The sequence below is a fragment of the Lepus europaeus genome, chromosome 3, assembly GCF_033115175.1.
Source record: "Lepus europaeus isolate LE1 chromosome 3, mLepTim1.pri, whole genome shotgun sequence".
In the NCBI taxonomy this organism is placed as follows: domain Eukaryota; kingdom Metazoa; phylum Chordata; class Mammalia; order Lagomorpha; family Leporidae; genus Lepus; species Lepus europaeus.
The window spans coordinates 93,957,481-94,029,569 of NC_084829.1; the positions used below are offsets into that span (position 1 = coordinate 93,957,481).

General features: G+C 40.3%; 1 pseudogene; it reads right to left on the bottom strand.

Moving 5' to 3' along the window:
* Window positions 1–28,309: 28,309 nt before the first annotated feature.
* On the bottom strand, window positions 28,310–32,438 carry LOC133756606 (ankyrin repeat domain-containing protein 35-like; annotated as a pseudogene).
* Window positions 32,439–72,089: the final 39,651 nt, after the last annotated feature.

Genomic DNA, 72,089 nt, shown 5'->3' on the forward strand with positions numbered 1-72,089 from the left:
GAAATATAGATACACACAAAAACAGGGTAGAAGAGAAAGTCTTCTTTGTTATGGAATATTATCTAATAGCTCTAGAAAAAGCATGAAAATGATCATCTTGCTTCACAGTAATTAAGGATTCAGTAAAGAGTCATCAATGAATGCCCCACAAATTACTCATAATTACACAGTGAAAAATGATAACTTCACAGATGGAAAACAGAGAAGTAGACACTGGTTCAGACTGATGAAAGGTAGAAAGGTAAGGTTTCCAGTAATGGAGCTAACTGAATCTTGCTGTGAAGTGCTCAGAACACAACAATGATTCTTTTGTATAAGTGATAAAAATGAATAAACTAGTTTTTTTAAAAGATTTATTTATGAAACTGATAAAGGACTAATATCCAGAATCTCTAAAGAGCCTAAGAAACTTAACAAGAAAACAAACAATCCACTTAAGAAATAGGCAAAGGACTTGAACAGTCATTTTATAAGAGAGGAATTTCAAATGTCCAACAGACAATGAAAAAAAAATGCTCAGGATCACTAGACATTAGGGAAATGCAAATCAAAACCACAATGGAGTTTCACCTCACCCCAGTTAGAATGGCTCTCATACAGAAATCAACAAACAATAAATGCTGGTGAGGATGTGGGGAAAAAGGTACCCTAATCCACTGTTGATAAAAATGTAAACTGGTGTGGCCATTGTGGAAAAAAGTATGGAGATATCTCAGAAAGCTGAACATAGATATGCCATATGACCCAGCAATCCCACTCATGAGACTTTACCCAAATGAAATGAAATCAGCATATGAAAGAGTTATCTGAAAAAAAATTATCTGTACCCCATGCTTTTTTGCTGCTTCATTCACAATAGCTTAAAATATAGAATCAACCAAGATGTCCATTAACTGGTGACTGGATAAAGAAATTATGATGCACACACACACACATACTATGGAATACTACTTAGCAATTTTAAAAACTGAAATCTTGTCTTTTGCAACAAAATAGATGCAACTGGAAATCATCATACTTAGTGAAATGAGTCATTCTCAAAAAGGCAGATACCATATGTTTTCCCTGATCTGTAGTAACTAACGAGTATCTGAATTGTAATGCATTAGAATGAAGTGAACATTTTGAGATTCGATGATTGTTTATAGCTCTTGTCTCTACTGTTGAGGAACAGTGTCTTTTTCTTTATGCTATTTGTTTAACTCTTTACTTAGTGTAGGGTTAATCTTGTGAGTATAAAGTAAGCTGAAAATAGATAATTGTAAAAACTAAGAGTCGGAATATAATAGGGAGGAGGAAGAAGGGTGGGAGCATGGGCAAGAGGGAGGGTAGGGTGGGAAGAATCATTATGTTCCTAGACCTGTTCATATGAAATACATGAAATTTGTATACCTTAAATAAAATTTTTGAAAATAAAGATTCATTTATTTATTTGAAAGGCAGTGACAGACAGAGAAAAGGAGAAACGTGTGTGTGTGTGTGTGTGTGTGTGTGTGTGGAGAGAGAGAGAGAGAGAAAGAGAGGGGGAGAGGGGGAGAACATTTTTCTATCCATTTGTTCACTTCTCAAAGGTTGCAACAGCCAGAGCTGAGCCAGACTGAAGTCAAATTCCAGGAACTCCACCAGGGTCCCCCATATAGGTGGCAGGTACTCAAGTGCTTGGGCCATCTTCTGCTGACTTTCCAGACACATTAGAAGAAACTGGGGCTTGAACAGGCCCATAACAGATGCCGGTATCACAAACAACAGCTTAATCGGCTGTATTACAATGTCATCCTTGCATAATCAAATTTCTAATCGTGAATTTACATCAAACAAACCCAAACTGAGGGATATCCTATCAAATAACTAGCCTGGAATTTTTAAAGTGTGAGGTCATGGATGACAAAGACTGATGAACAGGTTCAAATTTTAAAAAGCTGAAAGCTAATTGCAATACATTATCCTGGAATGGATGCTAGACTGAAAAAAAAATCTATAAAGAACACTCCGGGACCATTAATGAAATTTGAACATGGTCTAAAGATGAGATGGTAATATAATGTGTCAATGTTAAATTTTCCTGTTTTTATAATTGTATTCAGTTATGTAGGAGAACGTTTTGTTCCTAGGAAACACATATTGATGTTTTTGGGACAATTCAATGTGATGTCTGAAATTTACTTTCTAGTGTTTCAGGAAAAATTACAAATATATATTTAGAAGTAGTGAGAGAAAACGATAGAGTAGATGACCAGGTGGGTGCTTGGCATAGCAGTTAAAATGCTGCTTAGGACACCCACATCCCATATCGGAGGGACTGGGATCAAGTCGCAGCTTCATTCTGGATGCAAGCTTCCTGCTACTGCACACCTGAGAAGTGGCAGCGATGGCTCAAGTAGTTTGACAGTTTGACCTCTGCACCCACGTGGGAGACCTGGATTAGTTGCCAGCTCCCAGCTGCAGCCTGGCTCAGCTTCCCTGTTGTTGCAGAGATTTGGGGACTGGAGATTCTCTCTCTCTCTCTCTCTCTCTCTCTCTCTCTCTCTCCCCTCCATCCATCCATCCCTCCTTCACTCTTTGCCTTTTCCCCTTCTATCTCTCTGCCATTCAAATAATAAAATAAACATTTTTAAATGAAAATGACAAAAATGGATACAGTACATAAGACAAAATACAAGCAATTGTTGAATCTAGGTAAGGGTATATGTAACAGAGTTTCTATTTACTATTCTTCCACCTCTAAGTTTAAAATATAAAGCAATAAATAAACATATGCAATTTTTTGTATATTTTTAAATTTTAAGACAAATTATTAAAAACAAGCAAAAATGAGAATATAGTCATTAAATTTTCTTAGGTGATTCAGTAAAATTTATAAAAATATTATTTAAAGAGTCTAAATCATGAAAACATAGAATCTCAAAGTCCACCCTGGATAATCCTAAACAAAAAAGCCACAGAGGTTGGGTGTCTGTCTCTTGGCCAGCTGCAGGCCATTGAGGCACAGCATGGCCGATCCTTTGGTAGAGACCTCATCTCTTGTGGCTACCATTTGCCCTGGCACTCTATTTACTTTGGAGCTTAGTATTCAGGTCCTTGCTTACACAGCTAGTTAAACACATTTGGAAAATAATTACTTGTCTTCTTTGATAATATAAAATTATTCTTACCATGTAGTCACAGAAAGACCCTCTTTCAAAAAGACACGTACACATTTAGCCAAGAAAATAAAAGGAATTTGGCCCACAACTTTTAACAAATATGCCATTTCATAAAGTGAGAGACCCTACCAAGTAACAGTAGGGTTTAATGTGAGATTGAAAAAAATCAATCAGAACCAGAAGTATCAGAAAAGATGAAAAATTCTTACACGTAAGGACTCTCTTCTGACAGCATTTGGCACCCCTAAATATTTTCTTCATATCTTAATTATTTTGTTTCAAAATATCACTCAGTTTCAAACTACTGAAAAGTCTAGACACCCCACCAGTTGTGTTAAATCTCATATACCAGATCTCAAAATGTAGAAGTCAGTTACCTGAGCATCAAATTCTCTTGCTAGATGGCGAAAGTCCCTTAATGCTAAATGTTTTTAAAGTGCATAGCATAGTGCCTGGCACATAATCAAAACTCATTTAAGAAGCATAGATCACAGTATTTTTCATAAAGGGATACATGCTTGGTAATTATGAGGAACGTTTATTATTGAGCCTTTTTTTTTTTCAACTATCCTAAAGCAATATAAGTAAATAAACTCTCTGTTATATGTTAAGCATTAGAAACATACCAGGGGATTCCAATTCAATCCCATCAAGGTGGCATGTACCAATGCCATCCCACTAGTCCAAGTGATCAATTTCTGTTCACAATTGATCATTATGATAGGACTAAGAGCCAAAGGGATCACATAAACAAGACTAGTGGCTGCAAATACTAACGGATAGACTAAAAAAGGGAGAGAACGATCCAACATGGGAAGTGAGATACACAGCAGACTCACAGAATGGCAGATGTCCTGAACAGCACTCTGGCCTCAGAATCAGCCCTTAAGGCATGCGGATCCAGCTGAAAAGCCCATGAGAGTACTTCAGGCATGGAAAGCCAAGATACTCTGGCAAAAAAAAAAAAAAATGACCTAACTGAAAGATCTCAGGAGTGAGATCCCAGTGGAAAGAACAGGTCATCAAAGAAGGAGGTACCTTTCTCTGAAGGGAGGAGAGAACTTCCACTTTGACTATGACCTTGTCTAAATATGATCAGAGTTGGTGAACTCAAAAGGCTGCCATAGCCTTGGCAACTCGTGATAAGAGCCTAGGGTGATTATTGATGCCATAAACAAGAGTGTCAATTTGTTAAGTCAACAACAGGAGTCACTGTGCACTTACTCCTCATGTAGGATCTCTGTCCTTAATGTGATGTACATTGTGATTTAATGCTATAACTAGTGCTCCAACAGTATTTTTCACTTTTTGTTTCTATGTGGGTGCAAACTGTTAAAATCTTTACTTAATATATGCTAAACTGATCTTCTTTATATAAAGAGAATTAAAAATGAATCTTGATGTGAATGAAAGGGGAGAGGCAGCGGGAGAGGGGAGGGTTGCAGGTGGGAGAGAAGTTATGGGTGGGGAAGCCATTGTAGTCCATAAGCTGTACTTTGGAAATTTATACTCATTAAATAAAAGTTAAAAAAAATAATATGGGAAAAAGATATATAACAGGACAAAACAGTCTCCTATGGGGTCTTCAAAACAGATATTACATTAGTAAGTGTCAAGAAAAATAATTCATCCTTTTGGATTCATAAATCCTACATACCTAAGCAGGGAAAATAGGAAAATCAGACAGGAACAGATTTTTGGGGACCCCACTCTCTCCAGTGTGCTCTGTCTACTGTATTTTCTCTCTCTCTAAAGTTGTATTCATTTATGCACGGAAGTTTCCCCAAATCTCTCTTAGTATTCTCATTCCCAGACAAGCCAGAAGAAAAGCAGTCCACAGCCAACCTCTCAGCTGGTTTCCGCATGACTGGCAGTGGCTGTGCTCCCTTTCCTCTGGCTCCTCATCTCCTCAGACCATGGGGATTGCCATTGTCCCCTTTACTGCTGGGACTGATGGCCATGCTGTCACCCTTGCCGTGTTTGAGCATGTGGAACACTCCTGGAAGTTACTTCTTCCTGACACTCCCCACTTGTTCTCCCAAATATATGATTTATTTATTTATTTGATAGAGTTAGAGAGAGAGAGGGAGAGAGAGAGAGAGATCTTCCATCCACTGATTCATTCCCCAGATGGCTGCAAAAGCCAAGGCTGGACCAGGCTGAAGCCTGGAGCTAGGAATGTATCCCTGGTCTCTCACGTTGGTGGCAGGGTACCAAGTACTTGGGCCATCTTCCATTGCTTTTACTCAGGCCATTAGCAGAGAGCTGGATCAGAAACAGAGCAGCAGAGACATGAACCAATGCCCATATGGTTTGCTGGAGTCAGAGGCAGCAGCTTTATCCACTAAGCCACAAAGCTGGCCCTGATATTTCCTTCTTAACTTCTTTTGAAGCTACATTTTCCCTTGAATATCGGTGCTCCCACTTTTCTTCCACTTTTCTCCTCACTTGTTCTTAGACATAGAACTAATTGATTCCCATAGATTCAAATTCTAACCAGATACCAGTGACAGTAGCCTAATTCTGTCTTGCAAATCTTTATTGGGTATTTTTACATTTTAGAATATTATTTAATATATTCCTATTCACCAACCTACACCTTCCCCTTTCCTTCCTCTCTATGAATGTAGCAAACTATGGCAATAATAGTAGAGAATATTTGTTCAGTTATGCATTTATTCCATTAATTTTTCATTCATTTATCCTGTGTGAGGCTGTTCGGTACATATTTCATATGCACTCTTGCATATAATCCTTACCACAACTCTAAGAATGTGATCTATGTTATCCCCATTTTATAAATGAGCAAAAGGAACCACAGTGTGATTATAGAACTTTGTCAAAGTCAAATATTAAATGTCAGACTCCATCCAAGGAACTCTGGGTAGATATTCTTAACCTCTTTGTTTTACTGCCTTACCCCCATCTCCTGTATTCTTCCTCTGTCAGTTCCCTCTCTCCAATATTTATTTCTAAAACCTGGGCCCTTCTGCAATAACCTTGGTTTAGTCTTCATTATCTGTCACTGAATTATTCTAATAGCATCTTCCTGTTTAGAATAACTACCAATTCTTACCTCTTTAGATGGACTCTCCATTTTACTGTGGAAGATATCTCCAAAACACCACTCTAACCATGTTAAACTACAAATCCTTACAATGATATACATCATTAAAAATTTGATTCATGTGTACCTACATCCATTCATATTTCTATTTTTGCATTGATAAATATTTTAATAATACCAATACATGTGCCTGATTTTAAATCTATTAGATTGAACCATATGAAACCAATGATCTTCAACCAATTTCAGTATTCCAAAATAGCAATTTTGTATTCAACTTACTACTGAGGTTTATAATGGAAAATAGCCCCTTTCTTTGCCCCTCCTAGCTCTAATTTTACTCTAGAGAAACAATCCTTTTTTATCCTTCCAGTTGGTTCTTTGCCTCCATCTTTCTCATACTGTGATGAAACTATTTTATTTGGATTTGACAAAATTGAAGTTATGCCTTAGATAAGAGAAATGGGTTTGTGTGTTTGTTTTCTGTTACATAAAAATTTAACATATAAGGAGCAAGATTTCTCCCTGTTCATATTCTACTATGAGTAGAATATGGCTCTTGCCCTCACAGCCTGCAATAAAATCCATGTTTCAAGCATCAAGATGGAGAAAAAGCCAAAGAAGCCACAAAGAGCTTCCTTTATTCTACCTCCTCGCCTGTACTTGTTAATTCTGCCTTTTGATAGTAACTATTCTTACTGGAGAAACATCATATGATGTTATGGAGGTTCCCCAAAAAGCTCAAAATAGATCTACCAAATGACTCAGTTGACCCACTTTTGGGACCACATCCAAACAAAAGGAAACCAGTATATCAGAGAGATAGCTGAACATCCATATTCATTGAAGCAATGTCCACAATAGCCGAGATATAGAATCAAGCACAGTTTCCATTAATGAATGAATGGATAAGGAAAATGTGGTATTATACAAAATGCAACTTTACTCAGCCATAAGAAAGAGAGAAATCTTGACATGTACAAAAAACTGGATGAAACTGGAAGTCATTAGGTTAAATGAAATAAGCCAGACGTTATTTATAAAGCCAGACTTTATATATAAATATAAATGCTTTATATTTCCTTTCATATGTAGAAGTTGAAAAAAAGTTAACTTGAATTTATAATAGTGATTACTAGAGACTGGAAAGGACAATGAGGATGGAAAGAGGTAGGATGACCCAAGTGCTTGGGCACCTGCACCTGCATGGTAGACCAGGAAGAAGCACCTGGCTCCTGGCTTCAGATGGGCGTAGCTCTAGCCATTGTAGCCATTTGGGGAGTGAACCAACAGAAGGAAGGCCTTTCTCTCTTTCTCTCTCACTGTCTGTAACTCTACTTGTCAAATAAATAAATAAAATCTGTTTTAAAAAACTATAGTGGTCTGAAAGGGAGGTTTTTTCTACTTACTGTATACTTCGCTGATGGCAAAGTGAATCTAGCTATGAGATTATTATTTAAGTTCTTATTTTGGCTATGCTATTACAGAAAAATGTTAGCCATCTCTTTTATAAGGTCTAAAGATTAAATTGTGCATCCTACAGATTCCTTCATAATAGAATTAGTTTCCTACCTTGAAGAGAATAGAGAAATGAAAGAACAAGTTGGGCTTAGAATAGAGAAATGAGGGAGCAAGTCCTAGATCGCTTGCTGACAATAGCAATATTACATGAATACTTAGCAAACAGTTTCAACCATTAGATAACAACTTAAAAAAACATTTACCAGAAGGTCCAATGCCTTCTATAAATTTTAAGAATCATGTATTTGAAAACACCTCTTAAATATCTAAGATGGTGTAGTTTGTTTAACCAGTAAACTTAAGCACAACCATATAAAATATTTTTAGTTTCTTTCTACCAACAAGTTTAAACCATATGATACACAGATTCAGGTCACACAAATTAAAATGTGTCTTTGATTGATTTTAGCAGCTTAAATTTATGGACAATCTTATCTATAAGCCATTTAAAATAAAACTCTTAATAAAATTCCCCCATGTGGGCATACAATATGTACACACATATAACATAGCATAATAGACCAATATAGCAATTTTAATAATAGCTTTTAAAATCTTTAACTCTTTTTGTAGATTGCCAATTGATTTGAATTGCTTTTTGTTTTTAGTAACCTCAGTTAACCATACTTTCTCTCAGTTGGTACTGTTAATACATTATTGGCTTCATCTGTTTACAGAGCCATCCCAAAGTACTGAATACAATAGAAGTGGCTGGAAAAATTCCATAGGAACCTATAGGAGGACAGCTAAACACAGAACCAATGACACTTTAGTTTTATGAGCAGCACATCATATATAACTGTGGATGACAAAAGACTTTAAGTCGCCATGTTTAAAATTATAAACTCATCAACCAACAAGAGGCACTTGCTTACTTCACAGTATTTTTGAAAGCACCTGTAGGATTTTACAAGTATTTAATCCTTTAGGCCTCTGGGGCTTTCGCATTAAGATAACTATCATGTCTAGTAACACAAGATCATTAGACTTTTTAATTCTCAAACATTTGTATTAATAGCATTTTCCATTATAAAAACTTAAAGTCTGGTACCACATCACATCTTGACAGTACTTCTAATATAATCCAAATAGCCTGATTAGTTGGTGTCTCTATAAGATGAGAGACATAGGTCCTTTGATTTTTTCAGTTGGGCCCAAACTGGAAAAACCAAAGTCCAGATTTACTGGAAATTTTAGAGACCAGATTGTTTGAAACTTTGATTTTTTGAATGCCTGTCAAGAATGCCAAGAAGGCTCAAAATCCAAAATATCTGCTTGAAATAAGATTCCTTAAAATCATGACATAACATAGACCAAATTTGATCATTGTTACAAGGTGATTCTTCAAATCTTTGAAAATAAGCACATATTTAAATAACCCTTAGCTCTTCATAAAAATTCAGCTGTTTTTGAACAATTAGAATTTAACAGACATCAAGAGAACATAATAGATTACTTTAACACATTGCTTTAACAGAGCATCAGAGTTTAATTCTATGTCAAAGAGAAATTGAGCTTCCTGTGATCTTTTGCTGTGAGGTTTCCTTCCTTTACCTTCTTTCATATTGGTGACCATGTTTCTGTGAAAGGGAAAGAAAGTTTTAAAGTGAGAATATAATTTTCCTCATGGGCATTGTATACCTTAGAAAAACTACTACAGAACATGCCTGTGACTATAGACTTGTAGTTCAGGCCACCGAAGATTAGAGATGGGACACGGGCACTCCCTTGACTTGCATCCTCTGGTCTGCTTTAACACAAACCAGGAGGAAAAGAAAGCTAGGCATCAGAAGCAATGGGTGGCAAGCCTATTAATGGCTGATCTGTACAGTGATCTGCCCTCAAGGAGACCCAACAGGCCAGTCCACTGCAGTGGCTTTCAATGTGGTAAGCCTGGGCTTCAGCAGAAGTCAGCTTGTGAAGAGCCCTGGCAGCTCTGCCAAGAGTTGGATCACTGGAAATGGACCTGGCCTGGAGTCGAAGGATGCCCAGGTCAGAGCCACAGATCTTATTGGTTCTAAGCTGAAAAGCCCTTCACTCAGCCCAACTTCCAAAGTGACCACTGCAGCTGAGGGTATGGCCAAGTAGGGTCAGCAACATTGCAGGCAAAACTGTAAATTTCTTGTTAGAGATGCCACCTGCCTTTACCTGGCCAGCTCTCCTCCCAGGCCAGCCAAGTAATGAAAGTCAACAGAGTGCCTTCCCCTAGGAGGTTCACACCTCCCTTAGGATATACCCCATGTGAAGAGATAGATAGGTCTGGGCCTCTGAATTTACAAGGCCTAAAGCCCACCAGATTATTATCAAGCCCCTTCTATCAGGTTCTATTTGCCTCTCAGTCAGAAAACTTAATTGTAGCTTAGACAGCACCTTTCTTAGCTCCTCTAATAATGACTCTGTCCTTTGTTCTAGACCCTGTCTAGTGCACTTGGGCCTCATTCCTTTGTAATCATAACCTCTACTCTACCACCAATGGCTCTACTCTCAACCTGTGTGTACTGATGGTCCTCTTCCCCACTTAATGCTGTATAATTGTTCAAACCTGATAAATGCCACTCTTAGGATCATTGGTTACTATCCTCACCCTGTCTTTTATGACCTTGTCTAAATATGATCAGAGTCGGTGAACTTGGAAGGCTTCCATAGCCTTGGCAACTCATGACAGGAGCCTAGGGTGGTTACTGGCGCCATAAACTAGAGTGTCAATTTGTTGGGTCAACGACAGGAGCCACTGTGCACTGTGCACTGTGCACTTGTAGGTATTTTTTTGTTACATTGTGTTAAGTCTTTTGCGTATATACCCAGTACTGAGATTGCTGGATCATATAGCAAGTCTATTTCTAGTTCTTTAGAAATCTCCACACTATTTTCCACAGTGGTTGCACTACTTTATGTCCCTACCAACGGTGTATAAGCATTTCTCTTTCCTAATCCTCACCAGCATTTGTTACTCTATGTCTTTTCATTTTAGCCATTCTGACAAGAGTGAGATGATATTTCATTGTGGTTTTGATTTGCATTTCCCTGGTGGCTAATGATGTTGAGTATTTTTTCATATATTTGTTGGCCACTTAAATTTCTTCTTTTGATAATGGTCTGTTAAAGTCCTTTGCCCATTTCTCAACTGGATTCATTAGGTTTTTTGTTATTGTGTTTTTTAAGTTGCTGATATATTCAGGATATTTGTCAGCTAGGTAGTTTGCAAATATTTTTATAATAATTTGACTTCATTCAAGTCAGTTCAAAATTCCCATCCCCCCTATGAAGACAGGCCTGTCCCTTCCCCAGTCTGCTACAAGTGCCCTCCTGAATCATTTTATAATTCTATTGGTTTACCTTCTCTTACTATTTTGCTGAAATTATTTATTACTACTTCTTCAATTATACTCCTACCAGGAATAGTATGTCTCTCTTCAGTAGTTCTCAACATTATCAGTGCCCTATACAAACAGACACTTAAAATATCAATAGGTCAACAGTCCTTGCAGCCGGAACAGAACATAGACTCTTGGCATTCACTGACTCAGACCACAAGTCAGAGTTGCATCCCTAAGGCCAATAGCAGCTCCCAGGAAAGATCAAGCACACTCCCTGCTGTAGATTCAGGAGAGAAGACTGAAGCACTCTGTGTTCAGCATGAAGCACCTATATCCTGAGAAAGGAATTGCCTTTGCAGTCAATCCTACAAATCACATGCAAATAATTTCATAGTAAGTCCTAATTATGAATTTTATATTATAAAATATTGCTTTGCATTTTAAAATTATAAACTATATTTTCATATACATAAACAGATGCTACTTAATTGTCTTCTAAGGGAGTAAACATCTAGGTTGCCGATGGACCACAAAATATTTTGAGGCAGTCTGGGATTCCCTAGCAAAAGATGCAGGTTAGAAACCAGCTTACAGTGATTCAGTAGAAGCTTTTGAGAGAGAATGCAAAGAGCCAATCCCAATAATGAAAGAATCATCAGGCGTGCTGAGAGTCCAGGAAATCTCCCTTTGAGTGTTTTGGCATCATGTTGATTGCCTGCCACTGCTATGGTGAACAGTGAACTTCACCAGGAGTTAAGAGATGTGGGTCCTCAGTGGTTTTCAACATCATAGCATCCCATAAATCACAGATATCAAGTCAACTAACTGTGTGTGTTTTGTAAGACGCTACAAACGTATACCTAAGTCACATTGAACTATTGAAAATTAGGCCTTTCTTCAAGCTCAAAGTCTCCAAACAGTTAAGAAATTTATTGATATAAAAGCTGAATATTTTCATATTAAAGCCAAAGCACTCATCTGATTGCTAAAGTGGAAATGGTTGTCTGAAAAGCCATTGAATGTTTTGAGGGAATTTTTTTGAAGAGGTAATCTGGCTGCCAAGGTGGAAGTTGTTTTTTTTCTCTAAATATAAAAAGAACTGGGTCAAAATTCCATCAGTAACCTATCAGTTATTATGCATTGAAAACCATCTTTTACAGGAATAATTCATGGAGTTAAAAAAAAGACTAGTCCTTTTAGAAGGAAAAAAGACACTGAACTTGGTTAATGAGGTGTGAAACATTTAAGGATATGAATAAAATATGAAGACTGAAGGTTTAGAGACCCTAAAAAGGGAGTGGGCAATTGGCATAGTGGTAAAGATATTTTTTGGAATGTTTGCATGCGAGTTCAAGTCCCAGCTTCACTCCCTATTCCAGATGTAGCAAATTTTTAGCTCATTTGTCAAAAATTACTAGATCATAGATATATGGATTAATTTCTGAGGTTTCTATTCTGTTGTATCAGTCTACCTATCTATTTGTGTCCCAGTACTAAACTGTTTTGATTGTAACAGCCCTATAGTGTGTCTTGAAATCTGATATTATGATGCCTCCAATTTTTGGTTATTGTTTTAAATTGCTTTGGTTATTGAGGGTCTTTTATGTTTCTATATGAATTTTATGATTCTTTTTTGTAGGTCTGTGAAGAATGTTCTTGGTTTTTTTTTGGGGGGGGGGAATAGCAGTAAATCTGTAAATTTCTTAGAGTAATATGGACAATTCTTCCAATCTACAAACATGGAAGACATAAACACCAGTACAATAATAATAGGGTAATTTAATGCTCCATTTTCATCAATGGACTGATCAACCAGAAAAAATTCCATGCAAATAGAAATTTTAAAAAAGTCAAAGTATATTGGATAAAAACTGTTCAAAGAGACAAGGTCACTATTTAATGATTAAGGATCAATTCAATAAGAAGATGTGACTGTACTAAACCTATATGCTCCCAATGCTAGGACACCAAGTTTTGTAAAACAAATGCTAGAGGATCTAAAGGGAGGCATGGGATTTCTTTTTCCATCATTTCACCTTCCATCTATGTCTATCTTTTTTTTTTTTTTGAGAAAAAGTCATAGTATTTTGATTTGATAAAGGACAACCTAAACTCAGTAAGAGGGGATAAATAAAATTAAAATTAACTGATCAGAAGTGATACTGTTTATTTCTGCTGTGTTTGGGGTACCCATGCATTTTGTGCTGATACATAATTTCAAACAATATGTGAGTATAAAATAAAAAACCAAAATCAGCTTCCCTGACAATTTACCCCAATTTTTCACCCATGATTGAATAAATATGCATCTCTTTTCCTTAAGTCATTATCGACTTTATTTTTTAAACTGAGTTTTAAAAAAACATTTGATTATTTAAAAGAGTCCAGAGAGAAATTGGGAGACAGATCTTTTATCTGCTGACTCACTCCCCAGATCTCTCCAATGGCCAGGAGCTTCACCTGGGTCTCCCATAAGGGTGGCACAGGACCAAACAACTTGGGTAATCTTTTGCTGCTTTTCCCATGTTATTAGCATGGGGCTGGAAAAGAAGTGTATCAGCCAGGACTCTAACTGGCACCCATGTGGGTTGCTAGCATCACAGGCAGCAGCTTAGCCATCCATACCATGCATCTTATCGCATGGTATGTATATAAAAATATATTTTTGTCAGTCGATCTTGATTGAGAATATGAACACCAAATAGGAAGAATCAGTGGGAGAGAACAAAAAAAGAATACTGTTATTAGTGAGAAAAAGAGTCCTTAGTTCAAAGATAAGTAACAATTCATTGTAGGCTATCTGTCGGTACTCATTCTCAGGTTAAGACTCTTTCCTTATATAATTACATTTTGTTTCTCTTACTGTGAATGTATGTATATCTTTATTGTTGAAGTGTGTTTCTTATAAGAAGGATATAGATGGAACTTATTTTTTTCATTCATTCAGCAAGGCTACATTTTTTAATTGGAGAATATAGTCAATTTACATTCAAGGTTACTATTGATAAGTCATGACTTGGTACTTCCAAGTACCAAGTGTGTTTTGAATCTCTTGTTATTTGACTAGATAGCTTTCTGCCTCCACTTTGTTTCATGGTGCTGATTTTCTTTCTGTGTTTCTGTGTGTAATACATCCTTAAGCATCATTTGTAAGGTTGTCCAAGTGATGAAAAATTATTTAATTTTTGTTTGTCTTTGAAGGCCCTCATTTCTCCTTCATTTATGAATTAGAGCTCACTGGGCAAATTATTCTTGGTTCACAATTTTTTTTTCTTTAGGAATTGGACTATGTCTCTCCTTTCTCTCCTAGCCTGACAGGTTTCTGTTAAGAAATCTGCTGTCAATCTGATGGAAATTCCTTTAAAGGTGATTTTGGCGTTCCTCTCTTGCAAATTTTACAATATTCTCCTTCAGTTTTGCTTTTGAAAGTTTGACTATAATTTGTCTTGGTGAGGATCCTTGCTGATCATAACTGTTTGAGTCCCTATGTGTTTTCTATATTGGATATCCATATCCTTCTCCGAATTTTAGAAATTTTCCAATATTATTTCACTTAATAGGTTTCTAAGTCTTCCTTTTTTCCCTATACCTTCAGGAACTCATAAGACTAGCATGTATTGTCATTTGATGATATCCCATAGATCCCGAACACTTTCTGGTCTTTCTAAATTTTTCTTCTTTTCTTTGGGGAAGGGGGTTTGATTGATATATTTCAAAGATTCACAGGCAGAAAATTTAAAAAGAAATAATAATAAAATGAGATAAATAATCAGAAGACAGGGAGTGGGTAGAAACAAGATTCATTTGAATTTTAGTCATCCTAATTCATGGAGCCAGTTACAGATACATTTTTATTTGAGACGCAGATTCCATTGTCACTTCAATATTCCTGGAGGCTACTATGAACATTCCATTTCTGTCAGGTTCTTTTGGTTCAAAAATGAAAATGATTAGCAGGATAAGTATAGGTAAGAATGCATTGGTAAGAATATGAAATACTTTAATTGTTTTCATTTTATTTCAAAAGTAGAGAGCTTTCATCCACTGGCTTAGTCCTCAAATGCCTGCAAGAGCTAGGATTGGGCCAGGCCTATACCAGCAGACAGGAAAGCCATCAGTGTCTCCCACATCGGTGGGAGGGGCCCACAAACCTGAATCATCAATCACTGCTTTCCCAGAGGGCACAGACAGAAGCCGAATCAAGCAGAGCTGAGACTCAAACCAAGCATTGCAATAAGGGATGTGAGCACTGCAACTGCTGTGCCAAACACCTACCTTAGGAATGTTTTAAATAACAAATACTTATGTAAAGGTCTTTGTACCATGTTTTTATCCCACACTTACTTTCTCCGGAGTTTTATGATTTCAGTGTCAAAGTGGACCAAGCAGAAATACTCAGCAGTGTGCCTCAAAGGATTTCCAGCAAAACAGGCCCTGAACGCTCTTCAGATTGAACCTAGAAAGACAGTTCACACAGCATCCATTGTCTTTAAACATAATATAAAGTGCAAGGATGAGCCAAACCCTTCGTTTCCTTGATTTAATAAATGAACTAGTTATATAGCACTTAACTGGATATTTTTATTATTAGACTTTACAGTGTAATTTTTAAAGAAGTATGCTACTAGTGAAAAGAATATTTCCTTTCTTATGCATAAACACATATCTACCCCAGACTCCAGCACTTTTTAAATGAAAAGAAGTAAAAGATGATTCAGCATAAGACATCAAAATTAAATTATTAACTGGGGTAGGTTTACCTCAAGTCATCTTGTTGAGTTGGAGTTGTGGCTCACCTTCTCTCACTTACTTCACTCATCTCAGAGATATGTCCTTCTTAAATAACGAGACAAATGCAACCCTTTTACAGATAAATCATGGTGTACTATATACCAATCTTTGAGAAACATCTCATTCTTTGATAAATAGATCTCCAGGATGGTTGGAAATGTTCTTGCCCTCCCAAATCTCAACTATAGCAAATATCCTGTGCCCCAGTCACAGAGTATTTTGTGATTTCTATTTTCCCAAACTTATGATTCACTTTTGGCCACTGAAAGCTTTCCATATTGATATTTGAATGTTAATATCTGATATTTTCCCCCATGAATAATTTCCTTATCTTTCAGTTGCCTCCATCTCCACATTGAATCTCCTATTTCACATTTCTGAGTTGTAAAGATGAGAAGTTCACTGCCTGTCAAGGTGTTAATAGGGTCATCTAAAACCTGGTGAATAGCATTTGCAGGTAAATTACAGCATCATGAGTAGGAACGTGAAAACAGTTGCATTTGAAACCTCAGAAATTCGTGCATGCTAGTTATACATTAATCTAAAAGTAGAAACTTCATATTTTGTTGCATATATCTTTTAATGAGCTAAATAGTTTCCAGTTCTGTTACAGTGATGTTTCTTATATGCTGAAAAATGGCAATTGAAATACACACACACACACACATATACACACACATAAGATAAGCTGATCTATGATAATAAAACCTACACACACTGGTACACCTGTATGTCCTCAGAATTAAATGCGTGTCACAAGAGTCCTTTAATTTAAAAAAGAAAAGATTACTTATTTGATTTATTTCAGATAGAGAGAGAAAAAATAAAGGAGAGAGATATAATAGGTTCTCATGCATTGGTTTCACTTCCCAGAAGCCTCCTACTTCTGGGGGTGGGCCAGGCCAAAGCAAGGAGTTTCAATCTCCTTAGGTTTTCCCATGTAGGAGGCGGAAATCCAACTACTTGAGCCATTATTGGGCCTACCAAGCTGTGTTAGCAAAAACCTCCAATTGGGATTGGAGCTTGGATTCAAACCCAGGTAGTTTGACATTAAATAAATATGAATGACACAATGGGTGTCTTACCTGCTATAAAAATATCATTTTAAAAATGTTTTCTCCCCTTTACCTCTTATCTGGTAAAACAATAACTGAAAATACGGTTTCAATTCATACTTTTTTTTAAGATTTTATTTATTTATTTGACAGGTAGAGTTAACACACAGTGAGAGGGAGAGACAGAGAGAAAGGTCTGCCTTCTACTGGTTCACTCCCCAAATAGCCGCAGCGGCCAGAGTCAGGTGCTTCTTCCTGGTCTCTCATGCGGGTGCAGGGACTCAAGCATTTGAGCCATCTTCTACTGCTTTCCCAGGCCATAGCAGAGAGCTGGACTGGAAGAGGAGCAACCGGGACTAGAGCCAGTGCCCACAGGAGGAGGATTAACCTAGCGTGCCACAGCGCTGGCCCCAGATTCATACTATTTTTAAAGATGCTTTATTATTACCAATAAAGTGTGTAAAGCCTATGAGATACTTTCATAGGTAGAGAGTTATTAAAGTAACAGACCGTTAAACTTTCATTTCACAAGTGAGGAAACAAGAGCCCAAGAGTCAATATGCTCATACCTGGCCAATAAAAACAGCAGGCATTTGGTTAATGTTAAGAAAACTGACTTGACTGACTTACCCTCTCATTACATCATCTCATTACATATACCCATCTCATTACATCATGAGATGAGTATATCATCTCAAAACAAAGCCTTTGAGATGGCACCAAGGGACTACTGTTAGTACTTTGTAATCCAAGCAAGCCAAATATAACAAGATGGGCTAGAAAACTACAAATATTTTCCATCTCTGAAATTCCCTACATGTGCCATTATTCTAGGAGTATAGTTTTTATATATAATTAAAGTGATTACAAAACTGAGTGGTTACATTACAAATTTATTTTGTATGCTTTTCTACACAAATATGTAATACACAAATTGTGAATTATAGAGCAATCTATGATCTTTAAAATTAGAATTGGATTTGTGTCTTCAGTTTTGACCTGGTTATCTGCACCAATAAAGCCCTTGCTTATTTTCCTTCAGAGCCAATCCCACTTGTCTTTTTCTTTTTTATATATTTATTTTATTTATTTGAAAGACAGAGTTACAGAGAGAGGTGGAACCAGAGTGGGGGGGGGGGAGGTCTTCCATCCTCTGGTTTATTCCCCAAATGGCCACAACAGCCAGAGCTGAGCTGATATGAAGCCTGGAGCCAGGAGCTTCCTCTGGGTCTCCCACATGGGGGCAAGGGCCAAGGACTTGGGCCATCCTCTACTGCTATCCCAGGCCATAGCGGAGAACTGGATCAGAAGTAGAGCAGCTGGGATTCGAACCGTGCCCATATGGGATGCTGGCACTGCAGGCCAGGGCTTTAACACACTGTGCCACAGCACCAGCCCCTGTCTTTTTCTTAAACTGGATTTTGATGCTGGATCTGAACTATGCAGGCTACTTTTCTTTTTTTCCAGATGATTTGATGTAAGATTCCTCTAATAACCAAGTGTTAAAGGGACAGAGAAAATCACACTTGAGAAGAAAGTGAATCTTTTTTCCCCAAAAAATTTTTGCCCTGTATCTTCAAGAAATTTCAGATTTCTTTAACAATACTAGGAAACTCCCTCCATGTGACTTGAGCAAAGCTTGTTATTTTGTTCTGTAAGTACTTAGGAACCTGGCAACAGAATACACTGCTCACAACAGTTAATGTTGCTTGTCATCATTGGTACTGTGACATTAGTTTCCTACCTGGATCAATATAAGTTCATTATCTACCAGTCAATGTTTTAGTAAACATTTCTGTAACAGAATCTGATTGGGAGACAGAAATCACACTTGAATTGTGAGTGTGAACAATTTAGCACAAACAATTGTTAATTAAAATCAAATTTAGTATGTAATGTGTTTATTGAAGAATAACAATGCCAATTGTGTTTGAAACCTTGCAATTTTCTCATGTGGAATTTGGAACGCTGTTTGATTTGGATTGGAACTTTTGGTTCAACTCAAACAAAGCCAAGAATCTTCAAATCCTCAGTCAATTTGAATCATCCTTGTCAGGAGAATAGAATTATTTTCTCTCCTTTTTCTTTTCTTTTCTTTTTTTTTAACATGTATTTTTGAACTTTACCCAAAGAAAATGAAATCAGCATATGAAAGAACTATCTGTACCCCCATTGTTATAACAGCTCAATTCACAATAGCTAAAATATGGAATCAACCCATATGTCCATCAACTGATGACTGGATAAAGATTGTGCTATATATATATTTATATATAGCACAATCTTTATATAGATATAGATATATAGAGATATATATCTAGAGATATATTTATATATTAATATATATTTAATATATATTATTTAATTTATATTTAATTTAATATATTATATATAATACATATATAATATATAATATATAAATATATATCTAGATGTATATCTAGATATATATATAAAGATTGTGCTATATATATCTATTTATATCTAGATATATATATATAGCACGATATAGATATAGATATAGATATAGAGAGAGAGTGAATGGAACACTTCTCAGCTGTAAAAAAAAAATGAAATCCTGTCTTTTGCAATGAAATGTATGGAATTGGAAACCATTATTCTTAGTGAAATAAGCCAGTCTTCAAAAGACAAATACCATATGTTCTCCCTGATCTGTGGTAACTAATAGAGTACCAAAAAATATCATGTACAGGAGTGAAACTGACATTTTGAGGGGCCGGTGCTATGCCATAGTGGATGAAGCCACCGCCTGCAGCGCTGACATCCCATATAGATACCAGTTCAAGTCTTGGCTGCTCCACTTCTGATCCAGCTCTCTGCTATAACCTGGGATAGCAGTAGAAGATGGACCAAGTCCTTGGGCCCCTGCCCCCATGTGGGAGACCTGGAGGAATCTCCTGGCTCCTGGCTTTTTTGATCAGCACAGCTCTGGCTGTGGCAGCCAGCTGGGGAGTTAACCAATGGGTAGAAAACCTCTCTCTCTCTCCTCTCTCTCTCTCTCTCTCTCTTCCTGCCTCTCCTTCTCTGTGCAACTCTGACTTTCAAATAAATAAATAAATCTTTTATTAAAAAAAGGAATTGACACTTTGAGATTCAATGATTGTTTACAGCCCTTGTCTCTACTGTTGAGGAACAGTGTTTTGTCTTCTATTTGCTGAACTCTTTACTTAGTGTAGGGTTAATCTTATGAGTATAAAGTAAACAGAAAGTAGATCATTGTAAAAATTAAGAGAGGAAACAAAAGGGGAAGGAGGAGGAAAGGTGGTAGCATGGGCAGGAGGGAGGGTAGGGTCGGAAGTATCACTATGTTACTGAATCTGTATATAAGAAATACATGAAACTTGTTTATCTTAAAAAATTAATTAAAAAATAAATTTAAAAATTTAAAAGTATATGTTTATTTTAATGCCAAAATAAGAATGTGTATTTTTAAGATTTATGTATTTATTTGAAAGGCAGAGTTACAGAGAGAGAAGGGGAGACAGAGAGAGATATTCCATCTGCTGATTCATTCTCCAAATGCTGCAGCAGCCAAGGCTGGAATAGACCAAGCCAGAAGCCAGGAGCTTCACCCGGGTCTCGTGGGTGTAGGGACCCAAATACTAAGTCATCTTCCACTTTGCCAGGCAAATTACTAAGGATTTGAATGGGGAATGGAGCAACCAGGACTAGAACTAGTGCCCATTTGTGTTGCCAGCATTACAGCTGGAAGCTTAGCTCATTGCACCACAACAGCAGTCTCTTGCTCTCCTTTATCTAAGGATAATTGTTTTCTTCAGCTTTTAAACATATCACAACCTAACCTGAGATGGATAACTTACTAGAGGATGCCTTTTACACTCAAAGTGCATCCTGATCCCCTCTTTGCTCCTAGAATCACAACTAGAGTAAAAATTTCAAGTTGCTTCAAGGATCCAAAAATAACCATGATCCCAAGAAGTAATTTATACACCCGAAGTATGGCAAAAATATTGCTAACATATTTGTCAGAATCTTGGGGAGTATGTTTGGGAATGGATTCTTAAGGGTGTCATACCAAGCAAGAAAGATTATAATAACATAACAGGATCAATTCTTCGATACGAGCACATTTAGTAGAGATGATGTAATTAATGTATTAGCTTGTGCAGCTACACTTGCTCTAATAGATTAATTTCTTGGTAGATTGAAAGTTTGACTCAGTGGTAGCCAGTGTTTAGTGAGGTTGAGATGCAGCACTTCTCTAGTTTGATATAGAGAAAAATCTAAAGATTTAGAAAAACAAGAATACTGGAACAGATTTATAATGTATAATATATACACACACACAAAATTACATCTTATGAAAATCTGAAAAAACTTATTTCAAGGCATTGAGAAATACTTTAGTAAGAGGATCCTTTAGAATGCCTATGTTTTCAATCATTTGAAGGCAAGATCTGACCTCTGGGATATTGTCATGTAAATGGACTCCCTAATTATACTGCAGATGCCAAAACAGCAAATACCAGAAATTAGTATTTTATTGCCAGAGATGTGATGAGCAGCCAGAATATTTTGACCCAGAGATGGTTGATGCTAACTGTAACAAAAGGGGTGGGGCCGGCGCCGTGGCTCACTTGGTTAAATCTCTGCCTGCGGCACCGGCATCCCATATGGGTGCCAGGTTCTAGTCCTGGTTGCTCCTCTTCCAGTCCAGCTCTCTGCTGTGGCCCGGGAAAGCAGTGGAGGATGGCCCAAGTGCTTGGGCCCCTGCACCCACCCGCATGGGAGACCAGGAGGAAGCACCTGGATCCTGGCTTTGGATCGGCGTAGCTCCGGACATAGAGGCCATTTGGGGGGTGAAGCAATGGAAGGAAGATCTTTCTCTCTGTCTCTCTCTCTCACTGCTAACTCTACCTGTCAAATTAAAAAAAAGAAAGAAAAGGTGTGCAGAACAGAGAGGAGACAAAATACAAATTCACAGCCAGAATGAATTTAGTCAAAGAAAATAAATCTACAGATGTCGACCAATTACCATCATGCTCATAGACTGAACACATGGCAGAGGCCCTGACCCCAGCAGGCTGAGCCCTTTTACTTCTTAGGGACAGTAGGCAGAGATGAGCTTCTCCATACTGGTTCTTCAGGTTTGGCCCATTAGCTGGGAGAGAATGCAGGGTGTGAGATGGAACTGAAGGCAGGGGTAACAAGAAACCTAAAATAGCTGAGGCTTATGTCCTTGTTCCATCAACCCTGATCCTGAGTATAGATAATGAGGTGGGGGACCGGTTTTTTTCTGGCTACTTCCTGCTGATATGGATCGTTGACATGGGCAGGGGTCTATACTCAGGATCTGATCTTGTGTTGCTCCTGTGAGATGGCTTGAGATATAGCAGATATTCATTCCTGCAAGAATTTTGGGGATAAGTTAATTATACATGGCAGAAATAAGGGCACTATGATTATGAGGATGAAAGGAGATGCTAGAGAAATTGCCCATGGCAGAAAAGATTGTCAAAATGAGGCAGAGATATTTTGTGAATACATTTCACTAGCGCATCTTATTATGTGTTTGATCCCATCTCTTACCACACCCAATTTATTGGTGTTAAAAACAACATTCTTTACCCAAAAAGAGGCAGAGTCCTCCTCTCTTGGCTGTGAGGAGGTGTAGTGCCCAGTGGTTCTGGAGAGCTACTGCTGCCAGTGAATCCACCTGATCCTGGAGGGGAGACAGTCACTGTGGCAGGCCATTTATGATTTTCCTTGAGACTGAAAGATAAGCCTTCAATTTTATTTGTCTTATACGGATAGTCCTGTCATTCCTATTCTGATTCCTAACAAGATACCCAGTGAGATTATCAAGGGGGTGAGTCCGAAATCCCTCTTGACGAGATGGATTTTAGGAACAGGAAATAGATTGGTCTAGGGTATAGGACAAAGGAAGAAACAGGAAGGCAAGTGTACAAGTCCCTGAACAGTTGGTGGGGAGGCAGATGCATGCCTGGTTACCACAAAGAAAGAATGATCCTGTCTCTGGGCCTATACACGCGATCATATGTAAGAGAGAACCTTTACACTTTCATGTGGCAGGGGACTATGATGAGTAAACACCATTGCAGCTGCACTCACCGGCTGTGGCCAGTAGAGGGTGGGCCTGGAAGAGTGACAACTAGGTCACAGGCCCCTGCCACCTGTTCGGTATATGAGCATGATGGCCATTGGTCGACCTCTGCGGATTTATTTTCTCTGAATAAATTCAGTCTGGCTGCAAGTTCGTATTATGTCTCCTCTCTATTCTGTGACTCTTTTCCTAACATTTTGGTGCCCCATGTGAGGAGGCATCTATCTGCCTCTCTTTTCTTAACACTAGCTAGTCACAGTTTCCATGGTAAAGAAGTACATGGACAACCAGGAATATTGCTTGAAGTATAAACAGAAAAAAAAATCCCAATTTTCATAGCCAAAGCCTGAAAAGAGTAACCATAATGGACAGTTATTGCCTCTCACCCAGTTTCCAGTTCTAAACCCTTTGTCTGAAGGGAAGACCACACGTCCTTGAGGACATCTTGTGGGAGCCAAAATTTAAAAACAAACAAAACAGAAAGAAAAAGAAAAGAAATGCCAGTGTATATAAGTATTTCTGCCAATAAACTTTTGTAAAACTTTGTCAAATGAATGGTTAAGAATGTTATATTTAACAATCTGTGATTACTTTAAAATGCACTGTATATAGGTGAAATGGTCATTCAATTACTATTTACAGCCATTGTCTATATTCCCGCTAATCTAGGGTCTTTTTACCTTTCACTGGCTAAACTTCTTATTCACTGAAATATTAAGATGTTATCTCAAAAACTGAAAGAAAAAAATTTGTAAGGAGCACTAGGAGCTGTTTGCTTTCACCTGATGAGGCTGACAGCCCAACTTTGCACTGTTGCCTCTGTACTGTGTCAGCTTTCCAGCTCTTGGTCATAATACAGTTTCCTGAGAGTCTGCTCACCTTGACATTCCATCTGGTCTACATCAAACTATAGCACTAATCCCACTGTTGTTGTATTCTATGATCGCGTATTTAGGATGAGCAGAAAGTGAAAAGCACTTTAGATGCCTTAGAAGGACATCCATGAAAGGAGGAGGAAGCAAAGGAGGGGGAGAGAAGAGAATATCATTATGTTCTTGGATTTGTATCTGCGGATCACAATTGAACCTGTTAAAATTAATCAAAATTAAATTAAAAGTTTAAAAATAAAAAAAATAAAATTTTTAAAAATAAAAAATAAAGCACAATGTCTTTCTGAATTTTGGAGACAACAAATTTTGTTATTTACCCATTTACCAATTCACCTATAAGACTGTCAATAGCAAATAGGATTCAAGGCAAGAGAAATCTTTGCAACAAGTCTACCTGCATTGTGAGCTGCTGTTCTGCTTAGGCATAGTGATCCAGCAGACACAATATTATTCAAAATTTTTGCAGCAGTAAGAGTTGTTTTAGGGGCCAGCACTGTGGCGTAGTGGGTAAACCCATTGCCTGCAGTGCCAACATCCCATATGGGTGCCGGTTTGAGTCACAGCTGCTCCACTTACTATCCAGCTCTCTGCTACAGTCTGGGAAAGCAGCAGAAGATGGCCCAAGTTCTTGGGCCCTGCTTGGGAGACCTGGAAGAAGCTCCTGGCTTCTGGCTTCAGATTGGCACAGCTCTGGACATTGCAGCCATCTGGGGAGTGAACAAGCGGATGGAAGACTCTCTCTCTCTCTCTCTCTCTCTCTCTCCCCACCCCCGCCTCTCTGTAACTCTGACTTTCAAATAAATAAATAAATAAATCTTTTTTTTTTACAAAAAGAGAGTGCTTTATATGCCTCTGGCAAACACACAGTAAAGGAATTGCAGAGCAAACCCATAGATTTCAGAGCAATAAATACCCTCTTCAGTAAATAACTATTCCATTTTAGAAGAAGCATCTTCAGAAAATATAAAGCTTTGTAAGATATTAAAGATATTGTAAGATATTAAGCACTTAACTATTGAATACAATCTGAACTGCCCATTCATTAACTGGCTGCCATAGTTTGCCATCATGAACAATAAAGTTGGGTACATGCAACAGGAGTCTGTCACCAAATGGAAGTGATAAATAAGGACTTGGGTCGAAAAGGTCTGGAATGAATGATGACAGTTCAATTTTCTTAACACTGACTCTTGACTCATTGCTTCGTATCTTTCAATTCAATCCTATAGTCTCATGGGTAGTTCCTCATGACCAACGGGCTGAGTAAGAAAAAACAAACTATGTGGCAAAAGCGATTCCAAAGAACTCCAAGTAGTACATTTGATTTTTCACTTTGCTGCATTGAGAGAAATACAGATATACACTGAAACATAAATGATCGTTAACTTTTTGGCTGGAAGGTACAGGATTTTGAACAGGACTGTAATGTGAGTAATAATAATGTCTGGAAAATGCTACGTAAAGAGACCACTCAGAATGGCACAAAAAATCAACATGGTTATGCCTTATATAAATAAATCCTCACCAAAGTGCATCCGCTGCAAAGGAAGCACTCAATAATTAGGTGAGCAAAAGGCCAGATGCAATGAATGCTATTCATCCCCTTTCCCCTAGATACCTCAGAGCTTTATGAATGGGCCCATGAGAAAAAGTGGCCATTCTGGCAGGAATAAAAGCTACACAATGTATGAGAAGACTTTAAAAAGTTTGCTGAAGATGGAAATAAAAAGAGGTTTATTTGGAGAAAAATGTTTTAAATCCATACATACTTTGTTTCATAACACACATTGTCCATGAACTTTTTGAAGTATCCTCACAGATTTATCCTTACCAAAGTTGACCATGGTGCAACCACTGTTGACTACCGAAACAAACAATATCGATCAACACAGAGACTCTAGCATGCCATCTTTCTTTGGAAGGAATACTCAGCCATCTGGTGAAATGTTGATTATATCAGACCCCTTCTGTCACATAAGGTTACAGATTCATCTTTACTGAAGTATTCTGGAGATGGATTTCCTATCTCTCTGCTCGTGCTTCTGCCAGCACCACCATCTGTCTGCTCATATAATGCCTTATCCATCATCATGGTATTCTGAGAAAAAAATTTCTTCAAATTATTTCACAATAAAGGAACTGCTGCAGTGGATTCATGCCCATGGAATTTGCTGGCCATCCTGCATACTCCATCACTCAGAAGGGTTTGCACTGAAAAAAGATGGAGTGGTTCATTGAAGATAATTCCAGCTGGGAGACTACCTGTTTTTCTTTCGGAAGACCATTATATAGTTATTTTCCCCCATATCCAGAATACATGGTCTAATAATCAGAGTGGTAGTGAAGTGCATTTCCACTATTATTCCTAAAAACCATGTACAGACACATTTTGTACCTCATTGTCCGAAAAACACTGCTGATTTGGGTGCAATATTCCTGTTGTGGATGCAAAATGGATTCACTGAGGCTGAAGCTGAGACTTCCAACAGACCATTTGTCATATATTATGCCGCTGAAGCAAGAGACAAAAAGGAAAATCACTCTAATGGCCGAATTGATTGAATTCAATTTCCAATGAGAAATTGTGTTTCTTCTGGACTTGATTTTGTACCTTTTCCCTTTTCTAATTTTAAGCTGCATCCTTCTTCTGTATATGCTGCAACTATGAACATTACACTTTCTTTGAGTCTGTGGGTCCTTCCAGTGAGTCACCAAACTCAAGTGTGATCTTGGAGACTTCTGATTCAGTCCTCCAGCTCAATATCAGTTAGATGTGATATGATGAGAATGTATTCCTGTGCTGTCTATTGCTATATAAATCATGCTTTTAACTTTCCTCCCTTAAGTGTCTTATATGCTATGGTTTTTATATTCTGCTTGCTTGCGTTATAGGTACCCTTTGTAGATGTATAGGAATTTATCTTAGATTGAAAGTTCTCCAAGAGTTGCATGACATTTGAGTGTTGAATTTTATCATTTCTTATCCATCTGATAAGAAGATCATACTTCGGGAAACTGCAAAGTCTCGTATCAAAGGGCATGGATATAGGGAAGGATATGTAGATGTCACTTTTTCAACTTACTCCTATGTCTTGTCTTGGTCTGCTAAAACATTAAACCCCAGCTCATTGATAAATACTACCAGGGCAGTCAAAGCTCTTTTTGATCACTTAACATAGTCATTTTTTACTCCTGAATTGTATACATTTTAATTATTATGATGCAATTTTAGGATTCCTGCACTGTATTGGAGAAGATTCTTCAGGGTGTGTAGTCTGCCAAACACAAATTTGCTGTGGCCTCATTCTTAAATTGTAGTGTAGCTGGGTACAGAATTCTAACAAAAAGGATTTTTCCTATCAGTACTTTACAGATATCATTTCATTGAGCTAAAGTACCTACTGTTATTTAAGAAAATCATTATCTAGGCCGGCGCCGTGGCTCACTAGGCTAATCCTCCGCCTTGCGGTGCCGGCACACCGGGTTCTAGTCCCGGTCAGGGCGCTGTTCTGTCCCGGCTGCCCCTCTTCCAGGCCAGCTCTCTGCTGTGGCCAGGGAGTGCAGTGGAGGATGGCTCAAGTGCTTGGGCCCTGCACCCCATGGGAGACCAGGATAGGCACCTGGCTCCTGCCATCGGATCAGCGCGGTGGGCCAGCCGCAGCGCGCCAGCCACGGCGGCCATTGGAGGGTGAACCAACGGCAAAGGAAGACGTTTCTCTCTGTCTCTCTCTCACTGTCCACTCTGCCTGTCAAAAAATAAAAAAAAAAGAAAAAGAAAATCATTATCTAATTTTTGTTCTTTGCATTTAGGTTGCACATAGGTACTTCACTATCTTGTTAGTTTTAATATATTTTTCTCTGTATTTGTCACTCTCTAGTAATTGCTTAAAACTATCCAAAATTAGTGACAGCCACAAGACTAAAGATCCAGAAAGCTTAAAAACAATGATAATAATAAATATAAAATATCTACACTTGTGTATATAATACTCAGATTTCAGAAAACCAAGGACAAAAACAAAAATTTGAAAGAACCCAGAGAAAGTATTCACTTAATCTATAGCAGAACATACATAAGAATTACAGTATATTTTTCTCAGGAAACCATATGAGAAAGAAAAAATAGAATGAAAAAATTAGCATTTCAAAAGAAAAAATTCACCAACCTAGAAAATTGAACTCAGAAAAATTATCCTTCAAAGGTTAAGATAAAATACTTTTGCAGAAAAGAAAAAATTGAGAAAAGACTCATCTTGCAAGAAATGCTAAGAGAAATTCTTCAGAGAGGATGAAAATTATATATATGTATATATATATTTTTCAAAACGTGTCTCTACATAAGAAAGTAAGAACATCAGATAAAAAGTACATGAAAGTAAAGTAAAATATTTTTATTCTTTTTTTTAACTGCCCCCTGCTTTATTTGCTGCAGGCTTGGTTGCCATCCACACCTTCTCTGGCCTCCTCCATGCTGCTCCCAAGATCCACGTGTTCAGGTTTAGGGTCCACAAAATCAGGCGAAGCCCCTCCTTCCTCCACAACTACACCTTGATGGGGCCTGTCAGTCATTCTGAGGGATGCTTTTACTCCAGCACAGAAATCTCCGAGTTCACACCTGAGGCCACCCGCCTCACTCTCCTGCAGGCTGAGGATTCTCTGTAGAATGCTGTAAACGGCTAGTTCCATGTAGCCCGGAGCAGCATTCAGCCGATGATTTCCATAGGCCGCCGTGATCTCTCCGTGGTTCTTCTAGGAATCCTGCAGCTGCGGGGAAAGGCGAGCACTTTCTCCCCAAACTGCTAGCATTCCTCCGAAAGCTCCCTGATCTTGGCCTTCTTAACCCGGCAAGCCCCAGAGGGATGCTCCATCTTCTCTTTGAGTAGCTCTGCAGTTTTCTCAAACTGCTAGGAGCGCCGGCACGTCTCGCACCAGGTCCCAGCTCCTGCCGCACTCCTCTGCTACGGCTCCTCGCAGCCGGCCCATTTCCAGGCTGGCTGTGTTATACTGGTCCAGCACCGCCTTCAGCTCCAGGCCCCACGCTTGGGCCAAGGCCACCAACGAACCCCGAGTTTTCTCGTGCTGCCTCAGGCTGGCCGCCTCGCGAACCCGCAGCTCAGCCACCTCCTCCGCGGCTTGCTAGAGCAGCTGCTTTTCTTGGCTTTTCCGGCTCATAGTGGCCTGAACAGCCCGCAGCTCCTCCCCCAGCTTTCCCAGGTCTTGATCCAAAGCATCCACTTGGGGGGTCGCTGGGGCCTTGGAGGAAGCGCCCAGCTCCTCACACAGGGGCAGGGACCCGCGCAGCTACTGGTTCTCCTTCTCCACCCGAGCCAGCACCTGCTGGGTCTCCCGGTGCCTGTCCACCAGCGCGCTGATGCAGGCCTGCAGCTCCTCCAGGGGCTCAGCCTCTGTGCCTCGCACACTGCCCTTGCCCACTAGGTCTGGGAGCAGGTAGTTCCACAGCCCTCAGAGGCCAGCGGTCTGGGAGGCCCGCGCTTCTGCAGCTTCTTGGTGTCCTGCTTCTCCATCAGCAGCCCCACACTCTGCCGAAACTGCTGTAGCTGGACCTGCACCTGGCTTGGGCGCGAACTCGGCGCTGGAGCCACTGGCTCAGGGACTGCAGCTCCCCCTGCAAGCCCTGCTGCTCCTGTCCCAGCTCGCCCAGCTCCTCCAACAAGTTACTGTTGCTCAGTCCAGGGCTGACACCTCCTTCTCCAGCTGTGCCTTTGCCACACCTGTCCCCCTGGGAACAGTTCTCCAGGGGCCCCTAGGGGCTGTCGCCTGGCACCAGGAGCCCTTTTTTATTATAGGTCGAGAAGGGGAGGGCAGTTGTGGATTCTTTTCCTCAGCTTAACATAGAAATAAAAAGCTGGGAAACAATTTGCAAGGAGGCAGAAACTTACTTGACAGAAAAGAAACTTTTATTTGATTGGCAAGCCACAGAAAAAGTCTTGTGGGATAGGAGACCAGGTGGAGTGCCCGAGTGGGACACTGACGTTTAGTAAGTTCATTGGATCAGTTCATTGGGGGTGCCCACTGGATCGGGGAAGGGGGTTCCTACATCTGTTGATTGGCTTGGGGCTCATGAACATGGAGGAGGGGTGTCCTGGAGACAGTCTGTTTCCTTAGGGGCTCAGCCCCCTTCTCTGCCAGCTCTGGGTGAAAGATTGCTACCACTCTGGAGTTGTGATTTACAGTGCGGAGTCACACATGCAGCACAAGAAGCTATTAGTCTGGGAGATGCCATTCGGTGTGGAGACAAGCTTCCCAGCCACAGCTTGCAGCCTGCTTGTGAAAGGCATTCTACCCATGTCTGAGGGGCCCACAGACCCCAGCCCCGCTGGACAGCCTCACTTTTCTCCTCTTCATCCTTCCTGATCATACCATTTGGTGCTATTATGAATCTCCTGAAATATGATTTTATTTTCCATGAAACTTTAAAAAATACAAAAATTACACAAACATTGCTGCCACATTTATCATGACACTTGAATTATTAAATACTCCACAATAATTTGATGAAATTCATATGCATCTTTAACCGACTGAAAGGCTTTCTATGCAAGTTCTAAATCTGTTTTATAGGCATGTTTCACAACTACTTCTGACAGGAATATGAACATTATTCCTCATAATTTTCGCCCCAAACCCAGACAACTTTTCAGGGTCAGTCCATGAAATATCATAAATGATAGCTTGAGCTGATTCTTACATTGACTTTACAGGTTGCTGAATATTCCTTACAGGTTTTTAAAGATGTAGAAACCTCAAATACTGGACATTCCTTGTTCATGACAAACACAATTGTAAAATGTTACTCCAGAAATTTTTCATAGTTGAATATGGTATCTTCTTTTATATTATCATAAAATTAAATTCTATTAAGCATAATTTCCTTTCCATTGGAAAAAAATCTGAATAGATGATTTTGTAGATGAATAGTACCCTAAGTCTTTAGTGAATGAATTGTGTATTTCTCAATTTTATAGTTACAAGAAGCAGTAGTTGTTTTTGAGAACAAACTAGCATACTCAAAAAGGTAAGAAATTTCATAGATAACCAGTAGATACCAGCATATATTTTGAATAACATTCAAGTTCGAATGACTGAGAGATTTCCCAATATTTCTTTTTTTTTAAAAAAAAAGATTTATTTTATTTATTTGAAAGACAGAGTTACAGACAGAGGTAGAGACAGAGAGAGAGGTCTTCCATCAGCTGGTTCACTTCCCCAATGGCCTAACAGCCAGAGGTAGGCCAATCCAAAGCCAGGAGCCAGGTGCTTCTTCCTGATCTCCCATGAGGGGGCAGGGGCCCAAGCACTTGGGTCATCCTCCACTGCCTTCTCAGGCCATAGCAGAGAGCTGAATCAGAAGAGGAGTAGCCATGCCGTCGCCGCGGCTCACTTGGCTAATCCTCCACCTGCGGCGCCGGCACCCAGGGTTCTAGTCCCGGTTAGGGCACCGGATTCTGTCCCGGTTGCTCCTCTTCCAGTCCAGCTCTTTGCTGTGGCCCGGGAGTGCAGTGGAGGTTGGCCCAAGTGCTTGGGCCCTGGACCGGCATGGGAGACCAGGATGAAGCATCTGGCTCCTGGCTTCGGATCATAGCAGCCATTTGGAGGGTGAGCCAACGGAAGGAAGACCTTTCTCTCTGTATCTCTCTCTCTTACTGTCTAAATCTGCCTGTCAAAAAAAAAAAAAAAGAGAGAGAGAGAGAAGAAAAGAGGAGCAGCCAGGAGTAGAACTGGGCCTTAACACACTGCGCCACAGTGGTGGCCCCTCCCAATATTTCAAGCATGCAAAGGCTTCTGATAGATGTTTATTAGTTGTCACCAGGCTATGGCCCTTTCACTTCTTGCAGAAATAGATGCCGCTGCTGACATTATTGAGTTTGTCCTTCCTTGCCTGTACCTCCCTATCTCCACTCCCTCCCCCAGATGCCCTCACTAACTTCCAAGACCCAGCCCTTCATCCAGCCCCATTCCAGCTCAAAGAATCAGTGAGGCACTTGTGAAGCAGCACGATGGCAGTTTCTTCTTTCTCCCCCTCTTCCCCTCTGGAGTCAAGGAAGTCCTATATTCCTACAATCAGTTTAAATGTACTTATTCTATAGGTTTATTCTGAATATTCAATCACTTCAACTAACTTCCCTCCTGTTTGTTTGCTTCCTGATGCGATTTGCTGTTTTATATTGAGAACTCTTCTTTTATGGAACTAAAATTGTTCTGGATCTTTTTCACACTCGGAAGACTGGAACCTTCGTAACTGAGGGAAACACAAGAAACTACTGAGAGTAGCTGGAGAGAAGTACAAATACATTCAAAGGCGAAGCAAAACTGGCTCTTAGTCCTTAAAGGCTGCTATAACAAAATACTCATACTGGATAATTTATACTCACCAGAATGTATGCTCACCGTTTTGGGGGCTGGGAAATTCACATTCATAGTGCCAGGAGATTGGTAAGGCTGCTTCCCTCACAGATGGCTCTGGAAGGGGAAAACAGTCTACCTGAGGCCACTTTTCATCAGGGCTATGCCCTCTTGACCTATTCATTCCTAAAGACCTGCTTCTTAATTGTCTCACACTGAGGACCAAATTCCAACATAACGATTTTGGAGAGGACACATATGTTCAGACCATGACAATAGTACAAAGAACTTTTATAGAAAAATGAAATTTGAAAAGAAGATGGGAAGAAATTTGTGTGACACTTAAAATTCCCTGATTGCAACTTAATAAATAGATATAACTTGAAAGAGATTTGAGAACAGAAGTTTATGGCCTGAGCACAGCTTGGTGAAAATTATTTTGGTAGCTGTGTCCAATACCAATTGTAGTGAGTGGAAGCTGGCTCTCAGAAGGCAAGCAAGAAGATGGTGGCCGTGGTCTAAATGAGATGCGATGAGTGCCTGGACAATTTTTCTTTAAGATTTATTTTATTTATTTGAAAGAGTTACAGAGAGAGAGAGAGAGAGAGAGAGAGATCGAGAGATCTTCAATTCCGCTGGCTCACTCCCCAAATGACAGTAACAGCCGGAGCTGAGCTGATCTGAAGCCAGCAGCCAGGAGCTTCATCCAGACCTCCCACATGGGTGCAGGGGCCCAAGGACGTGGGCCATTTTCCACTGCTCTCCCAGGACATAGCAGAGAGCTGGATCTGAAGTGGAGCAGCTGGGACTCGAACTGGTGCCCATATGGGATGCCAATGCTCCAGGCTGGTGCTTTAACCCACTGCGCCACAGCACCAGCCCCCCTGGACAATTTGATAGCAGAGGTAGAAAAGAGAAGTCAGAACACAGAATATGATTTCAACAGCCTTGGTGAGCTACAACATGCCAGACACCCCTAAATGCTGAGAATAGCATCTTAGATGAGAACAACCATGATTTTGTGCCCATAAAGCTTACCAAAAAAAGAGATAATATGGAAGAAAGCTTCTCTGCAACACTCATTTATTTGAAGGATAAATTAGAATTAGCCAAGAGCATATCGGAGAAGGGGAGAACATATATGAAAAATACTAATTTTCATCAGGTTAAATCTGTAAATTTCTGGCTATATTACTATTATTTGTGAACCACAACCTTGTGATTCACTCATTCAATAATAGTTATTGAAAAGTTTACTCTAGGGGCTGGCACCGTGGCTCACTTGGTTAATCCTCCACCTGCGGTGCTGGCATCCCATATGGGTGCTGGTTCTAGTCCCAGTTGCTCCTCTTCCAGTCCAGCTATCTGCTGTGGCCTGGGAGGGCAGTGAAGGATGGCCCAAGTCTTAGGCCTCTGCATCCACATGGGAGACCAGGAAGAGGCACCTGGCACCTGGCTCCTGGCTTCAGATCAGTGCAGCACCGGCCATAGCTGCCATCTGGGGAGTGAACCAACAGAAGGAAGACCTTTATCTCTGTCTCTCTCACTATCACTCACTCTACCTGTCAAATAAAAAAAGAAAAGAAAAGTTTACTCTATACCTGCCATAATTCTAGATACTAGGGATATAATTAACAAAATCTTAACATACAATGGGATGATGGGAGATAGCCAAAAGTAAATTTCAATACACTGTGAGAAGTGCGGTGGGGTTCCAAGAAAGGAACAGCATTAACAGTAACCACAGTATGTCCCCTTACAAATTAGTAATATTATTACCAAGTTCTTGAGAATCATCTTCACAGTAGATTTTTAAGTTACATAAACACTACACATAAGAAAGTGTAGTCATAGGGGTGCAAAGATGATAAGAAAATTATGTGGTCATTCCTTATAAAGAACCCAAAGTCACAGTCACTGCATGGGTTTAATCATCTTAGATAGAAAGAGGTCCAGGTATGGTTGGAAGTATCAGCTTTTTATTTCAAGTTTGTGACTAACTCCTGCTGCCTTCATTTCAAATAGAGAATAAAATCACATAAGAAACCTTTTCATAAACAGCAGGAGAAAAGGTGAGAGGGAACTAAAAACGAATGTAAATCCAGTGCTACACAAGGCATTAAATTTAAGCTGTTTATCTTTTGAAAGAATCAGTTGTTTTGCCAGCAATAACCTTGTCGTGCAGAGTGACCATGCTGAATAACTGCAGGCCTTGTGAATGATTGGAGGCAGGAGGCAGGAGGCAGGAGATATTTCCTAAATCTATCTTCCTGAGGACCACAGAGCTCAGAAGAGAACTTTTACATCTTTACGACAGGTATTGGATATCTCTCATCGCCAAAATTGGATCTATAATGTCTCACATTCTACTTGTTTAACACTAACACATTTAAGGTGCCAACTGCAAACTTCTCAGGAAACCGTAGTGTTCACAGAATCTTGCCAACCATCTAAGAAGGTTCTAAAGGGCTTGGCTGAGATAACGCATCATCCAAGTATAATTCCATCTGGGATGAAAGGTCACATAAGTCAAGGTCTGTTGCCAAAATGATTCTACTGAAGATTAATGAACATCTACCAGGCATGCAACAGTGTCTGGAATTTTACCAAGACTACCTTTCTCAGTCCTTCCTCACACACACAAAAAATGTAGTGGAGATTAAAACTAGCAAGGCCAATGGACACACACCTCTTTGACTATAGAGGAATGGGAAAGGACTGATTTGTATCAGAGAAAACTCTGCTTTCAAGCACACGAAGATCGGTTTTGTAGTCACAGATCTAGGGTGGTTTCTTTTTTTCCATTCAGAGAGAAATAAAGAAAATAGCTACAAACTTATTTAGTTCTAACGATATGCCAGACTCTGAGATGAGCACATTTTATATGTTTTTTTCAGTTAGCCCTTATAGTAGTCCTGAAATATTGCAAAATTTCCTCCCCTATCCAGAGTTTCACTGTTGGAGATAGTTGTTACCCATGCTCAACCGTGATCTGAGACTATCAAATGGAGACTTCCCTAAATAAATAACTCATAATTTTAAATTATATGCTACCCACTCAGTAGTTACCTGCCAAAATGGATCTGATAGACTGTCATAGCATCCGGCCTAACGCTACATCATGATGCTTATGTCATTGACTTCACTTCATTACATCACACAGGCATTGCATCATCTCATATCACCACTGGAATAAGGCTGAGCACACTGTATTTTGAAAGAGAAAGAGATCACACTCACATATTTATCATGGTACACAAGTTCTATAATTATTCTTAGTTTCTAATCTCTAACTGTACCAGATTTAAATATTAAACTTTATCATAGGTATGCATGTATAGGAAAAACATAATATGCATAGAGTTTGCTACTATTCACAGTTTTAAGCATCCACTGAGGGTCTTGGAACATATTCCCTATGGATAAAGTAGCACTACTATATTATACTCATTTTACAGAGAAAGAAACTGATGATTTATGTATTGGCCAATGTCACCTAACACAAATAAATTCTCTACTTCCAGTGCCAAGCTTCCTTTCCCATAGTGCGTATGTCTTGCTGGATCTAACCAACTCATTCTTTCTTGTGTGAAACTTCATGTAATACATAACATATTACCTATCACTACATAACATATTACCTGTCAGCTACTCTGATCATGTGGAGTAGGTTGGGCAGGACCACATCTCTTCAACATTTAAAGCCTTAAGAATCACTAATTAGCCTTTTTTTTTTTTCTTCACCCAGGTACTCAGTTCAGAATTACATTGTTTATTTTTTGTTTATTTTTGATAGGCAGAGTGGACAGTGAGCGAGAGAGACAAAGAGAGAAAGGTCTTCCTTTTCCGTTGGTTCACCCCCCAATGGCCGCTGCGGCTGGTGCACTGCGGCCAGCGCACCGTGCTGATCCTAAGGCAGGAGCCAGGTTCTTCTCCTGGTCTCCCATGCGGGTGCAGGGCCCAAGCACTTGGGCCATCCTCCACTGCACTCCCGGGCCACAGCAGAGAGCTGGACAGGAAGAGGAGCAACCAGGACAGAATCCAGCGTGCCGGAGCCGCAGGCCAGAGGATTAGCCTATTGAGCTGTGGCGCCAGGCACTAATTAGTCTTAAGTATTGGTTTAAACCTAACCAGTCTATTGGTAATCACTAGATTAAAGGAACTTATTGGAAAGGTTTGGCTGCATAGGAACTCTAAGAGCAATGATGACCTGGTTGAGGAGTCGTAGGAAAGAAACTGGCCCAGGGAAGGGAAGGTGGTATCCTACGTGTCACAGGTTTATGGCTATAAGCAATCCTAAGGAGGTATGTAAACTCTTTTTAGGTAGGAGAACATTCAAATACCCATTTTGTGATATACACTGTGCTGGGCACCTTGCATTATAATATGTAAATTAATTTATATGAAATTCTTATAAGTTTACTGGCTAAATTACAATGGACTCGATAAGACAAATACCTTTCCCCAAGTCACATGGTTTGGGACTCAGGACTCAAACTTTGATCCGTTCAGGCTCAAGATCTTATCATGTTCTGTTTATGGTGTCTAAGGTCCATTTGGAGAAATCTGTTGACATTTTCACATGGCTTCTATTTTAGTTTTTTTTTTTAATATTTATTTATTTACTTGAAAGTCAAAGTTACACAGAAAGTGAAGGAGAGGCAGAGAGAGAGAGAGAGAGAGAGAGAGAGAGGTCTTCCATCTGCTGGTTCACTTCCCAATTAGACACAATGGCCGGAGCTGTGCCTATCCGAAGCCAGGAGTCAGGAGCTTCTTCTGGGTCTCCCATGTGGGTGCAGGGCCCAAACACTTAGGTCATCTTCCACTGCTTTCCCAGGCATAGCAGAGAGCTGGATCAGAGTGGAGTAGCCGTGTCTTGAACCGGCGCCCATGTGGGATGCTGGCACTGCAGGCAGCAGCTCTACCCTCTACGCCGCAGCGCCAGCCCCTTAGTTTTCAAATCTAGTCTGTATATACCTTATGTTCAGTTGAGTATTTCATTTTATATTATCAGTATTTTTATTTCTTATTCTTAAACCATATAATTCACTCTCCCAACTTCGATAGTCACCTTCAGTCAAATACTTGCAAATATTTATCACCCTGACTTCCTTCTGAAGTTTAAAAAGAATTCTTCTTACTGTTTGTCCTATTCCTTCTCCCAAATGTTCCTCCAGAATCTCAAATACAACATTTCCTCATATGTATTTACAAAAAAATTTAGTTGTTGACTTGATATTAGTTTACTGACAATTAGCATAATAATAAGAAGAAAAAATACAACAAGAATCTCCCTTTAACTACCCCAACTACAACTCATGCCTTTTCTGAATTTCTTATTGTGGTGGTGATTTTGCTGTATTATCAGCAACCATGGTTAAGGCCCCTATCTTCATTTTACTACTCTTTCTTTGTCCAACCAACTGCCCAGTCCTATAGATTAGTGTTACATCACTATTATGTAGTCCTATATCTCCTTTCTTCTCTGTGTCAGTCTAATCGTGCATTCTCCTCTAATTTTAGATTCCTTCTCTCTTCTGTTTCCTGATCCTCATGGCCAGCCATGTTCTGCTTTTTAAACTAATCCTTTGAATTTGTATCCTTCCTTCTGAGCAGCATTTGTTTATTTCTGCTACTTGAGTTTTAAATTTTAGGTGTTGTTCTCACAGACTCTGAAGATCGAATTCTCTTTCTGGATCCCATCACACACTTCACGATCTCCTTCTGTCAGCTATAAATAACTACAATTTTGGTTGGATCAATGTTTATATTGTGACAGCTCAGTGAATGCTTTCCTTTATTGATTCCTCCCGTGTAATAGGATGTCTTTCTCACCTCTACTGAACAAGTTGTCTTCCCTGGCATTTCATTTGCTTAATTTTGTCAGGAATTCTACCACAAATATTGCTGGATTGTGTCAGTATTTCTCAGTACATTCAAGCACCTGTCAATCTTATGTTAGTGATCTCTCTCTCTCTCTCTCTCTCTCTCTCTCTCTTAAAGATTTATTTATTTGAAAGGCAAAGTTACAGAGAAACAAAGGCAGAGAGAGAGTCTTCCATTCACTGGCTTACTCCCCAAATGGCTGCAACAGCAGGAGTTAGGTCATTCCAAAGCCAGGAGCCAGGAGCCAGGAGCTTCTTCCCAGTCTCCCACATGGGTGCAGGGGCCCAAGGACTTGGGCCATCTTCCACTGCTCTCCCAGGACATAGCAGAGAGCTGGATCAGAAGTGGAGCAGCTGGGATTTGAACCAGCATGCATATGGGAATACCAGCACAGCAGGTGGCAGTTTTACCTGCTACACCACAATGCTGGCCCCAGTGACATCTCTTATTGAAACTTTATACCTTCTCCTTGTAGGGTCTCCTCTGCCCCAGCCCCACCCACCACTCCAACCTATTACACTGTTACCACTTTACCATCATCCTGGTGATTTTTCCTTTTCTAATACTTTGAATTTCTGTTTCTGGACACACATCTTCTTTCTAGCTATAATCGTTCATTCTACCCAAGTAACATCCTGAGAAGGTAAAATTTTTGAGACTAGTCTACTTTAATCTTTGATTGGTAGTATGAATAAAAAATTCTAGGTTTAGAAACAAGCAGTATCAGGGCTAGCTCTGTGGCGTAGTGGGTTAATGCCCTGGTCTGAAGCGCCAGGATCCCATATGGACTCCGGTTCGAGACCCGGCTGCTCCACTCCAGCTCTCTGCTATGGCCTAGGAAAGCAGTACAAGATGGCACAAGTCCTTGGGCCCCTGCACCCGCATGGGAGACGTAGAAGAAGCTCCTGGCTCCTGGCTTCGGATCGGCACAGCTCCGGCCGTTGTAGCCATTTGGGAAGTGAACCAGCAGATGGAAGAGCTCCTTTTTCTCTCTCTCCCTGCCTCTCCTCTCTCTGTGTAACTCTGACTTTCAAATAAATAAATAAATCTAAAAGAAAAAAGAAAAAAAAAGCAGTATCTACTAGTCACCAGTGATGCTATTGTCTGCTATATTTTTATTTTTTTTTCTTTTTAAAAGATTTTATTTATTGAGTTGAGAATCAGAAGTACAGAGAGAGGAAGAGACAGAGAGAAAGGTCTTACATCTGCTGGTTCATTCCCAAATGGCCTCAACAGCCGGAGCTGGGCCAATCTACAGCCAGGAACCAGGAGCTTCTTCCGTGGGTATGAGGACCCAAGATGTGGGCCATCTTCCACTGCTTTCCCAGGCCATTAGTAGCGAGCTGGATCAGAAGAGGAGTATCCAGGACAGGAACCAGCACCCATATCGGATGCCGCCATCACAGGCGGAGGCTCAGCTTACCACGCCAAGCGCCAGCCCCATATTTTTATTTTGTGATCTATCACCTCTTTCTCATATTTATTTTTCCCACTCTCTGGAAGCTTGTTGAATCTTTCCTTTGTCTCCATTCTTGTGAAGTTTCACAATGATATGTTTTATTTTAATAGTTGCCTGTTTGTTTGTAAAGAAAAGAATCTTCCATCCAGCTGTTTACTCCCAAAATGCCCACCTAGGGCAAGAGCTGTGTCAGGCTAGGGCTGTGTCATGCTGAAGCCACAATCTAGGAACTCCATCCAAGTCCATGGGTGATAAGACTCAACCACTTGGACCACCATCTGCAGCTTCCCAGGGTGCACAACTGGGACTCTGACCCCAGCAATCTGATATGAGATGCAGGTGCTAACTACTGCACCAAATGCCCACCCCAGCTTTTGACTCTATTTTTTTAAGATTTATTTATTTATTTGAAAGTCAGAGCTACAAAGAAAGAGGAGAGGCTGAGCGAGAGATAGAGAGATCTTCCATCCACTGGCTCACTCCCCAGATGGCCGCCACAACCAGAGCTGGGCCGATTCAAAGCCAGGAGCCAGGAACTTCCTCCAGGTCTCTCATGTGGATGCAGGGGCCCAAGCACCTGGGCCATTCTCTACTACTATCCCAGGCCATAGCAGAGAGCTGGATAGGAAGTGGAGCAGCCGGGCCTTGAACCAGCGCCCATATGGGATGCCAGCACTTCAGGCCAGGGTGTTAACCTGCTGCACCACAGCACTGACCCCAGTTTCAACTTTAAAAACTGAATGTCATACTGTCATTTGATTGTGGCCTGGGAAGGCGAGAATTCAACTTGCATCTTTGACTAGATATTGGTGTTTATTTTCCCTTGTTTCCTAAGTTACAGGGGTGTCCTAACTCCCTAATCATGTCAATCATCAGCTCGTAAGCCTTTAGCTTTCCTGTGGAATGAAGCTACCACTACCATCTTCCATTGACTGGAGCCATTGTTCTCAATCTGCTTACTGTCCTCAAAGTCTCTATGCACCTGAAGAATTTTTCTGTGTGGATCGCCTCTCAGTACAATAATTCACTTTCTCACAACTACTGAGCTTTGCTGCTTCCTACACGGCCTTAGCCTGTCATTTTGACATAATACATCTGATTCCCTGTACCTTTTGCTTTAGTGGGAATTGGCTATTTTTTTTTTCCTTTCATCTGCTGTGTATTTCCTTATCTCTGGTTTTGCTTATGCCTTTTCTGACAAGTAGAATTTCAATTCCAGCTAACAAATATTATTGAGCCTCCAAGGCTCAGGTCAAACATATTTCCTCAAGGAAGAATTTCTTCAGTCCCCAGCAACATAATGCACTGTAATTCACATATAGAACTTTGTGCATCTCATTTGTTTTTTCACTAAAGATATTTTTTGTATCAATATTTCATTGCTATACTTTTTTAAAAGATTTATTTATTTTACTTGAAAGTCAGAGTTACACAGAGAGAGGAGAGAGAGAGAGAGAGAGAGAGAGAGAGAGAGAGAGAGAGAGGTCTTCCATCCAATGGTTCACTTCCCAGTTGGCAGGAACTGCTGGAGCTGCACCTATCTGAAGCCAGGAGCCAGGAGCTTCCTCAGGGTCTCCCATGCCCATGCAGGGGCCCAACGGCCTGGGCCATCCTCCACTGCCTTCCCAGGCCCATTGCTATACTATTTTATAAACTCCTTCAGAGGGACAGGCATTTGTAACAGCAGTTAAGATGCTCACATCCCACCTAACAGTATTGAATCACTGAGTTCAACACTCAGCTCCCTCTCCTGCTGTCAACTTTCTGCTAATGTGCACCCTGGGAGGCAGCAGTGATGGCTTGGGTGATTAGGTAATTGGGCTCCTGCCACACACATGAGAGATCTGGAGTGAGTTCCTCCCCGACCCCAGCCCAGTCCTGGCCACTGCAGACATCTGGTGTATGGGGAGCTTTCTCCCCTCGCCCTCGCCCTTTCCTCTCCTCTCTCCATCTCCCTCTCCTTCTCCCTCTCCCTTTACCTCCCTCTCAAATAATTATTTAAAAATAAAATCTCCTTCAGAGTGGGAATTATGTCTTCTTATATATGTATATTTGCCAATGTGATAAGTATGTGGGCTCATTTAATTAAATTAAACCTATCCAAATCATAATACACAAGGGTACAAAATAATTTCTAAAACCTTAAGATATTTTTCCTAATTGCTATATTTTATTTATTTATTTGAAAAGGCAACAAGATTTAAGACAAAGAAACAAAATCCATTTTCATCTCTGCTGATTTGATTTATTAATAACAATTGTATAATTTAAGCATGGTCTAAAATTTGCTTACAAATTATGTATCTACAAGAAAAAAATCATTACACAAAAGTGCATTTTTTTCTGACAAACCATATTGATCACACTTCTGTGCAGCTTACTGTTAAGAATTTGCACATGACTCACTAAAATAATTTCCTTAGAGAAGAGAACATCGCTGGCTCGAGGGCTTATGGGTGTTATTACAATAACTTCAGAGAGATGGCCAAGTACCCACAGATTTCCTTGAACAATTTTTAAAATCTACTTTAGAATTTACAATATTGTTTATCAGTGACAGCAAAGGGCAATAGACAATAACACATAGAGCAGTAGAAAACTAAACAATGTCAAAATTAATCCAATTTTAGACTCAACATGCTACCTCAAAACTATATTTTCAGGATCATATTTTAATAACTTATTTTTAAATTTTTATTAATATAAAGAGAACAGATTCCATACAGTTCATAGGTACAATTAGAAGAAGATAACCATTAATAACTTATTTCTGATTGACCACCCTATATTAGTCACCTTACACAAATAGCTTCTATTTGCTGGGCATTTATTTGAGCTAAGCAGGTTATGTAACTTTTCTTATTGAATGCCTACAAATCCCTTTGATTGTTATTATTCCCTCTTTTACAGATTCAAAAACTAAAGTTTAAAAAGAAGCTAAAATAAATCTTGTGAAGATTCAAACAGCAGGGAAATAGTCATCTTTGTCTTATAAAATGATTTTATTTTAGGGTGGTTTTTAGATGCTAGTAATCAATTTGTCTATTCGGCTCTACTACAAAGCTTGGCTTTTACTCAAGAATCAGTGGGAAAAAAATTTCTGTTTAAAGTGTTTGTTATCTGAGGTGAATAGTTAAGAGGAAAAATTACCTATATGTTCAGTCTCTGAAATGTACATCCTCTGCACAACATCTGTGTGCTTGCATGGCTCAATTTGTCATTGTTTGCCATCCTTGTGCTCTCAGAAGTTGAAAGCTGTGTTTCAGGGTTGTCTGTCTTCTTTCCTGCCCTTGCTGACGAAGTCCATGTGTCTCATGCTGCCACTGTGCTCTGGCAGCACACCCCATTATCCACATACATTTTGATCAGCTTGTTCTCTAAACTCTCTGCTTTCTACCAGTTATATCTTAGAAACATGTGCCATAATGGCAATCATAGGTTTCCTTAAGACTGAAACTAAGGATTCCAAACATTTTTTTCACTGATTATTCACATAACACTTAGCCACATGGTTTTAAAAGCTCTTTTTGTGTAATGTCAACCACAATCATTTTATCTATCAGGTGTGAGTCCCTTCTGTAATAACACACAATCTTCTTAGCAATATCATTGGATGTTGGCTTCACAATAACCGCTTATCATCAAATAAATGACAGACATGACAAACAGCATGTGCACTCACGGAATTATTAAAGAAGCACCTCATGTTTACATGGCATAAAGACTGAACTGATACCTAAGTCAATGTACCGCACACCAGCAGATAATAGTGACATTCCCTGGCATATACACCGCATGAACAATCAATCAACTTAACTTTAAATTTGACCTGGGACAAATATAATTCTTTTATAAACAACAAATAAATCACTTAGTTTGTAAGAGGTTATTGAATGGACTCCAGCCTTCTTCCTAACCTCTCTATCCTCAGGCCCTGTTATAGTTTTCTCCAGCAATCAAAACCATTAGTTTTGATAACTACAATTCTGCATACAAGTTAAGATAGTTATTTCAATAAATTACCTGCAGAGCGTCTGCATGTTTGAAGTCTCATCTAAAGATATCAGATATGAAATGTATGAGAATTTCTGAAAGAAACAGAACCTATAGGGGTAGTGTCCATGTGTGTGCATGTGAAAAGAGAGAGAAATTTTTTACAAATAATTCACTTCTGTGATCATAGACACTGGTGAGTTTAAAATCTGCCGTCTGCAGTCTAGGAATTGGCATTGTGGTACAACAGGTTAAGCCACCACTTGCATGCCAGCATCCCATACCAGAGTATTGGTTTGAATTCCCCCTAATGTGCCTGAGAAAGCAGCATATGATGACCTAAATACTTGAGGCTTTTCCATCTATGTGAGAGGCTTGGATGGAGTTCCTGGTTTCTGGATTCTGCCTGGCCAAGACCTGGCTTTTGTGGCCATTTGGGGAATAAACCAGCGCTTGAAAGACCTCTCTATTTCTTTCTGTCTCTCCCTCTTTCTCTGTTACATTGCTTTTCAAACAGCTAAACTACTGTGGAGTAGTGGGTAAAGCCTTTGCCTACAGTGCCAGCATCCCATATGGGCGCCAGTTCGAGACACGGCTGCTCCACTTCTGATCCAGCTATTACCTGGGAAAGCAGTAGAAGATGGCCCAAGTTCTTGGGCCCCTGCACCTGCATGGAAGACCCGGAAGAAGCTCCTGGCTCCTGGCTTCAGATCGGCACAGCTCCGGCCACTGTGTCTAACTGGGAAGTGAACCAGCAGATGGAAGACCTCTCTCTCTCTCTCTCTCTCTCTCTCTCCCCCTCTCTCTCACTCTCTCTTTCTACCTCTCCTTCTCTCTGTGTGTAACTCTTTCAAATAAATAAATAAATATTTTTATAAAAACAATAATAATAATAACTTTGCTTGATGGAATGGCTCAGGATATTCCAAATTTAAAGTCTCCTGTGTCGCAGTTTTCAGATCAAACCAAAATTTAATTTTCTTCCTTCAGTTTTTATGTTCTCATTTACTGGAGCTGTCTCCCCATTTTGCCTGTAACGATGGCTTGGCCTTGCAAATTTCACTGGAGAATCACACTGGATAAAAATAGAAATGTTTGAGCTGCCTAAATGTGAGCTCAGATCTCGTAAGACATTGTGTGAGGTGCCAAGAGACTGCTCTGGGAATGGACTTCCCATGATCTGCATCTTCTCAGAGCCTGGCCTGCTGCTCCCCACCTGCCTTAGGTGGCTCTGCGCGGGGAAGGAGCCAGGTGAGCAGCACCTGACTTACGTGAGGAAAAAACATGTTGGGCAATGTGCAAAAAAAAAAAAGAGAGAGAGAGAGATCTCTAGTTTTCAGTGTTTTTCTCAGGAATATGAGGTTGGGGATGTTTGCATTCAAAGCAACATAAAGGAAAAATGGACTAAATCTTACTTGCAAGGCTCTTTTAGAGAAACAGTCATGCTGGTGCCTACCTGTTCTGTCTTCTCAGAGTACCCTTATGCAGTGAGTCCTTTGGAGGGGGCATGGCAGGAATCCTCCGAGGCCACCAGCACAAGAAGGCGTTTCTGTGAGCGCCCACTCAGATTGCAGGGTTGCACTGAGGTGGAACCTGATTGCAGCTGCTTCCCCTTGCTGCCTTCCCAGAGTTCAACCCCTAAGTGTCAATCACAGTCTCTTTGACCCCAAAGCTGTGTACTTTTATGTGGGCAATGTTGCCTCTCCATCCAGTCTTCATGGATGCACTGCTTTCTACTCTTTTTTTCCACTCCTAATTGCTCTATTCCAAGTCCTGAGTTAACATGCAATACCCTTTCAAACATCCACCATTCTCCTTGGACTCGTTTTCTTTTTTTTTTTTTTCTTAACAAATTTATTTATTTGAAAGGCAGAACACCAGCGAGAGAGAATGACATAGAGTATGAGAGATCTTCCATTTGCTGATTCACTCTCCAAATGGCTGCAACAACCGAGGTTTGGCCGGGTTGAAGCCAGGAGCTCTGTCCAGGTCTTCCACATGGATCGTAGGGGTCCTTCTTTGCTCAGTTCCATCTCATTTCTGCAACTTTTGAAATATCTCAAGGTCTGTGCCAATCACCTTTCCCAAAACCCTTCCATACATCCCCAAAGGTTTCCCTTTCTTCTGTGTACCTATGCATTTGGCTTAGATAACTGTACTTTGCTGTGTGTTAAAGTTTCTGTCTGACCCACTGGAGTGCAGGTGAGATTATTTTTGTTCTTATTCTTTTCCAGTGACATTACAATAGCTGGCACCACATCATGCACAGAATAGAAAAATAATAAGTAATATAAAAATAATAATAATAGAAAAATAATAATAATAATAGAAAAATAATAATAATAATAATGTACTCAAACGTCTGTTGAGTACATATTATCAAAATGTTTTTATTTTAAAATCCATAAATTATGTTATTAAAGTGCTTTATAGTTTTTAATTATACAATAAATGCAAATTCTTGTAATGAAAGTTCAAATATACAGATGGCATAAAGGGAGTTAACATAATTTATAATGCCAGTTCCTGGGATAATCACTACTAGCATATCGGGGTGTTTCCTGAGAAGTTTCCTACGCCCATGCGCATACAATATATTAATATCCTGAATGTTGATATCTTGTTAATTGAGATTAAATCTGCTCTCTCCTTAGCATGCTCTTTCTTAAGCTATCCTTCCACCTCAATGATCGGTCTGTGGACAACTTGGGTAGCAGTCTATAAGTGTACCTGCAGGGACGGTTGATTATGCCTGGTTCCTTTCTTTGGTCATTATAAGACAGTAAAAGGCACTACATACAGGAAACCACCTTATATTAATTCTAGAAGGTGAACCGGCATCCCTGAGGAGAATGCTGCTAGGAATTTGTTTGTTTATTCATGCATGCATTCATCCTTTAGCAATTCACTTTTTTGGGAAATTACTTCTAGAGTAACTGATAAGGATATACTGGTAATAGTCTGATAATATAGCAATTTTATTGGTCTGTTTAATGAAGCAAACAGCACTGCTGGGTTGCTCATGAAATTTACCAGTTGAACCCTGAGATAAATGCTCAGCCACTGGATATAATCTATTTCCTTTTGTTACCATGCACCGACATGTCTATTCTGGTCAGCCCACTATTGCCTGGTTGCAGTCACTCTTAGCATAATGTCCTACTAAATGTCTCATTAACTTTGAAAATCAACATTCATTTACAGATGATGCATATGTGAACGTTCCAGAATGCAGTACTTCCCTCCCAAATGAGCCTTCTGTGTCTCCAGAGTTCTCCTTAGTTATTATCAGGAGGCCTTAAGGAAGGATTGGGCTAAAGGCATAACTAAGTCCTTTCTCTACCAGATGTCACCCATGTTCTCCTGCTCTGCCTCCTTCCACTGAACACCATCTTTCCCATGAGGCTTTGCTGGTTTGGCTGCACTAGAAGCTGCTCACCAGTCCCTGCCACTGCCCAGACTCTAGAGATCCTGATGGTGTCAAGCTCCAGAGGAACCTAGGAGGTCCTGAGAGAGAAGTCTGTCTACCCAGTCTAGGTTGTAATCTGCTGAAGCTAAAAACAAAAGAATAATGCAAATATTCCTGAGTTTTAATTTTAGCCTGTGTCTTGACACAGAACCTCAGATACTTCTGGGAAGCAGGCATCATCAAGCTCAGAATCCTGACAACCTTCTAAACTCCAAGACTCCTTAGTGGACTGACCTCACTGTCTCTGTTCTCACTCAGAGACATCTCTTCCATGTTAAACCATCAGGTTTTTATTAAAGATTTATTTATTTATTTATTTGAAAGTCAGAGTTACACAGAGAGAGAAGAGGCAGAGAGAGAGAGAGGTCTTCCGTCCGCTGGTTCACTCCCAAGATGGCCACTCCAGCCGGGGCTGTGCCGATCCAAAGCCAGGTGCCAGGAGCTTCCTCCAGGTCTCCCACGCAGGTGCAGGAGCCCAAGGACTTGGGCCATCTTCCACTGCTCTCTCAGGCCATAGCAGAGAGCTGGATTGAAAGAGGAGCAGCCAGGACTAGAACCAGTGCCCATATGGGATGCCAGTGCTTCAGGCCAGGGCGTTAACCCACTGCACCACAGCACTGGCCCCTAAACCATCAGTTTTAAAACATGTGTGTGTGTGTGTGTGTGTTTGTATTTGGAGCTCAGTCTTGAACATTGCTTGGGCTTAGACTGGAGGATTCCTCTCTCTCTATGATGAAAACTGAAAATACAATTAGATGTCATTCCAACCATTTTGCTCAGGATAGCTTGTTGCCAGGAGCCCTTCCGTGGGCCTTCAACCCAGTGTAGTGCAGCTCAAGTTCCCAACTTGCCCACCTCATTACTCAGATGGGTGAGAGTCCCAATGGGCAACAAATGCATCATCAGGGCTTGTTCCTTTATGGAGGTTCCATACGTCTCCTGGACGTTGCAGCCTCTCGAGCCTGTCCACGTTCCTTGGCCTGTGGCCATGTTCTCCCGTTTTCAAAGCCAGCAATGACAACAAATGCATCTATTAACCTTCATACATAGTCATATCAGTCACCACCCACAGCTAGGAATGGTTCCTCATTTTTATAAATTAGGCGTACTTGCTTGATGCAGAATACTCTCCCTATCTGAAGATGTTTTTTTTCTTGCTTACAACTGAAATTCTGATTTGTTATGTAAGGTGATGTATTCACCAGTTCTGGGGATTAAAATGTGGCCTCTTTGAGGGTGGGAAACATTATTCTGCCTACTGCTCCAGGTCTTCAGGAAAATGTTCCTCACAGACTCTACTCTCTAAAGTGAAATGGGTGTTTACTTGAATTAAAACTATGTGCCTGGAATTGTGCTAAATGTAGTATCTGCATCATTTAATTGAATCTTCAAGCATGAAATAGATAATACGATGACACAGAAAGGAAGCTGGTAGATTAAATAATGACTAAGCAATTATCCCGAGTCATGCAGACCGAACCTAGCATCACGCAATGATCTGACTGCTACTGTGGTTTTCTTATTCCCTGACTATGCTAAAATTGACTAACACAGCTAGTCAGAGTAGAGAAAGCATGGAAACATGTGTTTCTATTCATGCAGTGTAATGGATAATTTTATGTATCAATTTAACTGACCTATGGGACTGCCAAATATCTGGTTGCACATTATTTTTGGGTGTCCCTGCACAGGAATTTCCGAAGATACTGATATTTGAACTGGTGAATAGATGAATTTCCCCAATCACCCAATTCACTGAGGGCCTGAATAGAATTAAAAGGCAAAGAAAATTTGGATTTGCTCTCCGAGCAATTACTTGAGCTGGGACATTAGTCTTCTCCTGTCCCTGGTACACCTGGCTCTCAGGCCTTGAGACACAGACTGGAATCTACACCATTGGCTCTCTGACTTCCATGCCTTCAAATTGCATGGCTGATTTTCCTGGATCTCCAGCTTATAAAGAGTGTGGGACTTCCCAATCCTCATAATCAGATAAGCCAAGACCTTATAAGAAATCCCTCCAGATACCTGAGGGGGCTTCAAAAAGCTAATGGAAAAATGGAATTTAAAGATGATGCTTCTCTTCCATAACTTTTTAAATTTTTATTTAAAAAATACCTTATTTGAGAAGCAGAGAGACAAAGGAAAAAAGAGCTCTCATCTGCTGCTTCACTTCCCCAGTGGCCTGCAGTAGCCTAGCAGTGGGCCAGGCTGAAGTCAGGAGCAGGGAGCTCACTCTGGGCCACCCACAGGGGTGGGAGGAACTCAGTTACCTGGGCCTTCACTGCTGTCTCTCAGGATCTTCATTAGCAGGAAACTGGAGTCAGGAGCAGGAGCTAGGTATCAAACCCAGGCATTCCAATGTGGGACACAAACATCTTCATCATTAGGCTAAATGCCAACCTTTCACGAATTTTTTTGAAGTTCCCTCATGTGTATGTGTAGTCTTCAGAAAGTTCCTGAATGATGAACATTGTTTTGAAAACTATTAGTGAATTTCAGAAACGTTTGCACCAACATAAACTTATTTTTTAATTTCATTTTTCCATAAATTTTTGAAGTACCCTCATGTGTATACATGCATACATATTTGTGTGTGTGTGTGAGCACACATGTATCCTGTTGGTTCTGTGTTTTGGGAAATTCTGACTAGTAGAGACTTTTTTTTTTGCTTAGTTACTAGGAGAACAGAATTATAAGGATAAACTTTCTGAATTGGTTTTGATTCGGCTGTTTAATCTAATTAGATTGCAAAACATTAACGACTCTACTCCCAGTAACAAGGACAGTGCTCTTGTCCATGGCATGAATTTGTAATAAAGATGTGTGACATGTCTGCAGTGTGTACTTCTAAACAACCATTTGAGAGAAGCAAGGAACTGAGGACTGTGCCTCTGATATTCTGGGACATTTTTGGAAAACTAAAAAGTATAATGATATTGGTTGGCTGCTCCTCATGTTGCTGAACAAAGTGGTAAAGGGAGAGATGAGTTCAGGGATTTGATTCCCCAGATCAAGTGCTGGAAGAATGACCCGAAGGCTTCCAGGCTTCCATGTGTGCCTTAAAAGAGAATCTTATCTCCTGTAACCACAGGACTGTTGTTGCTTAAAATCAAACTCAGAATCTCATCCGTGACTGCCTGAATTACAATTGCAAGCTAAATTGCCAGCCTCACAGGGAGTCTACTATTAAAGTGAAGGCATTGGATGTGAGCGGGTGGCATCCTATTAGATGGGATGAGGATGTGTAGGAAGAAATTGATGAAGCTGGGAACTTAGAGCCCCTAAAATCTGATGAATATTCTTTCTCAATGGAAGCAGTCTTCCTTCCCCAGCAGTACCTCTATATAGGAGATTAACTCTTCACTGCCAGAGGAAACTTTAAAGACCTCCCTTGAGACAGTTGCTATGCAAGATAAGCGGCTTTTCTCATGACCTACATATACCACCCCTTTCTACTTCAAGACCTATAACAAAGACTCAAGTACCAGCAGACCCTTAATAATGAAATACAAATCATGACCCATGAGAGAATAAGCCAAACTCTGAAATATTTTCTAACCTTTAAAGACAGATATCCAGGGAACGTGTGAGAATGGATACTAAGAAAGTGGGATAATGGCAGAAGGATAATAACATGGGATCAGACCACCTTTATAGATAGCAGCACACTGAGCCAAGACTCTGCATCTAATATCGCTGCTCAGGAAGTTGGGGAGGGTTCTCACGGTTTGGATGACTTGTTGGTTAAAACATGGACCAAAAGGTGGCGCACTGCGAGGAAATTGCAAATGCCACACATGACTTCGTTTCATGTAGAGGAGATGGTTCAAAGCCTTAGGGAAACTGGAATGTTAGAGGGTGAAGTAGTACCTTGACAGTAGGAACTCCATTTTGGAGAACCTGAGACTCCATTCTGGGAAGGTGCCCCCCCACATCATGAGACTCTGGTCTGAAACTATGATCTAAAACAGGTACAAAAGCAGTCCACTACATCACACTTGGCAGAGCATAGAAACCCCCAGCATGATTGCTCAAGCTTGGAAGTGGATAGGCTACACCTGGGTTAATGATAAAAATGTAATTTGTCTATGTCCTACATATGATTAAAACCAATACCTGTATTAATGTCAAGATTATAATTGAAATTGTTAAGATTGTAAATGGTATTGTCAAGATTATAATTGATACTAGTTTCACATAGGTTTTGGTCAGCTTGACCCCGGTAACCATGTATTCCCCCCCTGTTCCTAGCAACCATGAATTCCCCTCCCAATTTTGTGGTTTTTGTCTTTATAAACCCTGTTGCTTTGGGCTTCAGGGTCGAGAGTTCTTTAGGGCATGAGCCCACTCTCCACCGCCGGCAATAAAGGACCATCAAATTTTATCAATGTGTGGAGCTCCTTTGTTTGCACTCGCTCAGGTACAACAAGGGGATTTGTCGTTTTGAGACGCACTCACCTCCTCCACTGGAAGGATCAGAACCACAAATTTCTCACCAGCACTGTAAGAACTAAATCCGTGAAAGAAACCTCAGTATCCAGGATGAGCTCTGGCTCTCCTCTGTAGGCCAGACCTCACCACTGGAACTGCAGTCTGAATGGGGAACCCAAGCACAAGAGAAATGATGGAATCCTGGCGTATCAGGGAGAAAGTGGCAGCACTCAGCCTCCCAAGGCAAGATGGAAATGGCCACTGCAACATACAGCAGAGTCAAACCAGTCATCAGAACAGCTCGAGTCACACAGACATGTCCAGTCTGATGTTGCTAAGAATGAAATAGACAGGAAACCTACTAAGTTTCTACTTATGTGAACCAGATTATGAGTACAACCTCTTGTTTAAGGTGTCAGCAATCTTCCCAGGCTCTAGTCATGAGTTGCCAAGGCCATGGAAGCCCTCTGAGCTCGCTGACTTTGATCTTATTTTGACAAGGCCATAGTCCAAGTGGAAGTTCTCTCCTCCATTCAGAGAAAGGTACCTCCTTCTTTGATGGCCTGTTCTTTCCACTGGGATCTCACTCGCAGAGATCTTTCATTTAGGTCTTCTTTTTTTTTTTTTTTTTTGACAGAGTGTCTTGGCTTTCCATGCCTAAAATACTCTCATGGGCTCTTGAGTCAAATCCTAATGCCTTCAGGGATGATTCCAAGGCCAGAGTGCTGGCCGTTCTATGAGTCTGCTGTGTATCCTGCTTCCCATGTTGGATCGTTCTCTCCCTTTTTTGTTTTATCAGTTAGTATTAGCAGACACTAGTCTTGTTTATGTGAGTCACTGTGCACCTACTCCTCATGTAGAATCTCTGTCCTTAATGTGTAGCTCAATGCGAATTAATGATATGACTAGTGCTCAAACAGTATTTCGCATTTTGTGTTCTGTGTGGGGGCAAACTGATGAAATCTTTACTTAATATATACTAAATTGATCTTCTGTATATAAAGATAATTGAAAATGAATCTTGATGTGAATGGAATGGGAGAGGGAGCGGGAAATGGGAGGGTTGTGGGTGTAAGGGAAGTTATGGGGGGAAAAAGACATTGTAATCCATAAACTGTACTTTGGAAATTCATATCTACTAAATAAAAGTTAAAAAAAAAAGAGTACAACCTCATATTTAAGAGCAATATCAAATAAACTTGTTTCTACTATTAATTAGCTGAATGACCTTAGCACACTACTTAATCTTTCTTTAGCACTCTTCCCAGACAGACACGTGGTGTGCGCTCAACCAATATTTACTGAATAAATGAATACACCTCTTTTGAAATGGACTGAATTTTGTGTTCCTACACATATGCACACAAGAATTCATATGCTGAGGCCCTAATCCTCAGTATCTTAAAATGTAATTGAAGTTATAAATGAGCTCTTTAAGGAAGTAATCAAGATTTAATGAAGACATTTAGGTGGGCCCTAATCTTTTTTTTTTTTTTTTTTTTTTTTTTTTTTTTACAGGCAGAGTTAGACCATAAGAAAGAGACAGAAAGAAAGGTCTTCCTCCACTGGTTCACTCCCCAAATGGCCACTATGGCTGGCACTGTGCTGATCCGAAGCCAGAAGCCAGGTGCTTCCTCCTGGTCTCCCATGCGGGCGCAGGGCCCAAGCACTTGGGCCATCCTCCACTGCCTTCCCGGGCCACAGCAGAGAGCTGGACTGAAAGAGGAGCAACCGGGACAGAACTGGAGCCCCTACTGGGACTAGAACCCCGGGGTGCCGGTGCCACAGGCAGAGGATTAGCCTAGTGAGCCACAGCGCCGGCCAGGTGGGCCCTAATCTAATATGACTGCTGAACTCATAAGAGAAGATTGAAACACAAATATACATAGAGGGAATTCTGCCAGAAAATTGTCTTCAGATTAGAACTATAGCTGTTCCTTGGGTATACAGCCTGCCAGCCTACCTTGCAGGTTTTGATTTTGCTAGCCTCACGATCATGTGCATCTATTCCTTAAAATAAAGATGGCACATATGTAAACATGTATGTATATAGTTTTTTCTATTTGTTCTATTTCTCTAAAGAGCCTCACTAATCCTTAGTTTCCTTAGTGAAAAAATGATAATATATGGTGTCTATATGTTGCAAGGCTTTTATCACAGAGCCTGAGTCTCAGTAGATACTCAGTAGATACAGTAGTAGTCATTATAACTACTACATCAATGAATGAGGTCATCCATTTCCATTTTACCAATATGCATACTAATTTTCTTTGATAGATTCCTGGACATAGTTGCTTTTCATTGTTGATATACAGAAATTGTTATACCAGAGGATTGTGCCATCTACATTTGAGAACTTTGTTTCAATTCCAAAAATTTTTCTAAGAAATGTCATTGACAACAAACACATTATGTCGCTTGAAACATCATTAAACCACAAACTAGATGGTTTGTTGATCAACGCTTCTTCAATAGAACTTTGCAAAATCTATAAGGTTTAAAATCTTATTGTTATAGTGATGAAAAATTTATCATTCTGAGAAAGATACATTGACATATTTGTGAAACTTTCTTTATAATAATAACAAAAGTATAACTATTCTTTTTCTAAGAAATAGAAAAAATAAATATATTGCCCCTATTAAGATGGCTTCAAATCTAAAAAGCAATTTAGCCAAATCGCCTGGAAAAATAATAGACTTTAAATATACTGCTTCTAGTGCTAGGCATTATTAACTTCAGGAAAAATAATTTAATAAGTTATACATAATATATTTATATATATGATATATAATTTAAGCTTAATTTTATCTATTGATTTGGAACATTTTTACTTTTTATTTTTTTTATTTTTTTATTTTTTTTGACAGGCAGAGTGGACAGTGAGAGAGAGACAAAGGTCTTCCTTTTTGCCGTTGGTTCACCCTCCAATGGCCGCCGCGGTAGCATGCTGCGGCCAGCGCACCGCGCTGATCCGATGGCAGGAGCCAGGTGCTTCTCCTGGTCTCCCATGGGGTGCAGGGCCCAAGGACTTGGGCCATCCTCCACTGCCTTCCTGGGCCACAGCAGAGAGTTGGCCTGGAAGAGGGGCAACCGGGACAGGATCGGTGCCCCGACCGGGACTAGAACCCGGTGTGCCGGCGCCGCAAGGCGGAGGATTAGCCTAGTGAGCCGCGGCGCCGGCCCATTTTTACTTTTTAAAGCCCTGGTATCGTTTCATGGTGTAAAATCTGTTTTTGCATAACATTTTATTTGTGAAAAATTATCACTGATTGGGTGCGTTCTGTAAAGCACTCTGTGTAGGTCTAGGAAGACACAGACAGGCCCTGTGTTTGTGGTTGGGACGCCACAAGTTGGAGCGTTATGGAGAGTCACATAACCACTCTGAACCTTATCTTTCCAGTCTGTGAAAGGAAAAAGTGGAATCAAACAGTCATGGAGCACCTGAGTAAGGATGATTTATTTGTAAGGAACAAAGGCAAGACAATTCAAGCAGAAAGGTGAGATTGTAGTAATGTGTGCTGAATCTAAGAGTGCTAACAGCGCTGTGAGGCTCTCTGTCTCCATCACTCGTCTTTGCTTGTCTCCGTGTCTCCTCTATGTTTTTGACTTCACTCTTCTGGCTGAGGCAACCTCTCAACACATGGCAAGGAAATGCACCTTGGGAAACCTCCAGTCATGTAGCTCATGGTTTAAAAGGAGGAGAGACCTTTTTCCCCTAGTGTCCATAGAACAAATCTTTGGGAGAAATCTACATGCCCATCCTTATGTCAAAGGACCCGCAAAATGCTATTGTTGCGAATCCCACAAGAATCCGTAAGTTGGGGAAGAAACAAGTGAGGCTGAGCAGACAACATGGGCAGTGTCTACCGCACATTCCCTGAGTGTACAGAACGGAAGTACATGGAAACTGGCAACTGCCTTCTCTGATGGTCGTCTCTGGATACACATGTGCTTTCCTGCTGCTTCTCTTTGAACACTTGTTCCTTCATCCTTTCTGGGGGAAAAAAAATAAGTCTTTTCTTAAAAAAGAAAAAAAAACTGTGTCTGGCTTCCCATGGCCATGACTTCCATGTTACTCCATGCACCCCCTCCTCATGCAGCTTGGCTTCCCACTGCCTGGGCTTCTGAGAACCGATTGTAAATCTGCAGTAGAAAGAATCGCTTGAGTGAAGTTGGGTCAGGGGTCTCCTTAAGCTGAAGCTCTGCGGTGCCAAATCCGGGTGGGAAATTCTGAGAAGGAAATGTGTTCCCTTTCTACTTGTTCTGCTGTGTAAGGCCCAACCTTGCCTATCACACACACACACACACACACACACAGGCTTCTTGCAGATCCTACCAAAAAAACCCACACAAACAAACAAACAAAACTCTTCCCCTCTTCCGGGCTTTCCTGTAGTACAGCTTCTGCCTAAAATACTCTTTCTTCCAAAATTTTTATGATAGATTCTAATACATCCTTCAATTTTCATGTTAAATGATCCTGAGGTTCTGTAGCATTATACTCTCCTATATGTGTGTTTTTGTGTGTACAATCTGTTTACGGTCTTTCTGTTCCTCTCTTCCTCACCAGTCTGCAAACTTACAGACACACAAAATGTAAATTTTTTTCTGAAACTTTTTTCTTTTTAGTCTCTAATTCCTCCCAGGAATAGAAATTTAACTTGAATCAATTTCCCTAGCTCTGCATCTGTGTTTGACAGGGCTCGGGGTGAGGGAGTCATTCAGTGGGATCAGTGGTGTTTGACATCCTCACCTCCCCACACTTGGGCCTGAGGGACGGCGTTCTCCAGTCTAATCTTTAACCTTGCATCGGTTTCCCTGCTGCATCCTCCTTAATTTCCATTTGTAAGTAGTCTAAGCTGGTGTTTTCAGAATTAAGGTTTTATAAATGCTGGTGGAGAAAAGGGGACCCTAATACACTTCGTGGGAATGCAGATTGGTACAATCATTATGGAGAATCCTATGGAGATTCCTCAAAAAGCTAAAAATAGGTTTTACCATATGACCCAGCTATCCTATTTCTGGTTATATATCTGAAGGAATCAAAGTCAGCCTATGACTTCCAGCGTATGACAGAGAACTGTGTCTGGCTTCCCACAACCTGACTCCCATGTTGCTCTGTCCACTCCTCACCCCATGCTGACAAGACCCCTGTACCATGAGATATGTGTGTGTGTGTAAGACAGGAGAGAGGTTAGGAATTAAGCAATAGGAAAAAGCAGATGGGAAACACATTTCCTTCTCAGAATACTCCCAGGAAGACAAATATTACATGTTTTCTCTCGTATGTGAAAGCTAAAACTATATATAAATATATATACATATCTTTTAGATATGCTGTATCTTTTTACATATATTTAGATTTATATATATGTATATTAATCTAAAATAGTGATTACTAGCATCTGGGAAATGGGGAAATCAGGAGAGATTTGGTAATGGATAACAAAATGTACTTGGGTGAAGGTAATGGGTTGTGGTGTTCCACAGAACAGTAGGTTTACTATAGTTGGCAACAAAGGAAATGGAAGGGCTAGTTGTCTATTATTGTTGGTTTATACATTGTGCATCTGTTAAAATATTCCACCATACCCTATAAAATATACAAGCACTTCACATTAATCCAAGATTTAAAAAATAATTTTTAAAAACTTAAAAATTTCTCATGAACTGTTTATTTAATAACAGTCTACTTTTCTAGATTGAGAAAATGAAAACCATCCAGGACATCATAAAAATTGCTTTCTTTCTTTCAATGGCTGAGAACTGACACCATTAAAATAGATGGGATGGGTGGAGGCTGCAGGTAGCACAAGAATTGGCCCATAAATTTCATTTAAAGCACTGTAAATCCTATAATTTTCACTAAAGCAAAATATTTTGAAAAAAATATGAAGTACTTGGGAACACAGTGAAACTGTCAGTTGTAACAAAGACTTTAAGCATCCAATTCTCCTTAACAAAATTTCCTAAGATCTGAATTCCTCTTGTAGTGAATGAGCTATTTAAATTGATTACATTTGCCTGCCTTGTACAGCATTATTTCTGTCAGGAAGTTACTGTAATTAATTCATTTTAATTAAGCAGAGTAATGGGCTGTCATTTATTTTGCTTTTCAAATTATTGTCAACTGATTCTCTGTTGACAGAGTATTTTTAAAATCTCCTAAAGCTGGTGCCTACTATAACACAATTAAAAAAGGTACTTCCTTCTTTTACAAACTGTGAATGAATGATACATCTAGATGCCTGCAGGAAAAGGGATATGATGGCTCAGGATACTAGAAGAGTTCATATTTTTTATTGTGTTATTTTAATCTATGGATTAAAATTTGATGACAAATCTTTAAGCTCTGAGGTAAGTGAGGATCTATGCTCCCTCAACTTCAGAAGTTGATTTTCTTGTGTCCAAATTCTCTCTAAAAATCATCACAATCTAAATAATAATATTCTAAACAACGCAGTTTGGTCTTCTAAGTAGGTTATATCATTATTTCTTAACCCATCATGAAAATAAAACATAAAGAGTTCACGATTATTCAAAACACTGTCTTGCATAAACAGCAGTGTGGGTTCCAAGATACTGTGCAAGTTACAGAGCAAAGTTGGCCTCTTTGTGTAATTGTCCGCCATAAAAGTTTCATTCCTATAATAACAAGAATGAATATTGTTATGCTGTTATTCTGCATGGTGAGATGCAAAGGATATGGAATTTGGATTCAAATACCCTGCAGTTGAATCTTAACAAACTTCTGGGGACAACACAATTAATAAGGTGATAAAAAGATTGCTCTATTGAAAGTACCTAAAAGCAGCCCAGTATTGGAGTCTCTTCCTGGTCCATGAGGAGGAACAGATGCCAACACAGAGCCAATGGAACATCAGGAATAGAAGCATTGAACCTGGGATCTGAGTGCCTTGAACCAGATCTTTTCTTCTGTACCTACCATCTATTAGTACATGGACAAGTTAACATCTCTTTCTGCCTCTGTGGTTTTATTAACTATAAAATGAAAACAATGAAATAGTATCTCCCTCATAGAATTGTTGTGAGGGGTTAGTGAGTTAATTCATGTAATAATCTGAAGGCTTTGTGTGGCACGCAGTAAGAATTACATGAGGGGCCAGCGTTGTGGCACAGCAGGTTAAAGCCCCAGCCTGTAGCACCAGCATCCCATATGAGCACTGGTTCGAGTCCCTGCTGCTCCATTTCCTATCCAGCTCTCTGCTGTGGCCTGGGAAAGCAGTAGAAGATGGCCCAACTCCTTGGGTCCCTGCACCTGCATGAGAAACCTGGAAGAAGCTCCTTGCTCCTGGCTTTGGATCAACTCAGCTCTGGCCATTGTGGTCATCTGGGGAGTGAACCAGTGGATGGAAGACCCATCTCCCTCTCTCTGGCTCTACCTTTCTCTGTAACTCTGTCTTTCAAATAAATAAAACAAATATTTAAAAAAATGAATTATGTGAACATCCACTATGAGCATAATGATGTGGATGGTCAGATGGTACTACCTGGTACTGACTCATCTTCCAATTCATTTCAGTTCTGCTCCACAGTTCTTCCAATTGCTGCTCCCCAAGAGCCTCCTAACTTCATGTGATTCCTCCTTCATGAAGTGTAATGACTGTGGGCTAATTCAAATTAAAATTCATGACTTATCTCAAATGTTTACTTTTCCTAGTTGTAAAACAGTAATATATACTTGTGGCAGAAAATTAGAAAAATATATAAAAATAAAAAATTGGAAAGAAAATTAAACAAGTGAGGTTTTCTGTTTTATGTATTTCTTCCAAGTATGTTTTGCTAGGTGCATAAACAGAAATTCAACTGAATTTGCCATCAGTATACATGAGGAGTCTTTAAATAATTAAAGAAAAATGCATATTTTAAAAAAATAATGCATGGATCTCAAAATTTTTGTGCCAAAATAAACATCTTTTAATTCCATTTTCTACTAACTTCTATTTTTATAAATAGATTTGTATCTTTATTTTTATTTAAATCTTAATCATGAGCTTTTCTCCAAGTTGTTACATTGTATTCAGAACTAATGTTAATAACTACATCATATCCTATCATTCCAATTCATTCATAAATGTTGCACAATTGGATATTGAAGCTATTAACCAATGTTCTGCTAGTATAAATTAGATTATAAGAAATATCCTTCTGGGTCAATATTTATCCATGTTATCACAATTTACTTTGGTTATAATTCCAGGACTGAAGTTTTTGCATCAAAACACACTAAAATTTTAATTAAAATATTTTCTAGAAACTTTATAATATTTTTATTGCTGTAGCGGAAATATAGTATCTCTTAAATTTGTTTTTTTTAACTTTTATTTAATGAATATAAATTTAAAAAGTACAGCTTATGGATCACAATGGCTTCCCCCCCCCCCCGCAAACTTCCCTCCCACCCGCAACCCTCCCCTTTCCCGCTCCCTCTCCCCTTCCATTCACATCAAGATTCATTTTCAATTCTCTTTATATACAGAAGATCAGTTTAGTATATATTAAGTAAAGATTTCAACAGTTTGCACCCACAATGTAACACAAAGTGAAAAATACTGTTGGAGTACTAGTTATAGCATTAAATCACAATGTACGGTACATTAAGGACAGAGATCCTACATGATATTTTTTAAAAATTGATTAATTTTCTATGCAATTTCCAATTTAAAACCAAGTTTTTTTTTTCATTTTCAATTATCTTTATATACAGAAGATCGATTCAGTATATACTAAGTAAGGATTTCATCAGTTTGCACCCACACAGAACATAAAGTGTAAAAATACTGTTTCAGTACTAGTTATAGCATTACTTCACATTGGACAACACATTAAGGACAGATCCCACATGAGACGGAAAGTACACAGTGACTCCTGTTGTTGATTTAACAATTTGACACTCTTGTTTATGGCGTCAGTAATCTCCCTAGGCTCTAGTCATGAGTTGCCAGGGCTATGGAAGCCTTTTGAGTTCGCCAGCTTTGATCTTATTCCGACAGGGTCATAGTCAAAGTGGAAGTTCTCTCCTCCCTTCAGAGAAAGGTACCTCCTTCTTTGATGGCCCCGTTTTTTCCACTGGGATCTCACTCGCAGAGATCTTTCATTTAGGTCCTTTTTTTTTTTTTTTTTTCCAGAGTGTCTTGTCTTTCCATGCCTAAAATACTCTCATGGGCTCTTGAGCCAGATCCGAATGCCTTAAGGGCTGATTCTGGTATCTCTTAATTAAATTTGTAATGTTGATTACAAGTGGATTTGAACAACTTTTCAGTTGTTCTGACTGTCTTCTGTTAATGTCTGTATATTTTATATAGTTTTCTTATAGAAATGTTTTTAAGTTCTCTTCTTTGTCTAATTAGCATCGTTGTTAGTGTTTTTCTTATTGAATTGTGAGGGAGGGCATATTCCCACCCTGGCTGCTTCCCTCTGTTGGATGGAGCTCCATTGTCTAACACTCCTGGCTAACTCAACCCAAAGTCCCTCTACCCTTAGTGATGAGGGATGCTGATCAGCGAGTCAGGGATAAGGAACTGGGAAGTATAGTCTAACCTTTCCCCAAAGTTGCTGCCCCCCACCGCATTATGCGTACAGCAGGAAACACCTGTCTCATCTGCTCTTTTCTGTGACACTCAAAGGGGCAGCTCAACCTGGGGGGCCTAGAGTGCTCCAGGACTGCCTGGAACCCACTGTGCAGACCTGCCTCTTTCTAGGTTTCAAGCTTAGCGAGTCCACTGCTGCCACTTATAGAGGCAACTTGAAATCCTTCGCTGGTACTAGAAGTAACACTTGCTCTCTATCTGCCACTCTTTGTCTCTGGATTTGTTCAAATCTTGGGTGTAGAAACCAAAGGTGTCACTAACTGGGGTTCCTTAAACCCGCAAATCAATTTGAAGCTTGAGAAAAATATATGAAGTTGGATTTAAGAGAAAAAATAGTAATTTCAAAAATTGGAGATGGAAGGCATTAATCTGGGTGGATTACCTCACCTGTCTCCTTGACATGTCATTGAAGTTTCTGGCAACTTTGTTCACAGGCTCGCAGCTCTTTTTCATAGGTCTAGGAAAATCCAAGCAAGCTGCAGCAAAAGTCTTAGCATACCTCAGTTTTCCAGGCTTCCAGGCACTGGTAGGGACACAGACCTCAAAGCACATATTGCTGTTGTATGGTAATGAAGCTACACAGGTGCCAACCTTCGCAAGTAAAGGCAATTTGAAAATAGGGAAAGATCTCAGCAGATACAGGTGACTGTAAGCTGGGGAAGCAGAAGATTTGATTACAAATAAAATTCTTTCCCTGAGGCTGGTGCCGCGGCTCACTTGGCTAATCCTCCGCCTGGGGTACCAGTACCCCAGGTTCTAGTGCTGGTTGGGGTGTCAGATTCTGTCCTAATTTCTCCTCTTCCACTCCAGCTCTCTGCTGTGGCCCGGGAAGGCAGTGGAGGATGGTCCAAGTGCTTGGGCCCTGCACCTGCATGGGAGACCAGGAAGAAGCACCTGGCTCCTGGCTTTGGATCGGCGCAGCGCACCGGCCATAGCAGCCGTTTTGGGGGGTGAACCACCGGAAGGAAGACCTTTCTCTCTGTCTCTCTCTCTCACTGTCTAACTCTGCCTGTCCAAAAAAAAAAAATCTTTCTCTGACAGGTTTTAGATATTTGAGGTTTGTATAAATGATTTCGTGCTTTCATTTGAGAGCTTTCTATCTTTTTGTTATGTTGTGCCAATCAGATCAAATGTGAAATTATAACTATATAGGAACTACAGAAAAATACAGTACAGATTTTCATTTTAAATTGTTAATATGAGGCCTTGAAGAGCAGTAGGCTATATTTCTCCATTTTCTATAATGTTTTATGTCACTCTAAACTTCGCACTCAAAACATACAAATAGTGGAGGAGTGAAGTGTAGACATAGTGGCTTGTTCCCAAGCCATTATAATTCTCCCCCAATAAAGTCTCAAGTTGGTTCTGGATTTATAAATCACATAAGTTCTGAAATGGCTTAAAATTTTTGTGAGGCCCAAATTGTAGCTACATTCAGAGGAGAGCAGAATATTTCATTAATAAGTGAATAAGGGATATGGTTTCTTTTAAATATAGCAACAAAAGCTGCCTTCTTGGGCTCAGTGAAGCATCGCAGAGCTGAGGAAGAAGAGGTGATTTCAAAGGCCAGCGTGGCGACCATTCTGCCTTCTGGAACCCTGTTTGCTCAGGACTGAAGGAGAAACTGGGAATGAAAAATCAGTTCAGTCTTGCTCTCAGAACAGGTGTGTGGAAGCATGAAAATAAATCAAGAGAGACAGGCTGATTAAACCCGAGGAACAAGGAAATTTCCTCAAGGGAAAGGTTAAATCCTGAGGAAATAGATTATGTGGTCATTAAAGGAAACATAAGGTGCAGAGGTCAGAAGAAATCAATAGGGAGGAGAATACAATAACACACAATTATATTACATTCGATATAGTAATAATAAAGGAGCATTACCCTGGGGTGTTCTGAAGATAAAACAAGTTACTCCATGGGAAGTCCTTTGAGCAGAGCTGCCCGAGGTACATGCACTGCAAGTGTTTGTTAAGTTTAGAGGAGAAAGACACTAACCTAACAGGCAGAATAAACTGTTAGACACTGCAGGGAAGGGTGTGGGCAGAGAAGAGAATGGAATATGTTAGTAGAAAGAAACATTCCTACAGCCCAAAACAATAGAGTAAAACTTGTGGCCAGGGTCTGTGACGTCCAAAGGCTAAGGAGACGAGCTCTCAGGACACCACACAGACAGAGGTAATGGCCTTCGCCTGGCCTCATGGGATAAGTTTCTGAACAGAAATCTCGGAGGACTCTGCAGCTGACATTAGGGCTCTGAGGGAGAAATTTCTAGGAGTTAGTCTTCTCAAAGGGGAGCGGTTTCTTGGGAAGAGGAAAGGCCACAGCGCCCGTGTAAAGGACAGAGGTGCCCACTCACTTGGAGCAATGCTCACCAGGTGGATCCTGCCCTCCTGTCCTCCGATATACTGCAGCCAGAGGCCATTTTTGATCACAACACACTCTCTTTTTTAAAATTTTATTTTCTTATCTTAACAGCCTTCAGTTCTTATTTTCATTACTTTGTGAATATGCCTGTTATGATCAAAGCTCCTTTGGGATATAAACTGGGTCCATCTTGTTCATCCCCAAATTTCTAATACTTTGTACAATTCCTGGCTTATACATTTTGAACAAATAAATAAACTGATGAGTGTAGAAGATGCTAACAAGTTTAATTTTCTTTCAGTTTGATCATTTCAAAGCACAGGATTAGAAACATAATTATCTTTTGAATTTATATATATATATATATATTATATCTTCTTGTCCTTTTATCTATTGAACTAAGCTTCAAGTTCAGTGGGGGAAAAGAAGCATCACCAATTCAGTTGCCTGCAGAGACACAGAGTTACTGCAGATGCCTAAAGTGTTCAGCCTTAAAGACCATAGGCATGAGACTCTTTACCATCCACCAAGCCTACTCCCTAATTAATTATATTTTCTCTTGGCTGTTAATGTGGGCAATGAATATATTAACTTCTAATCCAGGTTCTTACTTCTTGCAGATATAAAAATTCTAAGCAGAAACTAGTATCATGGCCAGATAGGAACAGAATTTATTTACATTCACACATGAGTGTGGGCTGTCTCACACAGAGATATACCCCTGATGAGTGGGCCAAAGAGTTGCTCATAAATGAGAGAGGGAAAATGAAGCCCCAAGAATGGTACCTCTAAGCAAAAATATGAGTGGTCCATTTGAGAGTGGTCCAGGTGAAAAAGAGAGATCTCTCCCTCTTTTTGTAGGGAAGGGAATGTTACTCCAATTTGATATACAAATGGGATGGGGTCTTAGCATGCATCTGGTCCCAGATGCTATAGGTGCATCCCAAGAAGGTGGACATATCAAGCTGACAGTTAAAGAGATAGGGTTACGAAAATTCCAGCTCACCTAAACTTTAAATAACTACCTAGTTACACCATATCATTTCTCCCTTAGAGACTTTTCATCCCTTAATCTTAATTGGGTGCTAAAGGATTTTGATCCCACTTCTTTATCTACTTCCTGCTGATCAGAGTCATAGACCTTGCCAATCCTAGGTATGGAATCTCTACCTATCTCATTAATGGATCCATCTCAAGAGACAGAAGATTTCCATCAGTTACTATTAATGGTCATGGACCCTACATGATCATTATTACTTTGAGATGTCAAACTCTGAAAGAAACAAATTTGTCAATCAGGATGGGCATAATTGGAAAAAGATTGATCACAAGTAGGATCCCTCTTCAAAAGGGTGAATATATTCTATTGTTTCTCCAATAGTAGGAGCTGATAGAATTTCCATACCCAAATTGTATAATCATTTTCCTGGGTATAAAGTTATGCAATGTCTGTTCCAGTGATTACACTGCTGTTTAAAAAAAAAGTCAGGTTTCACTAATTACTGAACATGCTCCAACTTTTACCACCAGCACATATTCTAGGGCTAGTTGGTTATCCATGAATACTTTGGTTAATGCCTACACAGACTTGAATACTTGCTGTAAAATTTGCCTTGTCATCCAGGTTAGACTGCCCCAATCAACAGAAACATTTTTCCAAGTGGTTTCATGAGACATAGCAGGATTTCCTCCTATTATGGTAGAACTCGATAGTGCATTTTTCTGCCAATTGCAGCTTCCTGAAAAAATTAGGAGAAGAAGTAGCTTAAACATGTCAGTCATAAATTGTAACAGCCCTGATATGAAAAAAGTCAAGATTTTACTTCTCCTTTTTGCTTTTTGAGGAAATATTTGAGGTCTTCAATTGGCTCGCAAAAGCAGGCAGACTTATCTTCCACATGTACCTGTGAAGACTCAAGAGGTAAACGTTTAGTTCTTGACAGACATACTCAGCTTGGAATGCCCTATGATTTAACCTCAGTAGAGTGCTAAGTAACACCTGGAAAGGACCCTTCCATCTAGGCTATAACTGGTCAGAAGGGGCTCCTTCCTTCCGAGTTTTTAACAAAATTAAGTGTCCTTGGGAAATTGCTGTTCCTGACCTTTGGGGTCTGGTACTGGGAAAATTTGTTACCATAATTAGCCACAGCCTTTCCTACCTGAGCTACATTGATAATATACTTTATCCAGTCTTAAGAATCTGAATTAAAGAGAATATTAGAGGTGAAAAGGGATCTTTCATATAACATTTCAAGCAGACTAAGCTTTTTAAGATTTATTTGAAAGGCAGAGGTGCAAAGAGAGAGGGATAGACACAGAGAGAGAGAGAGAGATCTTCCATCCACTGATTCACTCCCCAAAAGGCCACAATGGCCTGGGCGGAGCCATGCCTAGGCCAGGATCCACGTGGGTACAGGGGCCCAAGGACTTGGGCCATCCTCTACTGTTTTGCCAGGCCACAGCTGAGCTGGATTGGAAGTGGAGCAGCTGGGACTTGAACCAGCACCCATATGGGATGCCAGCACCACAGGCTGTGGCTTTAACTGCTATGCCACAGTGCCGGTCCTTCCCACACTAAGTAGCCTTTGGTGCTATCCTCCTCCTTAGGAGGGCAAAAGAAAAAAGTTTAAGTCATCATTCTGAGGACTCTTGGGAAAGCTTAGCTAGAATCTTTTTAGGACTATGATTAGCATTTTCAGCTAACCATAGGTTTGGAGATGATAAGCAATCCCTAGAGCAGTAGCTATTTGCTGAGCTACTTTAGATTAAAAAAAAAAAATAGGGTTCATCGTCACTTTGAAGTGACTTTGGAAGGCCAAAACGAAGAACTACTTCTTAGCAGAGAATACCCTTTCCTCTTAAGCCCTTTTTCTATTATTAAACCCTTGAAGTGATATTTCTACCATTTGACTCATGGGAGTCTGGGTCAGTTTTTGAAACTCTCTTATAATATCTGATGGTGACTAACTGATGAAATGAGTACCAGCTAAGACATGTCCTTCAGCCTGTCAGGGTCTATATTAGTATACATCGTTAATGCCATCAGCAGCCATCTCTGGAACAAGGGATCCTTCTGCTGTGTTACTGCTCTGATTTTACCATAATTTAGAGGTTTGATAATACATTTCCTCAACCAAGCCACCAGGCATGAAACTATGTGGTCTCAGGGATGGCATTGTGGCATAGCCAGTAAAAGCCACTGCCTGCAGTGCCAGCATTCCATATGGGTGCTGGTTCAAGTCCCAGCTGCTCCACTTCCAATCCAGCTCTCTGCTATGGCCTGGGAAAGCAGTAGAAGATAGGCCAAGTGTTTGGGCCCCTGCACCCATGTGGGAGACCCGAAAGAAGCTCCTGGCTCCTGGCTTCAGAGCAGCTCAGATCCAGCTGTTGCAGCCATTTGGGAGTGAACAAACAGATGCAAAATTTCTCTTTCTCTCTCTCTCTCTCTCTCTCTCTCTCTGCCTCTGCCTCTCTATAACTCTGCCTTTCAAATAAAATAAATAAATCTAAAACAAGAAAAAAGAAACCATATGGTCTCATTTCTGTGAGTCCTTATGGTTCTTTTGATAATTCCAATCAAGTGCAGCTATTGGGACACTAAAGCCCCCTACACTGTAGTACCCAGACTGCTGAACTGTCAGAAAATCAGCATAGTCTCTAGTTTCAGCCCAGATACGCTGTTTCTCACTCCTGGTGACACAAGCAGACAAAATAACAGGTAAGCCATCGAAAATCCGACCATAGACTGGAGTTAGGGCCTGAAACTCCTCAGTTAATCTGAAAGGGCCCTCTGAAAACCTTCCTAGCACTTTCTTACATTGAGTTAAGTCAGACATAGTGAAAAGACATGTATTCTAACTGTCCCAGCATCTCCACTTACCACTTCTTGTAGAGGACAGAGCATATCCTCTTTTGGCTGGTAGCAGCTCCCACTGTGAGTAACTCCAGTTGGATTGTTCTCTGGAGAAGGGAGACTGGGGGAGTTGAAGGCTACAGGTCATGGAGTGATAGGAGGAAAATCAGGTTCTAAGAGTATGATGGAGGGTTTAGCACTCCCTAGGGATGGTTTCTACATTGGGACCCACTGAGCTTGGAGTGGTTGAGGACTACCCTCAAATAGAGGGTCATTCACTCTATCTGTTGTCCCCTTATCTTTGAGAGATCAGAGGCATAATGCAGCCCACTACTCCTTTCATGAGTGAAGTGTTGATATAATGCCATGAAGGCCTGTACATAAGAAATATATGACCACTTGTGTTGCTTTCTACAGAAAAGATCAAGCTTTGAGATAGTATTACAGTTGAGAATCCCATTTACTGGCAAGGTCTCCATTTTCCAGCTTGTGCTTCAGCCAGACAGTATTACAAAGGAAAATAAGCCTTTCCTTAATTATGCCATTCAAGTCAAGAGTTTCCTAATTATTAAGCATGCATCTTAGGGGTGTGTCCATAAGAATGGATGCAGAGTTACCCATAGCTGGGAAGACAAAAGGGAGCAATTCCCCAGTGGGATTTCAGTTTTACTTAAGCATTAGACTTGAGTCCTTTGTATGATATGAGATCTGACATCCCAAGATCTCTTCTTTGAACCCCAAGAGGAGTTCCCTATCCCAGTCTGCTTTGGGGATCCCCAAAGGTTGTTCTAAACCTGGGTTCTCCTCTCAGATCTGAAACAACTGCCCAGTCCCCCACATACTTTGAGAGACTTTTAGTGATGTACCTGGGTATCTGGTTTCAGGGCACTGTCATGCCTAAGGTTCCAGTAAACCAGAGGTAGCTTTGACTTGCACCTGAGATGCATATCTCAAGGTCTTTTCTCACCACAGCATACCAAATATACACCACCATGCCTAGGGCTTATAGATTCTAGAGGGCCTTGAACTCCACACCTGGAATCTATGTTCCAGGGTGAAATCAGAATACAAGCATCTTCAGACATAGGAGGTGAGAAATTTCAGCATGTGAATTTCTCAAATCTAACCATTGCAGTGAAGGAAGACTTGACTATGCTGCTTTCCCAGGCTATTACCAGGGAGCTAGATCAGAATTGGAGCAGCCAGGATTCAAAACAATGCTCATATAGGATGCCAGTGCCACAGGCAGAAGCTTAGCCTACTATGCCACAGTGCTGACCCCCAAGAAGTCAAATTTAAAATCAAGTCTTTCAATTCCCCAAAATCTCTCTATAAGAGTAGTAGCAGCTCTAGCCATTGTGGCCATTTGGGTGGGGAACCAGCAGATGGAAGACCTCTCTCTCTGTCTCTCCCTCTCTTTGTCTGTAACTCTGCCACTCAAATAAATAATCTTTTCTTAAAGATTTATTTTATTTATTTGAAAGACAAAGTTACAGAGAGACATAGAGACAGAGAGAGAGGTCTTCCATCCACTGGTTCACTCCCCAGATGGCCACAATGGCTGGAGCTGCGCCGATCTGAAGCCTGGAGCTAGGAGCTTCTTCCAGGTCTCCCAAGTGGGTGCAGGGGTCCAAGGACTTGGGTCATCTTCTACTGCTATCCCAGGCCATAGCAGAGAGCTGGATGGGAAGAAGAGCAGCCAGGACTAGAACTGGCGACCATATCGGATGCCGGTGCTTCAGGCTAGGGCGAAACTTGCTGTGCCACAGCACTGGCCCCCAATAAATAAATCTTTAAAAAATAAATGAATGAATAATAAACTCACCAAACGATATCTCCAAACAACAAAGAGATTCCAACCAAGAGGGAAATGGGGTTTATACACCACTGCCACCGGGGGACCTACACTGTTCTGTTTCACTTATCTCAAACTCCTGGTGACTTGCCAATTATGTTGTAGGCAATTAATATATTAATTTCAAATCTTTTTAAAAATATTTGTTTATTTGAAAGGCAGAGTTAAGGGAGAGAGGAAAAGGGGAAGAATGAGAGAGAGAGAAAAAGCGAGAGAGAAATATTTTCTATCCACTGGTTCACTTCCAAAAGGCTACAATGGTTGGGACAGGGCCAGGCTGAAGCCAGGAGCCAGGCGCTTCTTCCTGGTCTCCCATGTGGATGACAGGGGCCCAAGCACTTGGCCGTCTTCTTCAGCTTTCCCAGGCATGTTAGCAGGGAGTTACATCAGCAGCAGAGCAGCCAGGGCTGAAACTGACACCCACATGGGATGCTGGTGTCACAGGAAGCAGCTTAGCTCACTGCACCACAATGCTGGTCCCAGATGTGAAACATTTTTGTTCAATCTTAGATTTATAAAAGCTCCTTGACACAAAAAGTTGACTCCTGTGGAAGACATGCTATATGCAGTTATGTAATCAATCCTCATCTGGAAGACTGTGCCTATCACACCTCAGAATAATCAATACAGCATTCCAAAAAAGTAATTAGAGGGCATTTATTAGAGAGATCTTTATTCTATGCCTTAAAAGGTAAACACAATCTCCACCATCCTCTCCAAGTTCTATTTTTTTTTTTTTTTTTGACAGGCAGAGTGGATAGTGAGAGAGAGAGACAGAGAGAAAGGTCTTCCTTTTTGCCATTGGTTCACCCTCCAATGGCCACTGCGGCCGGCTCATCACGCTGATCCGAAGCCAGGAGCCAGGTGCTTCTCCTGGTCTCCCATGCGGGTGCAGGGCCCAAGGACTTCAGGCCATCCTCCACTGCTTTCCCGGGCCATAGCAGAGAGCTGGCCTGGAAGAGGGGCAACCAGGATAGAATCCGACGCCCCAACCGGGACTAGAACCCGGTGTGCCGGCACCGCAAGGCAGAGGATTAGCCTATTAAGCCTCCAAGTTCTATTTGAAATGCCATTCCAAAGACAAAAGAACCCAATACATACTAACTTTTTCTACCTGGCTATTCATCCTTCAAAACCGTAAGTAGTAGCTTACTAAGGATGAGATAAATATCAGATGAGGGGTAGCAAACAGTACAGAATCCTACCGTTTTTAAAAAAGATTCAATTATTTATTTGAAAGCCAGAGTTACACAGACAGAGGAGAGGCAGAGAGAGAGAGTCTTCCATCTAATGGTTCACTCCCCCATTTGGCCGCAACTGCTGGCACTGCACTGATCCCGAAGCCAGGAGCCAGGAGCTTCTTCCGAGTCTCCCACGTGTGTGCTGGGGCCCAAGGACTTGGGCCATCTTCTACTGCTTTCCCAGACCACAGCAGAGAGCTGCATAGGAAGTAGAGCAGCCAGGACTAGAACTGATGCCCATATGGGATGCCAGCGCTTCAGGCCAAGGCATTAACCTGCTGCACCAAAGCACTGGCCCCAGAATCCTACCTTTTTATTATTACTTTACAACCCTTCAAACGTATCTCTCCTTCCCTTAATTTTACAGAGATTTCTATCAATAAAGTATTTAATAAAGGAACTAATGCATTCAAGTAAGTTTTTCCAGGAAGCCACAAATCTCTTTTTGTGTTCAAATTTCAATCACTTTCCTTAAGATTTCATTAAATTATACAATTACAGCAACAAGGACAACTGGTTTAAATCAATTTATTAGCAATAAACAAACATGCACCAATATTTTACAAGCAAATCAAGAAAAAAGAGAACTGTACTTTTTTTTTATATAAAGCTAGTGCTTATCACAAGGGACTGTGCAGTCTATCATATAACGGAACTAAAACTTCAAATGCACTAAATAAAACTGATAGCCAAAACCTTCGTACTTTGTCTTTTTCCCTCCATCGGACCAGGATCGATGTAGAAATACTTTAGCATTCTGTTCTTTTCTGTCATGCTGGACTGGGAAGGATGAGCCTCTGTTGTTAAAAAGGGAGAAGTCACGGTGCATGACAGGAGAGCAGAGAAAAATCAGCCATCACAAGAGCTGGCCAACTTGTCACATACGCGAGAAAGGCTATAAATATAAGCAAAGTCAGTGACAGTGAGCAATTCTGCACTATTTGACTGGTATAACAAATGATTACACTTGGAGACTCTCTCTCAAAGACTCGACAGAAACCAGGTGGTAGACAATCAATGGAATTCAAAGAGAAGTCAAACATAAAACACATCAAGTCAGCCTTGGAGGTTAAGGCATTGGATGCCATCTCTCACTCTGTTATGCTCTGCCTACTGGAAGCCAGTCCTGGGGAAGAAAATCTGAGGGAGCCAATACTCCACCCCACACCCAGGCAGAGTATTAGAGAAGAGGATGAGGCAGTCTAAGATTTCCCAGGGTTAGATCAATGTGGTGTTTCCCTCCCCTCTATTAGATTTATCTAACACTGTTACGAATTCTCTGTCCTACACCCTAAGCAAAACTCCCTCTAATCTTGGGATACTTGTCAGAGGTTAAACTCAGAGAAAAAATGCTTAGTGTTACTTTGTATTTTCTAAGGTATTTTCTAAGATCAGAAATGAAAAGAGAATCACAGGGAAAAAATTAAATTGACATTCTCAGAAACACAAAATGTAGGGGTGCAGAGGTGGACAGGAGGGACAAAAAAGCAAAGTTAATATCCAAAGACATGATCTTCAGAATACTGAAAAACATATTATAGAAATAAAATCTAGGCGGCTGGCGCCGTGGCTTAATAGGCTAATCCACCGCCTTGCGGCGCCGGCACACCGGGTTCTAGTCCCAGTTGGGGCGCTGGATTCTATCCTGGTTGCCCCTCTTCCAGGCC